General features: G+C 59.6%; 5 protein-coding genes and 1 long non-coding RNA gene across 6 annotated transcripts; 1 reads left to right on the forward strand and 5 right to left on the reverse strand.

The window, feature by feature from the left end:
• Positions 1-30,417: 30,417 nt before the first annotated feature.
• LOC311202641 lies at positions 30,418-33,376 on the reverse strand. Its single transcript, XR_014617922.1, has 4 exons — positions 33,335-33,376; positions 32,583-32,637; positions 32,125-32,379; positions 30,418-30,860 (listed from the first exon to the last, which is right to left on the reverse strand). It is a non-coding gene; the product is annotated as an uncharacterized lncRNA (long non-coding RNA).
• Positions 33,377-33,972: 596 nt separating this feature from the next.
• Positions 33,973-36,514, forward strand: DAZAP2 (DAZ associated protein 2). Its single transcript, XM_084277126.1, has 4 exons — positions 33,973-34,053; positions 34,956-35,077; positions 35,436-35,678; positions 36,167-36,514. Exons 1-4 carry the CDS (start codon positions 34,041-34,043, stop codon positions 36,293-36,295), a joined length of 507 nt encoding a protein of 168 aa, XP_084133252.1. The 5' UTR covers positions 33,973-34,040; the 3' UTR covers positions 36,296-36,514.
• A 1,725-nt stretch (positions 36,515-38,239) lies between these two features.
• SMAGP (small cell adhesion glycoprotein) lies at positions 38,240-38,847 on the reverse strand (the record flags this gene model as incomplete). The annotated part of the gene is made up of 3 exons (XM_084277136.1): positions 38,710-38,847; positions 38,489-38,566; positions 38,240-38,412 (listed from the first exon to the last, which is right to left on the reverse strand). The coding sequence occupies exons 1-3, from the start codon at positions 38,714-38,716 to the stop codon at positions 38,240-38,242; spliced, it is 258 nt and encodes an 85-aa protein (XP_084133262.1). The 5' UTR covers positions 38,717-38,847.
• A 2,754-nt stretch (positions 38,848-41,601) lies between these two features.
• On the reverse strand, positions 41,602-46,571 carry BIN2 (bridging integrator 2; the record flags this gene model as incomplete). Its single annotated transcript, XM_084277234.1, has 12 exons — positions 41,602-41,805; positions 41,938-42,018; positions 42,223-42,985; positions 43,277-43,359; positions 43,610-43,685; positions 44,095-44,180; positions 44,290-44,397; positions 44,513-44,608; positions 44,794-44,888; positions 45,086-45,140; positions 45,309-45,389; positions 46,494-46,571. 12 exons carry the CDS (start codon positions 46,569-46,571, stop codon positions 41,704-41,706), a joined length of 1,704 nt encoding a protein of 567 aa, XP_084133360.1. The 3' UTR covers positions 41,602-41,703.
• Positions 46,572-47,193: 622 nt separating this feature from the next.
• Positions 47,194-49,035, reverse strand: CELA1 (chymotrypsin like elastase 1). Its single transcript, XM_084277228.1, has 7 exons — positions 48,947-49,035; positions 48,731-48,831; positions 48,350-48,475; positions 48,116-48,252; positions 47,678-47,823; positions 47,438-47,587; positions 47,194-47,324 (listed from the first exon to the last, which is right to left on the reverse strand). The coding sequence occupies exons 1-7, from the start codon at positions 48,998-49,000 to the stop codon at positions 47,307-47,309; spliced, it is 732 nt and encodes a 243-aa protein (XP_084133354.1). The 5' UTR covers positions 49,001-49,035; the 3' UTR covers positions 47,194-47,306.
• A 2,069-nt stretch (positions 49,036-51,104) lies between these two features.
• On the reverse strand, positions 51,105-57,765 carry GALNT6 (polypeptide N-acetylgalactosaminyltransferase 6; the record flags this gene model as incomplete). The annotated part of the gene is made up of 10 exons (XM_084277151.1): positions 51,105-51,218; positions 51,366-51,518; positions 51,651-51,752; positions 52,573-52,704; positions 53,161-53,361; positions 53,476-53,593; positions 54,823-55,057; positions 55,148-55,297; positions 56,232-56,404; positions 57,278-57,765. 10 exons carry the CDS (start codon positions 57,763-57,765, stop codon positions 51,105-51,107), a joined length of 1,866 nt encoding a protein of 621 aa, XP_084133277.1.
• Positions 57,766-67,391: the final 9,626 nt, after the last annotated feature.

A 67,391-nucleotide genomic window follows, 5' to 3' on the forward strand; every position in this document is an offset into this window, starting at 1 on the left:
CCCTCTCCATTTGGGTCTGGGGGCTTTCGTTGGGCCGGGAACCTGGGAGGTACCTGCCAGGTTGCAGGTCGCGGCCCGAGAAGCACTCTCCGGCCAACATGCCAAACGTCCAGCGACTGCTCCCAAAGCGAAGGAGCCAGGACCCAAAGACCTAGCTGGCCTGAAGGGACCCCAGGGGGCCCCCAAGCAGCCCCTCTCCATTTGGGTCTGGGGGCTTTCGTTGGGCCGGGAACCTGGGAGGTACCTGCCCGGTTGCAGGTCGCGGCCCAAGAAGCACTCTCCGGCCAACGTGCCAAACGTCCAGCGACTGCTCCCAAAGCGAAGGAGCCAGGACCCAAAGACCTAGCTGGCCTGAAGGGGCCCCAGGGGGCCCCCAAGCAGCCCCTCTCCATTTGGGTCTGGGGGCTTTCGTTGGGCCGGGAACCTGGGAGGTACCTGCCCGGTTGCAGGTCGCGGCCCGAGAGCACTCTCCGGCCAACGTGCCAAACGTCCAGCGACTGCTCCCAAAGCGAAGGAGCCAGGACCCAAAGACCTAGCTGGCCTGAAGGGGCCCCAGGGGGCCCCCAAGCAGCCCCTCTCCATTTGGGTCTGGGGGCTTTCGTTGGGCCGGGAACCTGGGAGGTACCTGCAAGGTTGCGGGTCGCGGCCCGAGAAGCACTCTCCGGCCAACGTGCCAAACGTCCAGCGACTGCTCCCAAAGCGAAGGAGCCAGGACCCAAAGACCCAGCTGGCCTGAAGGGGCCCCAGGGGGCCCCCAAGCAGCCCCTCTCCATTTGGGTCTGGGGGCTTTCGTTGGGCCGGGAACCTGGGAGGTACCTGCCAGTTTGCAGGTCGCGGCCCGAGAAGCACTCTCCGGCCAACGTGCCAAACGTACAGCGACTGCTCCCAAAGCGAAGGAGCCAGGACCCAAAGACCTAGCTGGCCTGAAGGGGCCCCAGGGGGCCCCCAAGCAGCCCCTCTCCATTTGGGTCTGGGGGCTTTCGTTGGGCCGGGAACCTGGGAGGTACCTGCCAGGTTGCAGGTCGCGGCCCGAGAAGCACTCTCCGGCCAACGTGCCAAACGTCCAGCGACTGCTCCCAAAGCGAAGGAGCCAGGACCCAAAGACCTAGCTGGCCTGAAGGGGCCCCAGGGGGCCCCCAAGCAGCCCCTCTCCATTTGGGTCTGGGGGCTTTCGTTGGGCCGGGAACCTGGGAGGTACCTGCCCGGTTGCAGGTCGCGGCCCGAGAAGCACTCTCCGGCCAACATGCCCAATGTCCAGCGACTGCTCCCAAAGCGAAGGAGCCAGGACCCAAAGACCTAGCTGGCCTGAAGGGGCCCCAGGGGGCCCCCAAGCAGCCCCTCTCCATTTGGGTCTGGGGGCTTTCGTTGGGCCGGGAACCTGGGAGGTACCTGCCCACTTGCAGGTGGCGGCCCGAGAAGCACTCTCCGGCCAACATGCCAAACGTCCAGCGACTGCTCCCAAAGCGAAGGAGCCAGGACCCAAAGACCTAGCTGGCCTGAAGGGGCCCCAGGGGGCCCCCAAGCAGCCCCTCTCCATTTGGGTCTGGGGGCTTTCGTTGGGCCAGGAACCTGGGAGGTACCTGCCCACTTGCAGGTCGCGGCCCGAGAAGCACTCTCCGGCCAACGTGCCAAACGTCCAGCGACTGCTCCCAAAGCGAAGGAGCCAGGACCCAAAGACCTAGCTGGCCTGAAGGGGCCCCAGGGGGCCCCCAAGCAGCCCCTCTCCATTTGGCTCTGGGGGCTTTCGTTGGGCCGGGAACCTGGGAGGTACCTGCCAGGTTGCAGGTCGCGGCCCGAGAAGCACTCTCCGGCCAACGTGCCAAACGTCCAGCGACTGCTCCCAAAGCGAAGGAGCCAGGACCCAAAGACCTAGCTGGCCTGAAGGGGCCCCAGGGGGCCCCCAAGCAGCCCCTCTCCATTTGGGTCTGGGGGCTTTCGTTGGGCCGGGAACCTGGGAGGTACCTGCCAGGTTGCAGGTCGCGGCCCGAGAAGCACTCTCCGGCCAACGTGCCAAACGTCCAGCGACTGCTCCCAAAGCGAAGGAGCCAGGACCCAAAGACCTAGCTGGCCTGAAGGGGCCCCAGGGGGCCCCCAAGCAGCCCCTCTCCATTTGGGTCTGGGGGCTTTCGTTGGGCCGGGAACCTGGGAGGTACCTGCCCGGTTGCAGGTCGCGGCCCGAGAAGCACTCTCCGGCCAACGTGCCAAACGTCCAGCGACTGCTCCCAAAGCGAAGGAGCCAGGACCCAAAGACCTAGCTGGCCTGAAGGGGCCCCAGGGGGCCCCCAAGCAGCCCCTCTCCATTTGGGTCTGGGGGCTTTCGTTGGGCCGGGAACCTGGGAGGTACCTGCCCGGTTGCAGGTCGCGGCCCGAGAAGCACTCTCCGGCCAACGTGCCAAACGTCCAGCGACTGCTCCCAAAGCGAAGGAGCCAGGACCCAAAGACCTAGCTGGCCTGAAGGGGCCCCAGGGGGCCCCCAAGCAGCCCCTCTCCATTTGGGTCTGGGGGCTTTCGTTGGGCCGGGAACCTGGGAGGTACCTGCCCGGTTGCAGGTCGCGGCCCGAGAAGCACTCTCCGGCCAACGTGCCAAACGTCCAGCGACTGCTCCCAAAGCGAAGGAGCCAGGACCCAAAGACCTAGCTGGCCTGAAGGGGCCCCAGGGGGCCCCCAAGCAGCCCCTCTCCATTTGGGTCTGGGGGCTTTCGTTGGGCCGGGAACCTGGGAGGTACCTGCCCGGTTGCAGGTCGCGGCCCAAGAAGCACTCTCCGGCCAACATGCCAAACGTCCAGCGACTGCTCCCAAAGCGAAGGAGCCAGGACCCAAAGACCTAGCTGGCCTGAAGGGGCCCCAGGGGGCCCCCAAGCAGCCCCTCTCCATTTGGGTCTGGGGGCTTTCGTTGGGCCAGGAACCTGGGAGGTACCTGCCCACTTGCAGGTCGCGGCCCGAGAAGCACTCTCCGGCCAACGTGCCAAACGTCCAGCGACTGCTCCCAAAGCGAAGGAGCCAGGACCCAAAGACCTAGCTGGCCTGAAGGGGCCCCAGGGGGCCCCCAAGCAGCCCCTCTCCATTTGGCTCTGGGGGCTTTCATTGGGCCGGGAACCTGGGAGGTACCTGCCAGGTTGCAGGTCGCGGCCCGAGAAGCACTCTCCGGCCAACGTGCCAAACGTCCAGCGACTGCTCCCAAAGCGAAGGAGCCAGGACCCAAAGACCTAGCTGGCCTGAAGGGGCCCCAGGGGGCCCCCAAGCAGCCCCTCTCCATTTGGGTCTGGGGGCTTTCGTTGGGCCGGGAACCTGGGAGGTACCTGCCCGGTTGCAGGTCGCGGCCCGAGAAGCACTCTCCGGCCAACATGCCCAATGTCCAGCGACTGCTCCCAAAGCGAAGGAGCCAGGACCCAAAGACCTAGCTGGCCTGAAGGGGCCCCAGGGGGCCCCCAAGCAGCCCCTCTCCATTTGGGTCTGGGGGCTTTCGTTGGGCCGGGAACCTGGGAGGTACCTGCCCACTTGCAGGTGGCGGCCCGAGAAGCACTCTCCGGCCAACATGCCAAACGTCCAGCGACTGCTCCCAAAGCGAAGGAGCCAGGACCCAAAGACCTAGCTGGCCTGAAGGGGCCCCAGGGGGCCCCCAAGCAGCCCCTCTCCATTTGGGTCTGGGGGCTTTCGTTGGGCCAGGAACCTGGGAGGTACCTGCCCACTTGCAGGTCGCGGCCCGAGAAGCACTCTCCGGCCAACGTGCCGAACGTCCAGCGACTGCTCCCAAAGCGAAGGAGCCAGGACCCAAAGACCTAGCTGGCCTGAAGGGGCCCCAGGGGGCCCCCAAGCAGCCCCTCTCCATTTGGCTCTGGGGGCTTTCGTTGGGCCGGGAACCTGGGAGGTACCTGCCAGGTTGCAGGTCGCGGCCCGAGAAGCACTCTCCGGCCAACGTGCCAAACGTCCAGCGACTGCTCCCAAAGCGAAGGAGCCAGGACCCAAAGACCTAGGTGGCCTGAAGGGGCCCCAGGGGGCCCCCAAGCAGCCCCTCTCCATTTGGGTCTGGGGGCTTTCGTTGGGCCAGGAACCTGGGAGGTACCTGCCCACTTGCAGGTCGCGGCCCGAGAAGCACTCTCCGGCCAACGTGCCAAACGTCCAGCGACTGCTCCCAAAGCGAAGGAGCCAGGACCCAAAGACCTAGCTGGCCTGAAGGGGCCCCAGGGGGCCCCCAAGCAGCCCCTCTCCATTTGGCTCTGGGGGCTTTCGTTGGGCTGGGAACCTGGGAGGTACCTGCCCGGTTGCAGGTCGCGGCCCGAGAAGCACTCTCCGGCCAACGTGCCAAACGTCCAGCGACTGCTCCCAAAGCGAAGGAGCCAGGACCCAAAGACCTAGCTGGCCTGAAGGGGCCCCAGGGGGCCCCCAAGCAGCCCCTCTCCATTTGGGTCTGGGGGCTTTCGTTGGGCCGGGAACCTGGGAGGTACCTGCCCGGTTGCAGGTCGCGGCCCGAGAAGCACTCTCCGGCCAACGTGCCAAACGTCCAGCGACTGCTCCCAAAGCGAAGGAGCCAGGACCCAAAGACCTAGCTGGCCTGAAGGGGCCCCAGGGGGCCCCCAAGCAGCCCCTCTCCATTTGGGTCTGGGGGCTTTCGTTGGGCCGGGAACCTGGGAGGTACCTGCCCGGTTGCAGGTCGCGGCCCGAGAAGCACTCTCCGGCCAACATGCCAAACGTCCAGCGACTGCTCCCAAAGCGAAGGAGCCAGGACCCAAAGACCTAGCTGGCCTGAAGGGGCCCCAGGGGGCCCCCAAGCAGCCCCTCTCCATTTGGGTCTGGGGGCTTTCGTTGGGCCAGGAACCTGGGAGGTACCTGCCCGGTTGCAGGTCGCGGCCCGAGAAGCACTCTCCGGCCAACGTGCCAAACGTCCAGCGACTGCTCCCAAAGCGAAGGAGCCAGGACCCAAAGACCTAGCTGGCCTGAAGGGGCCCCAGGGGGCCCCCAAGCAGCCCCTCTCCATTTGGCTCTGGGGGCTTTCGTTGGGCCGGGAACCTGGGAGGTACCTGCCAGGTTGCAGGTCGCGGCCCGAGAGCACTCTCCGGCCAACGTGCCAAACGTCCAGCGACTGCTCCCAAAGCGAAGGAGCCAGGACCCAAAGACCTAGCTGGCCTGAAGGGGCCCCAGGGGGCCCCCAAGCAGCCCCTCTCCATTTGGGTCTGGGGGCTTTCGTTGGGCCGGGAACCTGGGAGGTACCTGCCAGGTTGCAGGTCGCGGCCCGAGAAGCACTCTCCGGCCAACGTGCCAAACGTCCAGCGACTGCTCCCAAAGCGAAGGAGCCAGGACCCAAAGACCTAGCTGGCCTGAAGGGGCCCCAGGGGGCCCCCAAGCAGCCCCTCTCCATTTGGGTCTGGGGGCTTTCGTTGGGCCGGGAACCTGGGAGGTACCTGCCCGGTTGCAGGTCGCGGCCCGAGAAGCACTCTCCGGCCAACGTGCCAAACGTCCAGCGACTGCTCCCAAAGCGAAGGAGCCAGGACCCAAAGACCTAGCTGGCCTGAAGGGGCCCCAGGGGGCCCCCAAGCAGCCCCTCTCCATTTCGGTCTGGGGGCTTTCGTTGGGCCGGGAACCTGGGAGGTACCTGCCCGGTTGCAGGTCGCGGCCCGAGAAGCACTCTCCGGCCAACGTGCCAAACGTCCAGCGACTGCTCCCAAAGCGAAGGAGCCAGGACCCAAAGACCTAGCTGGCCTGAAGGGGCCCCAGGGGGCCCCCAAGCAGCCCCTCTCCATTTCGGTCTGGGGGCTTTCGTTGGGCCGGGAACCTGGGAGGTACCTGCCCGGTTGCAGGTCGCGGCCCAAGAAGCACTCTCCGGCCAACATGCCAAACGTCCAGCGACTGCTCCCAAAGCGAAGGAGCCAGGACCCAAAGACCTAGCTGGCCTGAAGGGGCCCCAGGGGGCCCCCAAGCAGCCCCTCTCCATTTGGGTCTGGGGGCTTTCGTTGGGCCGGGAACCTGGGAGGTACCTGCCAGGTTGCAGGTCGCGGCCCGAGAAGCACTCTCCGGCCAACGTGCCAAACGTCCAGCGACTGCTCCCAAAGCGAAGGAGCCAGGACCCAAAGACCTAGCTGGCCTGAAGGGGCCCCAGGGGGCCCCCAAGCAGCCCCTCTCCATTTGGGTCTGGGGGCTTTCGTTGGGCCGGGAACCTGGGAGGTACCTGCCCACTTGCAGGTGGCGGCCCGAGAAGCACTCTCCAGCCAACATGCCAAACGTCCAGCGACTGCTCCCAAAGCGAAGGAGCCAGGACCCAAAGACCTAGCTGGCCTGAAGGGGCCCCAGGGGGCCCCCAAGCAGCCCCTCTCCATTTGGGTCTGGGGGCTTTCGTTGGGCCGGGAACCTGGGAGGTACCTGCCAGGTTGCAGGTCGCGGCCCGAGAAGCACTCTCCGGCCAACGTGCCAAACGTCCAGCGACTGCTCCCAAAGCGAAGGAGCCAGGACCCAAAGACCTAGCTGGCCTGAAGGGGCCCCAGGGGGCCCCCAAGCAGCCCCTCTCCATTTGGGTCTGGGGGCTTTCGTTGGGCCGGGAACCTGGGAGGTACCTGCCAGGTTGCAGGTCGCGGCCCGAGAAGCACTCTCCGGCCAACGTGCCAAACATCCAGCGACTGCTCCCAAAGCGAAGGAGCCAGGACCCAAAGACCTAGCTGGCCTGAAGGGGCCCCAGGGGGCCCCCAAGCAGCCCCTCTCCATTTGGGTCTGGGGGCTTTCGTTGGGCCGGGAACCTGGGAGGTACCTGCCCGGTTGCAGGTCGCGGCCCAAGAAGCACTCTCCGGCCAACATGCCAAACGTCCAGCGACTGCTCCCAAAGCGAAGGAGCCAGGACCCAAAGACCTAGCTGGCCTGAAGGGGCCCCAGGGGGCCCCCAAGCAGCCCCTCTCCATTTGGGTCTGGGGGCTTTCTTTGGGCCGGGAATCTGGGAGGTACCTGCCAGGTTGCAGGTCGCGGCCCGAGAAGCACTCTCCGGCCAACGTGCCAAACGTCCAGCGACTGCTCCCAAAGCGAAGGAGCCAGGACCCAAAGACCTAGCTGGCCTGAAGGGGCCCCAGGGGGCCCCCAAGCAGCCCCTCTCCATTTGGGTCTGGGGGCTTTCGTTGGGACGGGAACCTGGGAGGTACCTGCCAGGTTGCAGGTCGTGGCCCGAGAAGCACTCTCCGGCCAACATGCCAAACGTCCAGCGACTGCTCCCAAAGCGAAGGAGCCAGGACCCAAAGACCTAGCTGGCCTGAAGGGGCCCCAGGGGGCCCCCAAGCAGCCCCTCTCCATTTGGGTCTGGGGGCTTTCGTTGGGCCGGGAACCTGGGAGGTACCTGCCCGGTTGCAGGTCGCGGCCCGAGAAGCACTCTCCGGCCAACATGCCAAACGTCCAGCGACTGCTCCCAAAGCGAAGGAGCCAGGACCCAAAGACCTAGCTGGCCTGAAGGGGCCCCAGGGGGCCCCCAAGCAGCCCCTCTCCATTTGGCTCTGGGGGCTTTCGTTGGGCCGGGAACCTGGGAGGTACCTGCCCGGTTGCAGGTCGCGGCCCGAGAAGCACTCTCCGGCCAACATGCCAAACGTCCAGCGACTGCTCCCAAAGCGAAGGAGCCAGGACCCAAAGACCTAGCTGGCCTGAAGGGGCCCCAGGGGGCCCCCAAGCAGCCCCTCTCCATTTGGGTCTGGGGGCTTTCGTTGGGCCGGGAACCTGGGAGGTACCTGCCCGGTTGCAGGTCGCGGCCCGAGAAGCACTCTCCGGCTAACATGTCCAAACGTCCAGCGACTGCTTCCAAAGCGAAGGAGCCAGGACCCAAAGACCTAGCTGGCCTGAAGGGGCCCCAGGGGGCCCCCAAGCAGCCCCTCTCCATTTGGGTCTGGGGGCTTTCGTTGGGCCGGGAACCTGGGAGGTACCTGCCCGGTTGCAGGTCGCGGCCCGAGAAGCACTCTCCGGCCAACATGCCAAACGTCCAGCGACTGCTCCCAAAGCGAAGGAGCCAGGACCCAAAGACCTAGCTGGCCTGAAGGGGCCCCAGGGGGCCCCCAAGCAGCCCCTCTCCATTTGGGTCTGGGGGCTTTCGTTGGGCCGGGAACCTGGGAGGTACCTGCCAGGTTGCAGGTCGTGGCCCGAGAAGCACTCTCCGGCCAACGTGCCAAACGTCCAGCGACTGCTCCCAAAGCGAAGGAGCCAGGACCCAAAGACCTAGCTGGCCTGAAGGGGCCCCAGGGGGCCCCCAAGCAGCCCCTCTCCATTTGGCTCTGGGGGCTTTCGTTGGGCCGGGAACCTGGGAGGTACCTGCCCGGTTGCAGGTCGCGGCCCGAGTAGCACTCTCCGGCCAACATGCCAAACGTCCAGCGACTGCTCCCAAAGCGAAGGAGCCAGGACCCAAAGACCTAGCTGGCCTGAAGGGGCCCCAGGGGGCCCCCAAGCAGCCCCTCTCCATTTGGGTCTGGGGGCTTTCGTTGGGACGGGAACCTGGGAGGTACCTGCCAGGTTGCAGGTCGCGGCCCGAGAAGCACTCTCCGGCCAACGTGCCAAACATCCAGCGACTGCTCCCAAAGCGAAGGAGCCAGGACCCAAAGACCTAGGTGGCCTGAAGGGGCCCCAGGGGGCCCCCAAGCAGCCCCTCTCCATTTGGGTCTGGGGGCTTTCGTTGGGCCGGGAACCTGGGCGGTACCTGCCCGGTTGCAGGTCGCGGCCCGAGAAGCACTCTCCGGCCAACGTGCCAAACGTCCAGCGACTGCTCCCAAAGCGAAGGAGCCAGGACCCAAAGACCTAGCTGGCCTGAAGGGGCCCCAGGGGGCCCCCAAGCAGCCCCTCTCCATTTGGCTCTGGGGGCTTTCGTTGGGCCGGGAACCTGGGAGGTACCTGCCCGGTTGCAGGTCGCGGCCCGAGAAGCACTCTCCGGCCAACATGCCAAACGTCCAGCGACTGCTCCCAAAGCGAAGGAGCCAGGACCCAAAGACCTAGCTGGCCTGAAGGGGCCCCAGGGGGCCCCCAAGCAGCCCCTCTCCATTTGGGTCTGGGGGCTTTCGTTGGGACGGGAACCTGGGAGGTACCTGCCCGGTTGCAGGTCGCGGCCCGAGAAGCACTCTCCGGCTAACATGTCCAAACGTCCAGCGACTGCTTCCAAAGCGAAGGAGCCAGGACCCAAAGACCTAGCTGGCCTGAAGGGGCCCCAGGGGGCCCCCAAGCAGCCCCTCTCCATTTGGGTCTGGGGGCTTTCGTTGGGCCGGGAACCTGGGAGGTACCTGCCAGGTTGCAGGTCGCGGCCCGAGAAGCACTCTCCGGCCAACGTGCCAAACGTCCAGCGACTGCTCCCAAAGCGAAGGAGCCAGGACCCAAAGACCTAGCTGGCCTGAAGGGGCCCCAGGGGGCCCCCAAGCAGCCCCTCTCCATTTGGGTCTGGGGGCTTTAGTTGGGCCGGGAACCTGGGAGGTACCTGCCCGGTTGCAGGTCGCGGCCCGAGAAGCACTCTCCGGCCAACATGCCAAACATCCAGCGACTGCTCCCAAAGCGAAGGAGCCAGGACCCAAAGACCTAGCTGGCCTGAAGGGGCCCCAGGGGGCCCCCAAGCAGCCCCTCTCCATTTGGGTCTGGGGGCTTTCGTTGGGCCGGGAACCTGGGAGGTACCTGCCCGGTTTGCAGGTCGCGGCCCGAGAAGCACTCTCCGGCCAACATGCCAAACGTCCAGCGACTGCTCCCAAAGCGAAGGAGCCAGGACCCAAAGACCTAGCTGGCCTGAAGGGGCCCCAGGGGGCCCCCAAGCAGCCCTCTCCATTTGGGTCTGGGGGCTTTCGTTGGGCCGGGAACCTAGGAGGTACCTGCCAGGTTGCAGGTCGCGGCCCGAGAAGCACTCTCCGGCCAACATGCCAAACATCCAGCGACTGCTCCCAAAGCGAAGGAGCCAGGACCCAAAGACCCAGCTGGCCTGAAGGGGCCCCAGGGGGCCCCCAAGCAGCCCCTCTCCATTTGGCTCTGGGGGCTTTCGTTGGGCCGGGAACCTGGGAGGTACCTGCCAGGTTGCAGGTCGTGGCCCGAGAAGCACTCTCCGGCCAACGTGCCAAACGTCCAGCGACTGCTCCCAAAGCGAAGGAGCCAGGACCCAAAGACCTAGCTGGCCTGAAGGGGCCCCAGGGGGCCCCCAAGCAGCCCCTCTCCATTTGGCTCTGGGGGCTTTCGTTGGGCCGGGAACCTGGGAGGTACCTGCCAGGTTGCAGGTCGCGGCCCGAGAAGCACTCTCCGGCCAACATGCCAAACGTCCAGCGACTGCTCCCAAAGCGAAGGAGCCAGGACCCAAAGACCTAGCTGGCCTGAAGGGGCCCCAGGGGGCCCCCAAGCAGCCCCTCTCCATTTGGGTCTGGGGGCTTTCGTTGGGCCGGGAACCTGGGCGGTACCTGCCCGGTTGCAGGTCGCGGCCCGAGAAGCACTCTCCGGCCAACGTGCCAAACGTCCAGCGACTGCTCCCAAAGCGAAGGAGCCAGGACCCAAAGACCTAGCTGGCCTGAAGGGGCCCCAGGGGGCCCCCAAGCAGCCCCTCTCCATTTGGCTCTGGGGGCTTTCGTTGGGCCGGGAACCTGGGAGGTACCTGCCCGGTTGCAGGTCGCGGCCCGAGAAGCACTCTCCGGCCAACATGCCAAACGTCCAGCGACTGCTCCCAAAGCGAAGGAGCCAGGACCCAAAGACCTAGCTGGCCTGAAGGGGCCCCAGGGGGCCCCCAAGCAGCCCCTCTCCATTTGGGTCTGGGGGCTTTCGTTGGGACGGGAACCTGGGAGGTACCTGCCCGGTTGCAGGTCGCGGCCCGAGAAGCACTCTCCGGCTAACATGTCCAAACGTCCAGCGACTGCTCCCAAAGCGAAGGAGCCAGGACCCAAAGACCTAGCTGGCCTGAAGGGGCCCCAGGGGGCCCCCAAGCAGCCCCTCTCCATTTGGGTCTGGGGGCTTTCGTTGGGCCGGGAACCTGGGAGGTACCTGCCAGGTTGCAGGTCGCGGCCCGAGAAGCACTCTCCGGCCAACGTGCCAAACGTCCAGCGACTGCTCCCAAAGCGAAGGAGCCAGGACCCAAAGACCTAGCTGGCCTGAAGGGGCCCCAGGGGGCCCCCAAGCAGCCCCTCTCCATTTGGGTCTGGGGGCTTTAGTTGGGCCGGGAACCTGGGAGGTACCTGCCCGGTTGCAGGTCGCGGCCCGAGAAGCACTCTCCGGCCAACATGCCAAACGTCCAGCGACTGCTCCCAAAGCGAAGGAGCCAGGACCCAAAGACCTAGCTGGCCTGAAGGGGCCCCAGGGGGCCCCCAAGCAGCCCCTCTCCATTTGGGTCTGGGGGCTTTCGTTGGGCCGGGAACCTGGGAGGTACCTGCCCGGTTTGCAGGTCGCGGCCCGAGAAGCACTCTCCGGCCAACATGCCAAACGTCCAGCGACTGCTCCCAAAGCGAAGGAGCCAGGACCCAAAGACCTAGCTGGCCTGAAGGGGCCCCAGGGGGCCCCCAAGCAGCCCCTCTCCATTTGGGTCTGGGGGCTTTCGTTGGGCCGGGAACCTAGGAGGTACCTGCCAGGTTGCAGGTCGCGGCCCGAGAAGCACTCTCCGGCCAACATGCCAAACATCCAGCGACTGCTCCCAAAGCGAAGGAGCCAGGACCCAAAGACCCAGCTGGCCTGAAGGGGCCCCAGGGGGCCCCCAAGCAGCCCCTCTCCATTTGGCTCTGGGGGCTTTCGTTGGGCCGGGAACCTGGGAGGTACCTGCCAGGTTGCAGGTCGTGGCCCGAGAAGCACTCTCCGGCCAACGTGCCAAACGTCCAGCGACTGCTCCCAAAGCGAAGGAGCCAGGACCCAAAGACCTAGCTGGCCTGAAGGGGCCCCAGGGGGCCCCCAAGCAGCCCCTCTCCATTTGGCTCTGGGGGCTTTCGTTGGGCCGGGAACCTGGGAGGTACCTGCCAGGTTGCAGGTCGCGGCCCGAGAAGCACTCTCCGGCCAACATGCCAAACGTCCAGCGACTGCTCCCAAAGCGAAGGAGCCAGGACCCAAAGACCTAGCTGGCCTGAAGGGGCCCCAGGGGGCCCCCAAGCAGCCCCTCTCCATTTGGCTCTGGGGGCTTTCGTTGGGCCGGGAACCTGGGAGGTACCTGCCCGGTTGCAGGTCGCGGCCCGAGAAGCACTCTCCGGCCAACGTGCCAATCGTCCAGCGACTGCTCCCAAAGCGAAGGAGCCAGGACCCAAAGACCTAGCTGGCCTGAAGGGGCCCCAGGGGGCCCCCAAGCAGCCCCTCTCCATTTGGCTCTGGGGGCTTTCGTTGGGCCGGGAACCTGGGAGGTACCTGCCCGGTTGCAGGTCGCGGCCCGAGAAGCACTCTCCGGCCAACATGCCGAACGTCCAGCGACTGCTCCCAAAGCGAAGGAGCCAGGACCCAAAGACCTAGCTGGCCTGAAGGGGCCCCAGGGGGCCCCCAAGCAGCCCCTCTCCATTTGGGTCTGGGGGCTTTCGTTGGGCCGGGAACCTGGGAGGTACCTGCCCGGTTGCAGGTGGCGGCCCGAGAAGCACTCTCCGGCCAACGTGCCAAACGTCCAGCGACTGCTCCCAAAGCGAAGGAGCCAGGACCCAAAGACCTAGCTGGCCTGAAGGGGCCCCAGGGGGCCCCCAAGCAGCCCCTCTCCATTTGGGTCTGGGGGCTTTCGTTGGGCCGGGAACCTGGGAGGTACCTGCCCAGTTGCAGGTCGCGGCCCGAGAAGCACTCTCCGGCCAACATGCCAAAAGTCCAGCGACTGCTCCCAAAGCGAAGGAGCCAGGACCCAAAGACCTAGCTGGCCTGAAGGGGCCCCAGGGGGCCCCCAAGCAGCCCCTCTCCATTTGGGTCTGGGGGCTTTCGTTGGGCCGGGAACCTGGGAGGTACCTGCCCGGTTGCAGGTCGCGGCCCGAGAAGCACTCTCCGGCCAACAAGCCAAACGTCCAGCGACTGCTCCCAAAGCGAAGGAGCCAGGACCCAAAGACCTAGCTGGCCTGAAGGGGCCCCAGGGGGCCCCCAAGCAGCCCCTCTCAGTTTGGGTCTGGGGGCTTTCGTTGGGCCGGGAACCTGGGAGGTACCTGCCCGGTTGCAGGTCGCGGCACGAGAAGCACTCTCCGGCCAACATGCCAAACGTCCAGCGACTGCTCCCAAAGCGAAGGAGCCAGGACCCAAAGACCTAGCTGGCCTGAAGGGGCCCCAGGGGGCCCCCAAGCAGCCCCTCTCCATTTGGCTCTGGGGGCTTTCGTTGGGCCGGGAACCTGGGAGGTACCTGCCCGGTTGCAGGTCGCGGCCCGAGAAGCACTCTCCGGCCAACGTGCCAAACGTCCAGTGACTGCTCCCAAAGCGAAGGAGCCAGGACCCAAAGACCTAGCTGGCCTGAAGGGGCCCCAGGGGGCCCCCAAGCAGCCCCTCTCAGTTTGGGTCTGGGGGCTTTCGTTGGGCCGGGAACCTGGGAGGTACCTGCCAGGTTGCAGGTCGCGGCACGAGAAGCACTCTCCGGCCAACATGCCAAACGTCCAGCGACTGCTCCCAAAGCGAAGGAGCCAGGACCCAAAGACCTAGCTGGCCTGAAGGGGCCCCAGGGGGCCCCCAAGCAGCCCCTCTCCATTTGGGTCTGGGGGCTTTCGTTGGGCCGGGAAACTGGGAGGTAACTGCCCGGTTGCAGGTCGCGGCCCGAGAAGCACTCTCCGCCCAACGTGCCAAACGTCCAGCGACTGCTCCCAAAGCGAAGGAGCCAGGACCCAAAGACCTAGCTGGCCTGAAGGGGCCCCAGGGGGCCCCCAAGCAGCCCCTCTCCATTTGGCTCTGGGGGCTTTCGTTGGGCCGGGAACCTGGGAGGTACCTGCCCGGTTGCAGGTCGCGGCCCGAGAAGCACTCTCCGGCCAACATGCCCAAACGTCCAGCGACTGCTCCCAAAGCGAAGGAGCCAGGACCCAAAGACCTAGCTGGCCTGAAGGGGCCCCAGGGGGCCCCCAAGCAGCCCCTCTCCATTTGGGTCTGGGGGCTTTCGTTGGGCCGGGAACCTGGGAGCTACCTGCCCGGTTGCAGGTCGCGGCCCGAGAAGCACTCTCCGGCCAACATGCCAAACGTCCAGCGACTGCTCCCAAAGCGAAGGAGCCAGGACCCAAAGACCTAGCTGGCCTGAAGGGGCCCCAGGGGGCCCCCAAGCAGCCCCTCTCCATTTGGGTCTGGGGGCTTTCGTTGGGCCGGGAACCTGGGAGGTACCTGCCCGGTTGCAGGTCGCGGCCCGAGAAGCACTCTCCGGCCAACATGCCAAACGTCCAGCGACTGCTCCCAAAGCGAAGGAGCCAGGACCCAAAGACCTAGCTGGCCTGAAGGGGCCCCAGGGGGCCCCCAAGCAGCCCCTCTCCATTTGGGTCTGGGGGCTTTCGTTGGGCCGGGAACCTGGGAGGTACCTGCCCGGTTGCAGGTCGCGGCCCGAGAAGCACTCTCCGGCCAACGTGCCAAACGTCCAGTGACTGCTCCCAAAGCGAAGGAGCCAGGACCCAAAGACCTAGCTGGCCTGAAGGGGCCCCAGGGGGCCCCCAAGCAGCCCCTCTCCATTTGGGTCTGGGGGCTTTCGTTGGGACGGGAACCTGGGAGGTACCTGCCCGGTTGCAGGTCGCGGCCCGAGAAGCACTCTCCGGCCAACGTGCCAAACGTCCAGCGACTGCTCCCAAAGCGAAGGAGCCAGGACCCAAAGACCTAGCTGGCCTGAAGGGGCCCCAGGGGGCCCCCAAGCAGCCCCTCTCAGTTTGGGTCTGGGGGCTTTCGTTGGGCCGGGAACCTGGGAGGTACCTGCCAGGTTGCAGGTCGCGGCACGAGAAGCACTCTCCGGCCAACATGCCAAACGTCCAGCGACTGCTCCCAAAGCGAAGGAGCCAGGACCCAAAGACCTAGCTGGCCTGAAGGGGCCCCAGGGGGCCCCCAAGCAGCCCCTCTCCATTTGGGTCTGGGGGCTTTCGTTGGGCCGGGAACCTGGGAGGTACCTGCCCGGTTGCAGGTCGCGGCCCGAGAAGCACTCTCCGGCCAACGTGCCAAACGTCCAGCGACTGCTCCCAAAGCGAAGGAGCCAGGACCCAAAGACCTAGCTGGCCTGAAGGGACCCCAGGGGGCCCCCAAGCAGCCCCTCTCCATTTGGCTCTGGGGGCTTTCGTTGGGCCGGGAACCTGGGAGGTACCTGCCCGGTTGCAGGTCGCGGCCCGAGAAGCACTCTCCGGCCAACATGCCCAAACGTCCAGCGACTGCTCCCAAAGCGAAGGAGCCAGGACCCAAAGACCTAGCTGGCCTGAAGGGGCCCCAGGGGGCCCCCAAGCAGCCCCTCTCCATTTGGGTCTGGGGGCTTTCGTTGGGACGGGAACCTGGGAGCTACCTGCCCGGTTGCAGGTCGCGGCCCGAGAAGCACTCTCCGGCCAACATGCCAAACGTCCAGCGACTGCTCCCAAAGCGAAGGAGCCAGGACCCAAAGACCTAGCTGGCCTGAAGGGGCCCCAGGGGGCCCCCAAGCAGCCCCTCTCCATTTGGGTCTGGGGGCTTTCGTTGGGACGGGAACCTGGGAGGTACCTGCCCGGTTGCAGGTCGCGGCCCGAGAAGCACTCTCCGGCCAACATGCCAAACGTCCAGCGACTGCTCCCAAAGCGAAGGAGCCAGGACCCAAAGACCTAGCTGGCCTGAAGGGGCCCCAGGGGGCCCCCAAGCAGCCCCTCTCCATTTGGGTCTGGGGGCTTTCGTTGGGCCGGGAACCTGGGAGGTACCTGCCCGGTTGCAGGTCGCGGCCCGAGAAGCACTCTCCGGCCAACGTGCCAAACGTCCAGCGACTGCTCCCAAAGCGAAGGAGCCAGGACCCAAAGACCTAGCTGGCCTGAAGGGGCCCCAGGGGGCCCCCAAGCAGCCCCTCTCCATTTGGGTCTGGGGGCTTTCGTTAGGCCGGGAACCTGGGAGGTACCTGCCCGGTTGCAGGTCGCGGCCCGAGAAGCACTCTCCGGCCAACATGCCAAACGTCCAGCGACTGCTCCCAAAGCGAAGGAGCCAGGACCCAAAGACCTAGCTGGCCTGAAGGGGCCCCAGGGGGCCCCCAAGCAGCCCCTCTCCATTTGGCTCTGGGGGCTTTCGTTGGGCCGGGAACCTGGGAGGTACCTGCCCGGTTGCAGGTCGTGGCCCGAGAAGCACTCTCCGGCCACCATGCCCAAACGTCCAGCGACTGCTCCCAAAGCGAAGGAGCCAGGACCCAAAGACCTAGCTGGCCTGAAGGGGCCCCAGGGGGCCCCCAAGAAGCCCCTCTCCATTTGGGTCTGGGGGCTTTCGTTGGGCCGGGAACCTGGGAGCTACCTGCCCGGTTGCAGGTCGCGGCCCGAGAAGCACTCTCCGGCCAACATGCCAAACGTCCAGCGACTGCTCCCAAAGCGAAGGAGCCAGGACCCAAAGACCTAGCTGGCCTGAAGGGGCCCCAGGGGGCCCCCAAGCAGCCCCTCTCCATTTGGGTCTGGGGGCTTTCGTTGGGCCGGGAACCTGGGAGGTACCTGCCCGGTTGCAGGTCGCGGCCCGAGAAGCACTCTCCGGCCAACATGCCAAACGTCCAGCGACTGCTCCCAAAGCGAAGGAGCCAGGACCCAAAGACCTAGCTGGCCTGAAGGGGCCCCAGGGGGCTCCCAAGCAGCCCCTCTCCATTTGGGTCTGGGGGCTTTCGTTGGGCCGGGAACCTGGGAGGTACCTGCCCGGTTGCAGGTCGCGGCCCGAGAAGCACTCTCCGGCCAACGTGCCAAACGTCCAGCGACTGCTCCCAAAGTGAAGGAGCCAGGACCCAAAGACCTAGCTGGCCTGAAGGGGCCCCAGGGGGCCCCCAAGCAGCCCCTCTCCATTTGGGTCTGGGGGCTTTCGTTGGGCCGGGAACCTGGGAGGTACCTGCCCGGTTGCAGGTCGCGGCACGAGAAGCACTCTCCGGCCAACATGCCAAACGTCCAGCGACTGCTCCCAAAGCGAAGGAGCCAGGACCCAAAGACCTAGCTGGCCTGAAGGGGCCCCAGGGGGCCCCCAAGCAGCCCCTCTCCATTTGGGTCTGGGGGCTTTCGTTGGGCCGGGAACCTGGGAGGTACCTGCCCGGTTGCAGGTCGCGGCCCGAGAAGAACTCTCTGGCTAACATGTCCAAACGTCCAGCGACTGCTCCCAAAGCGAAGGAGCCAGGACCCAAAGACCTAGCTGGCCTGAAGGGGCCCCAGGGGGCCCCCAAGCAGCCCCTCTCCATTTGGGTCTGGGGGCTTTCGTTGGGCCGGGAACCTGGGAGGTACCTGCCCGGTTGCAGGTCGCGGCCCGAGAAGCACTCTCCGGCCAACATGCCAAACGTCCAGCGACTGCTCCCAAAGCGAAGGAGCCAGGACCCAAAGACCTAGCTGGCCTGAAGGGGCCCTAGGGGGCCCCCAACCAGCCCCTCTCAGTTTGGGTCTGGGGGCTTTCGTTGGGACGGGAACCTGGGAGCTACCTGCCAGGTTGCAGGTCGCGGCACGAGAAGCACTCTCCGGCCAACATGCCAAACGTCCAGCGACTGCTCCCAAAGCGAAGGAGCCAGGACCCAAAGACCTAGCTGGCCTGAAGGGGCCCCAGGGGGCCCCCAAGCAGCCCCTCTCCATTTGGGTCTGGGGGCTTTCATTGGGCCGGGAACCTGGGAGGTACCTGCCCGGTTGCAGGTCGCGGCCCGAGAAGCACTCTCCGGCCAACGTGCCAAACGTCCAGCGACTGCTCCCAAAGTGAAGGAGCCAGGACCCAAAGACCTAGCTGGCCTGAAGGGGCCCCAGGGGGCCCCCAAGCAGCCCCTCTCCATTTGGGTCTTGGGGCTTTCGTTGGGCCGGGAACCTGGGAGGTACCTGCCCGGTTGCAGGTCGCGGCCCGAGAAGCACTCTCCGGCCAACATACCAAACGTCCAGCGACTGCTCCCAAAGCGAAGGAGCCAGGACCCAAAGACCTAGCTGGCCTGAAGGGGCCCCAGGGGGCCCCCAAGCAGCCCCTCTCCATTTGGGTCTGTGGGCTTTCGTTGGGACGGGAACCTGGGAGGTACCTGCCCGGTTGCAGGTCGCGGCCCGAGAAGCACTCTCCGGCCAACGTGCCAAACGTCCAGCAACTGCTCCCAAAGCGAAGGAGCCAGGACCCAAAGACCTAGCTGGCCTGAAGGGGCCCCAGGGGGCCCCCAAGCAGCCCCTCTCCATTTGGGTCTGGGGGCTTTCGTTGGGCCGGGAACCTGGGAGGTACCTGCCCGGTTGCAGGTCGCGGCCCGAGAAGCACTCTCTGGCTAACATGTCCAAACGTCCAGCGACTGCTCCCAAAGCGAAGGAGCCAGGACCCAAAGACCTAGCTGGCCTGAAGGGGCCCCAGGGGGCCCCCAAGCAGCCCCTCTCCATTTGGGTCTGGGGGCTTTCGTTGGGCCGGGAACCTGGGAGGTACCTGCCCGGTTGCAGGTCGCGGCCCGAGAAGCACTCTCCGGACAACATGCCAAACGTCCAGCGACTGCTCCCAAAGCGAAGGAGCCAGGACCCAAAGACCTAGCTGGCCTGAAGGGGCCCCAGGGGGCCCCCAAGCAGCCCCTCTCCATTTGGCTCTGGGGGCTTTCGTTGGGCCGGGAACCTGGGAGCTACCTGCTCGGTTGCAGGTCGCGGCCCGAGAAGCACTCTCCGGCAAACATGCCAAACGTCCAGCGACTGCTCCCAAACCGAAGGAGCCAGGACCCAAAGACCTAGCTGGCCTGAAGGGGCCCTAGGGGGCCCCCAAGCAGCCCCTCTCCATTTGGGTCTGGGGGCTTTCGTTGGGCCGGGAACCTGGGAGGTACCTGCCCGGTTGCAGGTCGCGGCCCGAGAAGCACTCTCCGGCCAACGTGCCAAACGTCCAGCGACTGCTCCCAAAGCGAAGGAGCCAGGACCCAAAGACCTAGCTGGCCTGAAGGGGCCCCAGGGGGCCCCCAAGCAGCCCCTCTCCATTTGGGTCTGGGGGCTTTCGTTGGGACGGGAACCTGGGAGGTACCTGCCCGGTTGCAGGTCGCGGCCCGAGAAGCACTCTCCGGCCAACATGCCAAACGTCCAGCGACTGCTCCCAAAGCGAAGGAGCCAGGACCCAAAGACCTAGCTGGCCTGAAGGGGCCCCAGGGGGCCCTCAAGCAGTCCCTCTCCATTTGGGTCTGGGGGCTTTCGTTGGGCCGGGAACCTGGGAGGTACCTGCCCGGTTGCAGGTCGCGGCCCGAGAAGCACTCTCCGGCCACCATGCCCAAACGTCCACCGACTGCTCCCAAAGCGAAGGAGCCAGGACCCAAAGACCTAGCTGGCCTGAAGGGGCCCCAGGGGGCCCTCAAGCAGTCCCTCTCAATTTGGGTCTGGGGGCTTTCGTTGGGCCGGGAACCTGGGAGGTACCTGCCCGGTTGCAGGTCGCGGCCCGAGAAGCACTCTCCGGCCAACATGCCAAACGTCCAGCGACTGCTCCCAAAGCGAAGGAGCCAGGACCCAAAGACCTAGCTGGCCTGAAGGGGCCCCAGGGGGCCCCCAAGCAGCCCCTCTCCATTTGGGTCTGGGGGCTTTCGTTGGGCCGGGAACCTGGGAGGTACCTGCCCGGTTGCAGGTCGCGGCCCGAGAAGCACTCTCCGGCCAACATGCCAAACGTCCAGCGACTGCTCCCAAAGCGAAGGAGCCAGGACCCAAAGACCTAGCTGGCCTGAAGGGGCCCCAGGGGGCCCTCAAGCAGTCCCTCTCAATTTGGGTCTGGGGGCTTTCGTTGGGACGGGAACCTGGGAGGTACCTGCCCGGTTGCAGGTCGCGGCCCGAGAAGCACTCTCCGGCCAACATGCCAAACGTCCAGCGACTGCTCCCAAAGCGAAGGAGCCAGGACCCAAAGATCTAGCTGGCCTGAAGGGGCCCCAGGGGGCCCCCAAGCAGCCCCTCTCCATTTGGGTCTGGGGGCTTTCGTTGGGACGGGAACCTGGGAGGTACCTGCCCGGTTGCAGGTCGCGGCCCGAGAAGCACTCTCCGGCCAACATGCCAAACGTCCAGCGACTGCTCCCAAAGCGAAGGAGCCAGGACCCAAAGACCTAGCTGGCCTGAAGGGGCCCCAGGGGGCCCCCAAGCAGCCCCTCTCCATTTGGGTCTGGGGGCTTTCGTTGGGCCGGGAACCTGGGAGGTACCTGCCAGGTTGCAGGTCGCGGCCCGAGAAGCACTCTCCGGCAAACATGCCAAACGTCCAGCGACTGCTCCCAAAGCGAAGGAGCCAGGACCCAAAGACCTAGCTGGCCTGAAGGGGCCCCAGGGGGCCCCCAAGCAGCCCCTCTCCATTTGGGTCTGGGGGCTTTCGTTGGGCCGGGAACCTGGGAGGTACCTGCCCGGTTGCAGGTCGCGGCCCGAGAAGCACTCTCCGGCCAACATGCCAAACGTCCAGCGACTGCTCCCAAAGCGAAGGAGCCAGGACCCAAAGACCTAGCTGGCCTGAAGGGGCCCCAGGGGGCCCCCAAGCAGCCCCTCTCCATTTGGCTCTGGGGGCTTTCGTTGGGCCGGGAACCTGGGAGGTACCTGCCCGGTTGCAGGTCGCGGCCCGAGAAGCACTCTCCGGCCAACATGCCAAACGTCCAGCGACTGCTCCCAAAGCGAAGGAGCCAGGACCCAAAGACCTAGCTGGCCTGAAGGGGCCCCAGGGGGCCCTCAAGCAGCCCCTCTCCATTTGGGTCTGGGGGCTTTCATTGCGCCGGAAACCTGGGAGGTACCTGCCCGGTTGCAGGTCGCGGCCTGAGAAGCACTCTCCGGCCAACATGCCAAACGTCCAGCAACTGCTCCCAAAGCGAAGGAGCCAGGACCCAAAGACCTAGCTGGCCTGAAGGGGCCCCAGGGGGCCCCCAAGCAGCCCCTCTCCATTTGGGTCTGGGGGCTTTCGTTGGGACGGGAACCTGGGAGGTACCTGCCCGGTTGCAGGTCACGGCCCGAGAAGCACTCTCCGGCCAACATGCCAAACGTCCAGCAACTGCTCCCAAAGCGAAGGAGCCAGGACCCAAAGACCTAGCTGGCCTGAAGGGGCCCCAGGGGGCCCCCAAGCAGCCCCTCTCCATTTGGGTCTGGGGGCTTTCGTTGGGCCGGGAACCTGGGAGGTACCTGCCCGGTTGCAGGTCGCGGCCCGAGAAGCACTCTCCGGCCAACATGCCAAACGTCCAGCGACTGCTCCCAAAGCGAAGGAGCCAGGACCCTAAGACCTAGCTGGCCTGAAGGGGCCCCAGGGGGCCCCCAAGCAGCCCCTCTCCATTTGGGTCTGGGGGCTTTCGTTGGGCCGGGAACCTGGGAGGTACCTGCCCGGTTGCAGGTCGCGGCCCGAGAAGCACTCTCCGGCCAACATGCCAAACGTCCAGCGACTGCTCCCAAAGCGAAGGAGCCAGGACCCAAAGACCTAGCTGGCCTGAAGGTGCCCCAGGGGGCCCCCAAGCAGCCCCTCTCCATTTGGGTCTGGGGGCTTTCGTTGGGCCGGGAACCTGGGAGGTACCTGCCCGGTTGCAGGTTGCGGCACGAGAAGCACTCTCCGGCCAACATGCCAAACGTCCAGCGACTGCTCCCAAAGCGAAGGAGCCAGGACCCAAAGACCTAGCTGGCCTGGAGGGGCCCCAGGGGGCCCCCAAGCAGCCCCTCTCCATTTGGCTCTGGGGGCTTTCGTTGGGCCGGGAACCTGGGAGGTACCTGCCCGGTTGCAGGTCGTGGCCCGAGAAGCACTCTCCGGCCAACATGCCAAACGTCCAGCGACTGCTCCCAAAGCGAAGGAGCCAGGACCCAAAGACCTAGCTGGCCTGAAGGGGCCCCAGGGGGCCCCCAAGCAGCCCCTCTCCATTTGGGTCTGGGGGCTTTCGTTGGGACGGGAACCTGGGAGGTACCTGCCCGGTTGCAGGTCGCGGCCCGAGAAGCACTCTCCGGCCAACATGCCCAAACGTCCAGCGACTGCTCCCAAAGCGAAGGAGCCAGGACCCAAAGACCTAGCTGGCCTGAAGGGGCCCCAGGGGGCCCCCAAGCAGCCCCTCTCCATTTGGCTCTGGGGGCTTTAGTTGGGCCGGGAACCTGGGAGGTACCTGCCCGGTTGCAGGTCGCGGCCCGAGAAGCACTCTCCGGCCAACATGCCCAAACGTCCACCGACTGCTCCCAAAGCGAAGGAGCCAGGACCCAAAGACCTAGCTGGCCTGAAGGGGCCCCAGGGGGCCCCCAAGCAGCCCCTCTCCATTTGGCTCTGGGGGCTTTCGTTGGGCCGGGAACCTGGGAGGTACCTGCCTGGTTGCAGGTCGCGGCCCGAGAAGCACTCTCCGGCCAACATGCCAAACGTCCAGCGACTGCTCCCAAAGCGAAGGAGCCAGGACCCAAAGACCTAGCTGGCCTGAAGGGGCCCCAGGGGGCCCCCAAGCAGCCCCTCTCCATTTGGCTCTGGGGGCTTTCGTTGGGCCGGGAACCTGGGAGGTACCTGCCCGGTTGCAGGTCGCGGCCCGAGAAGCACTCTCCGGCCAACATGCCAAACGTCCAGCGACTGCTCCCAAAGCGAAGGAGCCAGGACCCAAAGACCTAGCTGGCCTGAAGGGGCCCCAGGGGGCCCCCAAGCAGCCCCTCTCCATTTGGGTCTGGGGGCTTTCGTTGGGCCGGGAACCTGGGAGGTACCTGCCCGGTTGCAGGTCGCGGCCCGAGAAGCACTCTCCGGCCAACATGCCAAACGTCCAGCGACTGCTCCCAAAGCGAAGGAGCCAGGACCCAAAGACCTAGCTGGCCTGAAGGGGCCCCAGGGGGCCCCCAAGCAGCCCCTCTCCATTTGGCTCTGGGGGCTTTCGTTGGGCCGGGAACCTGGGAGGTACCTGCCCGGTTGCAGGTCGCGGCCCGAGAAGCACTCTCCGGCCAACATGCCAAACGTCCAGCGACTGCTCCCAAAGCGAAGGAGCCAGGACCCAAAGACCTAGCTGGCCTGAAGGGGCCCCAGGGGGCCCCCAAGCAGCCCCTCTCCATTTGGCTCTGGGGGCTTTCGTTGGGCCGGGAACCTGGGAGGTACCTGCCCGGTTGCAGGTCGCGGCCCGAGAAGCACTCTCCGGCCAACATGCCCAAACGTCCACCGACTGCTCCCAAAGCGAAGGAGCCAGGACCCAAAGACCTAGCTGGCCTGAAGGGGCCCCAGGGGGCCCCCAAGCAGCCCCTCTCCATTTGGGTCTGGGGGCTTTCGTTGGGCCGGGAACCTGGGAGGTACCTGCCCGGTTGCAGGTCGCGGCCCGAGAAGCACTCTCCGGCCAACATGCCAAACGTCCAGCGACTGCTCCCAAAGCGAAGGAGCCAGGACCCAAAGACCTAGCCGGCCTGAAGGGGCCCCAGGGAGCTCCCAAGCAGCCCCTCTCCATTTGGGTCTGGGGGCTTTCGTTGGGCCGGGAACCTGGGAGGTACCTGCCCGGTTGCAGGTCGCGGCCCGAGAAGCACTCTCCGGCCAACATGCCAAACGTCCAGCGACTGCTCCCAAAGCGAAGGAGCCAGGACCCAAAGACCTAGCTGGCCTGAAGGGGCCCCAGGGGGCCCCCAAGCAGCCCCTCTCCATTTGGGTCTGGGGGCTTTCGTTGGGCCGGGAACCTGGGAGGTACCTGCCCGGTTGCAGGTCGCGGCCCGAGAAGCACTCTCCGGCCAACATGCCAAACGTCCAGCGACTGCTCCCAAAGCGAAGGAGCCAGGACCCAGAGACCTTGCTGGCCTGAAGGGGCCCCAGGGGGCCCCCAAGCAGCCCCTCTCAGTTTGGGTCTGGGGGCTTTCGTTGGGCCGGGAACCTGGGAGGTACCTGCCCGGTTGCAGGTCGCGGCCCGAGAAGCACTCTCCGGCCAACATGCCAAACGTCCAGCGACTGCTCCCAAACCGAAGGAGCCAGGACCCAAAGACCTAGCTGGCCTGAAGGGGCCCCAGGGGGCCCCCAAGCAGCCCCTCTCCATTTGGCTCTGGGGGCTTTCGTTGGGCCGGGAACCTGGGAGGTACCTGCCCGGTTGCAGGTCGCGGCCCGAGAAGCACTCTCCGGCCAACATGCCAAACGTCCAGCGACTGCTCCCAAAGCGAAGGAGCCAGGACCCAAAGACCTAGCTGGCCTGAAGGGGCCCCAGGGGGCCCCCAAGCAGCCCCTCTCCATTTGGGTCTGGGGGCTTTCGTTGGGCCGGGAACCTGGGAGGTACCTGCCCGGTTGCAGGTCGCGGCCCGAGAAGCACTCTCCAGCCAACATGCCAAACGTCCAGCGACTGCTCCCAAACCGAAGGAGCCAGGACCCAAAGACCTAGCTGGCCTGAAGGGGCCCCAGGGGGCCCCCAAGCAGCCCCTCTCCATTTGGCTCTGGGGGCTTTCGTTGGGCCGGGAACCTGGGAGGTACCTGCCCGGTTGCAGGTCGCGGCCCGAGAAGCACTCTCCGGCCAACGTGCCAAACGTCCAGCGACTGCTCCCAAAGCGAAGGAGCCAGGACCCAAAGACCTAGCTGGCCTGAAGGGGCCCCAGGGGGCCCCCAAGCAGCCCCTCTCCATTTGGCTCTGGGGGCTTTCGTTGGGCCGGGAACCTGGGAGGTACCTGCCCGGTTGCAGGTCGCGGCCCGAGAAGCACTCTCCGGCCAACGTGCCAAACGTCCAGCGACTGCTCCCAAAGCGAAGGAGCCAGGACCCAAAGACCTAGCTGGCCTGAAGGGGCCCCAGGGGGCCCCCAAGCAGCCCCTCTCCATTTGGGTCTGGGGGCTTTCGTTGGGCCGGGAACCTGGGAGGTACCTGCCCGGTGGCAGGTCGCGGCCCGAGAAGCACTCTCCGGCCAACATGCCAAACGTCCAGCGACTGCTCCCAAAGCGAAGGAGCCAGGACCCAAAGACCTAGCTGGCCTGAAGGGGCCCCAGGGGGCCCCCAAGCAGCCCCTCTCCATTTGGGTCTGGGGGCTTTCGTTGGGCCGGGAACCTGGCAGGTACCAGGTCATTTCTTACTGTGGCTGTGGAAGTGAAGACATAACCTGGTATGTAAGGCATTTGATTTTTTCTGCGCTATTCAGAGAAGATAAACATTGTACAACACTTTGGAGAAAAATAGCTAGTGACACACAGTAAAAATATTATCATTAAAGATTGTGTGCTTTTAGCTTCCTACAAAAACAAAGAAAAAGCCAAAATACTACGTGGTTATACTCTGTGTCTATTGCACCCACATGTACCACCTGGCTTCTACCGGAACTACGTTCTAGATGAGGCTGAATAGAAATAGATCTCTCCAGAATCCCTTCTAAAGAATATCTCTGGTTACAAAGTAAATAGTTAACTGCAAGTAATCAACTAACTTTGACCCTCTCTGACCAATGCCCTTAACAGGACTAGATATGCCCCAGAGGAGAGAAACCTGTTTATGTCTTGCAACCTCTCAGGCAGCCCATAAGGTGCTCCTTTCACATTAGGGCTTTCCTAACCAAGGGTACAGTCCTAACAGTGCCTTACATCATTTTCAGGGTCTACAGCATACGCCTTTTAAAAGTGGTAAGTGTCCAGCAAGAGTTTCCAAACAAAGGGTGCCAGCACTGAAAGATGTTCCTGGGCTGAGAATTAATTCCTTAGGGTTACGATAAAGCCTGATTTGTGCTGATTGCTTAGCTTCACTTAGCACAAGGAACTAGATTTGCCAAAGCCTTTCAGCTGTGACAGAGGAATTTCTCCTAGCAGTCGCTCTAACAGCTGTTTTGAACCTTTTACTAGGGGAAAGAATTTTGAGAGCATACTAGTATCTTGGCAGGGGTTTTCCAAGCCTGGAACTCCTCGGTTCTCTGCATTCCACTGGCAAGGGCAGGTGCACAAGGAACACCAGCCAGGAGGAGTCTGCAGCCTTTGGCAAAAACCGCAAGTCAGCTGCCAGCCAGCAAAGTATGAAGATACCTGCATGCAGAAGAAGAATCCAATTAGATGTTGGAAGAGCTCACAACCAACCCCCACCCCCCCATTTGGGTGGAGAGTCGAGTATTATAGTGATAGACGTTTAGCATGGACTTCTTTTTTCTCATTAGCATATTTAGGGGTGTGAGCTTTAATATTCATTTCACAGTTAATGAAGTCAAAGGTCGGTCTCTGGGCACAAAATTTTGTATAGAAACCATCTATCTATTTATGCCAACCTTCTAGACATGGAATAAAAATAAAGCAACAGGATACAGGGAAAAAATTAAAATAGGGACAGAAAATTAAATAAAACTACACCTAGAAACTAAATTTCAAAATGAAAAGAATTATGAGTAAAAACCTGAAAAATCAGGCCAGTTAACAAGATAAAAGTAGATATAGAAAGAACATTTCAGAATTGACAGGATTCAGAATGGATTTTTTAAAGAATATAGGAACAAAACTGGAGTCATATAAGGTAAATTTAAACAACAAACAGGGTACACAGCAGAAAAGAAACAATTAAAAAATAGGGATGAGAGCTTGATAAAAGTAGATATTGAAAGGAAATTTAAAAAGCAATGGCACCCAGGAAGGACCAGAAACAACTGTAAGAGCAGAACAAGTCCGAGACCGCCTCATGAGACTGAATGTCTACAAGTCTCCGGGGCCAGATAACATGCATCCCAGGGGCCTGGAGGAGCTGCTGATGTGGTTGCCGAGCCGCTCTCCATCATATTGGAAAAGTCGTGGCTGTCAGGAGAGGTCCCTGGGGATTGGAAAAAAGGTCATGTCACTCCCATTTATAAAAAAGGGAACAAGGAAGACCCAGGGAATTACAGGCCGGTGAGCCTCACCTCTGTGCCTGGGAAGATCATGGAACAGACCCTCCTGGACAACATGTTGGAGCACATGAGGGAAGAGCATGTGATCCGGGACAGCCAGCACGGCTTCACCAAGGGAAGGTCGTGCCTTACCAATCTGGTGACCTTCTATGATGGAGTGACAGCACTGGTAGATAAAGGGAAGGCGACCGATGTCATGTACTTGGACTTGTGCAAGGCCTTGGACAGTCCCCAACCACATCCTTATCTCCAAATTGGAGAGAAGTGGATTTGATGGGTGGACCATCCAGTGGATAAGAAACTGGTTAACAGACCGTAGCCAAAGGGTGGTGGTCAATGGGTCTATGTCCAGGTGGAGGCCGGTGACAAGCAGTGTCCCCCAGGGGTCTGTCTTGGGACCGGTGCTCTTTAACATCTTTATCAATGACATGGATGATGAAATTGAGTGCACCCTCAGCAAGTTTGCGGATGACACCAAGCTGAGTGGTGTGGTCGACACCCCAGAAGGAAAGGAAGCCATCCAGAGGGATCTTGACAGGCTGGAAAGATGGGCCCGGGGGAACCTAATGAGGTTCAACACTGCCAAGTGTCAGGTGTTGCACTTGGAAGAATCCCAGACACAGATACAGACTGGGAGAAGAGCTTCTTGAGAGTAGCCCTGCTGAGGAGGACTTGGGGATTGTGGTGGATGAGAAGCTTGACATGAGCCAGCAGTGTGCTCTTGCAGCTCGCAAGGCCAATGGTATCCTGGGCTCCATCAGAAGAGGAGTGGCCAGCAGGGACAGGGAGGTGATTGTCCCTCTCTACTCTGCCCTCGTGAGGCCCCATCTGGAGTACTGTGTCCAGATCTGGGGCCCCCAATACAAGAAGGATGTGGAACTGTTGGAGAGGGTTCAGAGGAGCCACAAGGATGATTAGAGGGCTGTAGCACCTGCCCTACAAAAAGAGGCTGAGGGAGCTGGGCTTGTTCAGCCTGGAGAAGAGAAGGCTGCGGGGGGACCTCATTGCAGCCTTCCAGTACCTGAAGGGAGCTTCTAAGCAGGAGGGGATTCAACTTTTCAAAAGAGCAGATAATGGCAGGACAAGGGGGAATGGACTAAAGCTAAAGGAGGGAAGGTTTAGATTAGATATTAGGGGGAAGTTTTTTACAGAAAGAGTGGTGAGGTGCTGGCACAGGCTGCCCAGAGAGGTAGTGGGTGCCCTGTCCCTGGAGGTGCTCAAGGCCAGGTTGGATGGGGCCCTGGGCAGCCTTGTGTAGATCCAGGCCTGGAGGTTGGTGGCCCTGCCTGTGGCAGGGGGGTTGGAGCTCTATGATCCTTGGGGTCCCTTCCAACCCAGACCATCCTATGATTCTATGACTCTAAACCCCAAGACAACCTCAAGTGATGGAAACGCCTCCTGAGGCAGAGCTGCAGCTTGATGGCACCAGCACAGTGCAGATGCTTTCCAGCAGCACCAGAGAAGAGAGCTCAGCTCTCAGGCGCCTGGGGAACCTCACCTGTCCTGGAAAAACACACACACACACACCATCCCCTGTGTGGGCTGACTAGGACATGCTGGGGGTGACACCTCATTCTTCAGCATGTCTAAGGAAAGAGACACAGAAAACAAACCCAAACTGTGCAGGCAGTCGGCACCGGGCACCTGGACCCCAACTCCAACTCCCCCTCCCCTTCTCCAGAGGGATGTGGCATTCCACTCACCTGCTGGTCCCGAAGGCAGACGGGCTGGCTGGGGTTTCCTGCTGCGCTGGGAGATGCAGGATGACTGTTACCCCCAGATCTCACCCGGCTGGAGCTGCCTCCCCTGGCATTATCCCTCTTTCCTCCTGGAATTATCCCTCTTTCCTCCCGGCTTCGCAGCTGCAGGACAGACCTGAGTCTGGGAACAGCCAGAGCTGCCGACCCCCTCGCCCCAGTGACCCCGCTGGCCAGCCCAGCTCCTTGTGGCATTGGGCTCCAGTCCCAACAGCTTCCAGTTCAAAGAGCAAAGCTGGGGTAATAAAACCCCAATAGCTCATCCTGTGCAAAGCCAGGAGTGCTGGTGAAATGCTGTGCACACAGAAGAAAAACACCAACAGCTGAGAGGAGAGGACTGAGCTGCCTTGGAGAGACCCTGAGAAGGGAAAGCAAAACACACCAAGCAAACAGGAGCCAAGCTGCATCAATCAGTGCTTTGGACTGGGGAGACACTGGTCACACTCAGCCAGTTGGGAAACACTTACCTTAAGGGCAGGAACCAAGACAACAGCAGCAACTCCAATGCTTCAGCTGCAGAATGAAAACCAGGACACGACAAGTGAAGACCCAAAGCAGAATGAGCTGCCAAAGGCAGGTGCCTTATATACCCCAGGTCCCACCCTCTGCCCTTCCCACAGTGGGCTGGGACAGGGAAGGATGCTGCTTGCAGAAGGATTCAGAGCAGCTGGAGGAGCAGGTGTGGCTCTGCTGAGCTGAGCTGTTCAGCAGAGAGTGAACGCTGAGTGGAGAAAGGGATTCTGGCTGCAAACATTCTCTGCCAAATATTTATATTGATGACTCAGACAGGTATGTAAATACCCAAAACTTTACTAAAATGTGGACAGAAAATACTAAAGAGGGTGTTAAACTACATAGAAAAAAATACTAAGCAAAAGCAATAAGAATGCAAGACAAAAACCAGGTACGTCTTCAATTCAAAACATGCCAAACGTCCAGCAATAGCTTCCAAACCAAAGGAACCAGGACCGAAAGACATAGCTGGCCTGAAAGCTCCCCAGGCGGCCCACAAGCAGCCCCTGGCATTGTGGCTCTGAGGGCTTTCCTTTGCCAGGATATTCACAACCTGCTCCCACCTCGCTCTTCCAGCCGTACCTGAGCGATGTCCATCTCTCAGCCTGGATGTAACATGCATTCCTGGTAAAACAAAATATATATAAATAACAAAAACATGCAGATACCACATGCAGGCTTTTTTCCCAAGGGTAAAACCCCCACATCCCACATCCTCTCCCGCACGCAGAGAAAGGTTTCCAGCATTAATGTCACTTAGGCTAGCCTAGCCTCTTAGTACTGGCTTAATATGATAATTGCTAGTGCTGATTAGCACCTACCACTGCAGCCCCCGCTGGAGATTCAACAGGAATTAAGTGAGCACTTAACATCTGGCAGAGGTTAACGCCGAGGCTCAAATATTAACGAGCAATCATTAATAATTGAATTAGATACGTGGAAGCGCCTTCACTCCGGTACAACCGTTACTGGAGACTTCTGCTGAGAGCCTGCTGTGCACATGCTGTACTGTGATTATGAATATTTAAATACTTCCATCGATCTGCATTTCAGGCTCATTTGCATACATTGGCATGCTGTTTAGTATAATGCCTATGGGGGGGAAAGGCTGCACAGTGCATCTTTAATTTTTCTTGAAGAACTGATTTTGTTCTGAGGGCTGAGGAGCTTTTTCTTTTTCCTTGGGGAAGATGGCTCGTTAGGGAAGGGGAGGGGGATTGGAATTAACTGTTTGACAGCAACAGCCGGGAACACTAAACTGCTGCCCCCAAGAACGTGCCCTTTGTTCCGGAGCTCGCTCCCTCGAAGACAACTCTTGGGAGGTGACCGAAGGAATAGCGTTGCCTTCTCACCCACGCTCCCTTCTGTTGCCTCTTTCGAGCGACGGAGGGAAGTCAAGGATACGCTCAACATGAGTAATCAGCAAGCTTCAATTTATTATGGCTAACGTCTTTCTTTTATACTATCGTTACTACATATTAATTGTTACTAATGCATATTATAATTGTTACAACTTGATTGGTTCTTGGTTAAAGGTTACATCACTCATCTTGCGGTCTGGGAACGGTGCTTCTTTCTCATTCTCAGGAACAGCAGATCCTTGAAACATACATCTTGTTTCTGCTTCTTGTTACTGTGTAACATCGCTATCAAAAATACTGACCTTCCTCTCTATCATTTGCATCGGGATGGTGCAACGCCTACTTCTACTATTAAGTTACACAGGAGACTGCTTGAACAATTGCTCCATAGAGCCATGGCCTTACTTCTCACATAGCCACTCTTCCACACCCTTCGCTGGCTCAGCTGCTCTAATCACAACCAGAGATGGGTCAGAGGAGGGTTTGCACCTCACCCCCACGCTTTCTGGCACATCCAACTCGCTACAGGAAGGTTCCCAGCCCTGTAAGGAACACACAAGCCACAAACCAGCTTATCCCCAAAACTTAAAGCCCAGGAAAAAAAATCCAGGGGTTCTATTTTCACCTCCTGTGCAGCAAAGCGACTCCGGTTCCTTGCCTGAGCTTCAGCGCCTGGTTTTTAACGATTGCAAGGGGGTGGGTTAACACAGGTTTGTCGGTGTTGCCCCAGCCTCTGCCTCAGTTTCCCTCTTAAAGCTGGAAATGGGCTCTAAAGTTTCCACGGGATTTGTTTTCTTTAAGCCACTTTACAGCATTGCCAAGCAGAGCCAAGGACAGATCCCTTCTCCCACCACTGAAATCAAGGGGGAAGGAGAGCATTTTGCCTTGGTAGAAGCTATCACCCAGTAATTAACAACTACTTATTCATTACTTTTATACAATTAAGTATAGCCTTACACCCATTGGGTGCTCTGTGCCTCAAAGTACCTCTCATTCCCCGATTCCTCACAGGAGTAAAGCTTCACAAACACGTTACCTGCTCACAAGGCCACCGATACCAGTGGAATTTTTATTGCTACTTTATTTGTGTTCCTTTCAGCAGTGAAGAATCGGTATTACCCCGGCCAGCTGGGCTTCTCCTCAGGGCCATGTAAATAAGGACTTGGAGCGTGGGCTCTTCGCTCCCCAGGAGACGCAGACTGGGCTGTTTATGCTTTTATCTGGTCTGGGTGCTATCGGTGCAGCGGGTGCTCGGCCGTCCCTTCACCTCTAAGGAGCAAAGTCTGCTGGAGCCCAGCCAGAAAACGCCTCAACTAAGTTCTCCATTTTGGGGCCGCAAAGCGAGTTGATTTTTCAGAGCTTTTGGTGTTTTCTGCAGGGATATTTCCTCCCCCCTCCTCCTCCCCAGATTCCCAAGAGGCTCCTAAAGGAGCTAATAGGTGAGAAAAACACAATAAAAATTATCCCAAGGGATTGGAAGGCAGGTTCCTCCTGAAGAGCCCAGCTGTGCCGAATGGAAATGCTTCCTCCTGGCCCTTCCCACCTCACAGTATTTTCACTTTTCCTTTGCCAAGGAAGTTTTCTGCACAATGGCAACAGGAGAGTGGGAAAGGGCTGGGTTATAAATCAGGCTCTGAAGCTGGGAGCTGCTGAAAAGGCTTAATCCCACACAGCTCCAGCAAGCTTCTGGGTGTTGCATGGTTGGGTTTGTGAACACATCTGGGCTCGCCCCCTCAAAAACCACCTTCCCCTTCCTGGAGGAGCTCTCCCCTTCGCTTACTTTCACCACACCTAATCACAACCCACCTCGCTCCACATTTCCATGGGCAGATTTCCAGCCATCTTCTCTCACGCTTTAAAGGGTAAATATTTTTTCTTTCCACAGTTCCTGCACAGTTGCAAGGTGAAGAACATTTTCTAGGCATGAATTATTGCTGAAGCCCTCCCAGGCACACCAACCAACATGCATATTCATCAGGCAGCTGGTACATTATTCACGAGAAGTTCACTTCAATAGGGATGAGAACAATGATATTGTTGATTGAGATGCCTGAAAATGAGCTGGGAAAAAAATAAAAAAAAAAGAGTTCTGCCCTCAAACTCTGGCCAAAACACAGCAATAAAGTTTATCAAAATAATTAATAAAAATAAGGGGGGGGGGGATTTTACACCCAAAGGGGATATCTTTATCAGGGTCCTCTCATTGCTGTCGATACACGTTTAGGGTTTTAAATAAGATGTAGAACTACTAGATTGTATCATACCTTCTCCACGCGCAGCTCCAGACCTGCTGGCAGGTCGACCGTCAGCAGGCGACACCTACAACAGTATTGGAACAGTATTTAGACCCCAGAACTCATCGTGGTGATGATCCCCAAGGAACCTCCTCTCCTTCTTTAACCCCACAACGTTTTCAAGCCGGGGTAGATGCCAGAGCTTTGCTGAACAGGGCTGGTATTAGGAGTAGGGACTGCCTGCTCTCACAAATACAGCCCTAAATACACAGCAGGAAGCGCGCTTGAATCAGAGGTGGTTTACTGCCATAAACCTACGGAGGGCTCTCCCGTGCTGTCGTTGGATGAAGGGGGAAAGGATAAGCCTGAGAAGTGTGCATCCCCAACTGCACCGTCCGCTTCTCAGCAGCATTGTGGCTACACAGAGGGCAAGGAGGAGAGGAACGGACCCTGCTCCGTATGTAGCCTCTGTGTGTTGGGGGAGACCTTGCGGCAGCCAATGGGACCCGTGGGCAGGACGCGGTCGTGCTGAAGGAGGGTGTCTGGGGCCTCCCTGCTGCAGAGAGGTGGAAAACGGGGGTCTGAGAAGCGCCCAGGAAGGACTCAGGGCTCACGGCAACAACCACAGGGACACGGTTCAGAAGAACCAACATAACCTGGAGCTCAGGCTGCAGCCGCCGACTGCTGGCACAGGCTCTGTGCTACCGAGCAGCTCTGCCTGCTGACGCGCCACACAGTCCTCAAGGCTTAATTAAACCGAACAGTATTTGGAGGTTACTAACCATTTCCACTGATCCTTTATGCACAGGCTCGGAGGAAGCTTCTTTCTCGGGTGCAACTCAGGAGGAAGCAGGGGGAGAGCCAGGGGCTCCCCCAACTCCCCAGTGCCATCCCCGGCCCCGGGCTGGGTCCCACTGGGCGCTGGGGCACCTCACACAGCCACTGAGCCATACTAGGGGCCCCCCGCCTCACCCCACGGCCCCCGCCCCGCTGTGAGCCCTGGGCAGACCCTCCCTCAGGCACAGCTCTGGACTCTGCTGGCACATCCCCCGCCTACCTCAGAGGCGCCCTCACCCCCCGGGACTGTACGGCGACTCTCCACACCAAGCCCTACCTAGGGAGCCCCTCACCCCCGGGGCCTGCCGGGGACCGCCACCCGACCCCGGTGCCCTGTGCCCCTCGGCGCTGCGCGCGCGCACACACACACACACACAGACGCGCACACACAGAGACACACACCCCGGTCCCGCACGGGAACTGCCGAGGCCCGTGCACCACGCCGCACCTCAGCTCCCACCCACCAGAAGGCACCCCCGCCTCCCGCGGCCCCTTTAAGGCGGCCGGGCCCCGCCCCCGCCCCTGCGGCCGCCGCGCCGCGCGCCTGCGCACAGCGCCCGCTCCCTGCGCGCGCCCCGCCCGCCGCCCCCCCAGCGCCGCGGTGACACCGAGGAGGAAGCGGGCGGCGCGGGCAGAGCGGGAGCCGCCGCCATGAACGGCAAAGGCAAGGCCCGGGGCTGTGTCCCCCTCTCTCTCCCCTCCCCTTTTCCCCTTCACCCGTGCCCTGCGCCCCCCTTCCGCCGGGCAGGGCCGTCCCGGGACGCGGCGCCTTTAAGGGCGGGGCCGCAGCGCGTGACCGCGCGGGGGTCCGGCGGCCAATGGGAGCGGGCCGGGCGCGCGCACGGGCCTTGGGGGCGCCTCGCGCCTCGGCCCGGCCGTGACGCCGGACGCCCCCCCGTGACGTCGCGGGGGGGGGGAACCCAGGCGTGACGTTCGGAGCTCCCATTCGATCCGAGATTGGTGGGGTTGAGGCCGCCCTGCTGACGTAGGGGATCCCCCAGATGACGCAAGGGGGACCCCGGTAGGTGTAGGGGGGGGGAGCGAGAGGGACCCCCCCGGGCGCGACACAGGGGGCACCCTATTGGATGCAGCTGAGTTGGGGGGCGTTCTGACGTAGGGGATTCCCCAGGTGACGTCAGAAGGGACCCCACTTTATGGCGGGTTGTGGGACCCCAGAGGAGGGTGGAGATCCCCTGGGTGACGTGGGGGCAGGTGAACACCCCCATACCATCCCACTCTCCCACTGGGACAGGGAGACCCCCCCAAAAGACCCAGGGTGTGTGTGTGGGTGGGGGCCACCCATGGGGTCTGGGGGCTGCTGCATCATCACGCCCCGTGCCCGCGGCAGGGACAGCCGGGTGCCTGCATTCACCCACGTCCAGCCGCCCAGGTGAGTCCCACCTTGTGTGCCCCCCCCGAGCCAAGCCACACTCCCAGAGCTGAGCCTCTCTTCTCCTTGCGTGGCGGCTCAGCCCCGGGGGGCTTCCTGAAGCCACTAAACTGACCCCTGGGCCTCTGCCCGCCCGGTTTTGGTTGCCTCACGCTGACATCTCCTCTCTCCAGCAGGACAATATCCCGCCCAGCCGTCCTACCCCGTCCAGTCCCCCGCCAACCCCGCCGTGTACCCGCAGACTGTGCCCCTTCCGCAGCCCCCGCCCTACACAGATGCACCTCCGGCTTATTCTGAGGTAGGCCGACTGCTTTTCCGAGGGCTTCGGTTTTGTGGGATGATGATGAATTTTCTTCCAAAATTAACAAAAATACGATAACTCCCGGTCGGCTTTACAGCCGCAGCTTTAATTTTTTAATGTATTTAATCACTTTCTGGGAGGATTTGGTTTGCTGCCTGTCTTTCCAAGTGGGAAGTGAGTGACGACCGTCATTCAGAGCTTGCGGGCAGCCGGGGCGGGGGAAACCCAAAGTCCTCTTCCTCAGGGAAGGGATTTCCCTGCGGAAGCTGGAGGGGGGTCAAAGTCTGCGCCAGGGACTTTGGGTGTGGACGTCAGGGCCACGAGACTTTAAACTCACCTGGCTTTTATTTCCCAGCTTTACCGTCCCAGTTTTGTGCCTCTGGGAGCTGCCACTGTACCCACGATGTCCGCGGCATATCCGGGCACTTCCGTCTTCCTGCCCGTGGCCCAGTCTGTGGCCATGGGGCCGATCGGCTCATCAGTCCCTATGGCGTATTACCCCGTGGGGCCGATGTATCCCCCAGGCTCAACGGTCCTCGTTGAAGGTGGTTTTGATGCCGGGGCAAGATTCGGGGCCAGCGGAACAGCCAGCGTCCCTGTGAGTATAAACGCACCGCCCGAACCCCACGTGCTTCAGTGCTATGGGGTTGCAGGGGGGGAAGATGGGAGTAAAACGTGTTCCATACCCGGTCTGAAGGGCAGGATCCTACTTCCCTGCTGTCTCAGGCCAACTCACAGCTCTGGAGCCACAGAGGTGGCTCCAGCTGGTGGGAAAAGCGTTGCATGGGCAGCACTAGGCCCGATTCGGCTGGGGACTGTGGTGTGACGCACCCTGGGGTGGGGGAGGCAAGCTGGAGGGGCTGCTGTGTGACCCTGACTTCTCCTGGCCCCCTCCAGAGAGAGGGGCAGGGCACAGTGAGGAGCCGAGCATTTCCCAGCGCTCTGCCCCTCCATCTTTGCTCGGTAGCAAGCGACAGAGACGCCGATGGGGGTGGAACCTGGGTTCCCAGAGCACGCGGGGGCTTTATGCAGGCACCACCCACAGCAATCTCCCCCCCACCCACCTCTCCTGTCTCTACCTTCCAGCCCCCCCCTCCTGGCTGCCCCCCCAACGCTGCCCAGCTCGCCGTGATGCAAGGAGCCAACGTCTTGGTGACGCAACGGAAGGGAAACTTCTTCCTGGGAGGCTCGGACGGTGGCTACACTATCTGGTGAAGAAGGAAGGGGAAGGGGGGGGAGAGGGGGGGGCTACATTTGTGTAAGGAAAGACATCACATTCTGTCAGCACTTCTCACGATGTAACTGCTTTAGTCCATATTAACCTGAAGTTGCAGAGTAGACGCACGGCCGTGAGGTGTCTTCCTGGTTCGGTGCCTGGCCCGCAGGCACTCGGGAGCTTAACGAGGAACCCAGCTAACGATTAGCGGTGCCTCTTCAAAGGGGGAAAGGGGGGGTGGGGGGGGTGGGGATATGAAGTCACGAAATGAATGTGAGCCCAGCAGCCCTGCCTCTTCCTTTCATTTCGCTGGCGTCCACACTGCGGCACGGAGCTGCGACTCACCTGTGCGCTGGGGAGGGCGAGGGGTGAATGGAGCCCCCTCCCCCTCCTATCCGTGTGGGGCCGCTGGACCCAGAGCTGCCACCACCCGGCTTTTCCCTCCATCAGAGCTGGGTGGGGAAGCGAGGCAAGCATGTCTTCCCGGAGCGGGGAGGGCACCGTGACGCTTCTTTCTTCCCGACCTCACTCAGGACGGATCCCTGAAGCGCCCCGTGTTTCCCCAGGCAGGGACGAGGCCGGGGCCGGCCATGGGATTAGGCGGTTTGGTGGGTTTTTTTAATACACTCCAAGTAACCTTGGATTTCTTTGCACATTAGATCTGCTCAAAGCCGTGCTTTGGTGCCAGAAACACAATGCAACTCATGTCAGAGCATTTCATTTGATGCTAACTAAGCTTTTAGAACGATGCTTAATAAACAAAAACCTCTTTATTTTTAAACTCGACCTGGTGTCTTGACACCAGAACTCCTTAAGGCTGTTGAGAGGGAGAGGCTGGTTACCGGCTGCCGTGGGGGGTGGGGGGTAGCAACTGTCAATCAACACACAAATTAGCTGGGTTAATGGCTTGTTTGATGAGCATGTACTTTACAGAGATGACTTGGGGATGATGAAGTCTTATGAGGGTTAAGAAGAATATTTCAGGGATCCTCAATGTTTTGGTTTTCTTTTGTTTTATGAAGAAGAAGAAAAAAATAACATAAAAGAATATCAGATTCAAATATATTTTATCTTTGAGGTTTCAGTTTAATCTAAATCTGTGTCCTGTATCTGTTGTGTTTAACCATACGACTGACTGTTACAGAAGCTCAGCATTACGTCTCTCTTGTCTACACTGTGGTGCACTTAACTGGTGGATTTTTTTTATACTAAAAAAAAAGGAGAAAAAAAAAGTAGAATAAAGACTATTTTGAAAATTTGAATAAAGCAGCAAATTTGCCTCAGACCCCGAACAGATCCCCCCTGGCTCCTGCCCTTGGCAAGCACGAGGTTTCTTCACTCATTTCCACTCCCATTTTGTCACCTCCCTCCCTCGGCTTCAGTCAGTTTTGTGAGGGTGGGTCCTTCTTTTCTCTCCCTCCTCGGGTTTGATTTCAAGGAGGAACAACCCTGGGAGAAGGGGAGCTGCCCCTAGCCCCATCTTTCTGCTGAGGAAAAGCAGAGGAAAAGGACCATCCATGCCCATGTGTCAGGGTGAAGGGCTCCATGGATGAAGCAAAGCTCCACTGCCCCTGTAACTCCCTTTACACCCTGCCTTTCACCTCCAAATTAACCGTGCTAATTACCCTGTGAATAACTTAACTGCTGTGTGAGATAGGCAAAAAAAAAGGAGACAACTACTCTGGAGGTGTTTTGTCACTGGGTTGTATTAGAAAGCACCAAAGAGAGGAGATGCAGTGGGTGCAAGTAGCTGGAGCGATGCTCTCCTCCGCCGAGCCAGAACGCTCAGGGATCCTTGGTCAACTTAACTTAATAAATTAAGGAGGAGGAGAAAAAAATAACAAAGGGAAAAAAAACCCCACAGCAGCGGCTTGTAGAGCCTCAGGTCTGGGAGGTTTATGTCCCTGGGACCTGGGGCTGACACGTGTGCCAGACCCAGCAGCTCAGATAAAATACTCCTCTTTCTCTCTGGCTGGAGCATCCTCCATCGGCAGCGACACGTCGGTGTCAGCTGCCGGCTGCTCGTAGGTGAGGTAGCTGCCTTTGTTTCTGTACAGGTAGATGATGATCACCACCAGGACCGTCAGCAGGGTGAGGAACACCAAGGTGATGACAACTACAGAGGAGAAGGCAGAGGTGGGAGCAGGGTGCAGTCCCCGAGTGGGTGGCACTGGGGTGGATCCAGCCCTTACCTGCAATGACCACGGTGTTGGCATCCTCATGGAGAGGTGGGGTGTGAGCCTTCTTTAGGAAGGGGGTTGTCAGCTCTTCTTCATCAGAGAGGGAGAGAGAATATGAGCAAAGCTTGTCCTGACCCAGCTCTGAGCTGGGCTTAGCTGGACACGACACGCAGTGAGGTCTTGCCCAATGACACAGCACAAAGAGCCCGGTGAAGCAGTCCCGGGGTGCTCACCTTCCATCGCATCAGCTCCTTCCTGGTCGAGGTCTGTGATCCTTCAGAGCTGCTGAAGAAATAACATGAGAGAGGAATTAACTCAGAGGCAACACCCCAAAGGGCTCAGGGATGCCGGTGGTGATGCAGCGCTCAGCAAAGCAAAAGTTTGGGGTTTATTTGGGATGGAGAGGTGCAGGTTGGGGCACTCCCAAACTTTGAGAGCTTCAAATTGCCAGGAAATCCCCTCAGATCCTCCCATCAGCCTCACGATGCCGCAGCCGGAACATCGCAAATAAAAGGAATTCAAACAATACATTAAAGCAACCGGAGTGGCACCCGCTGGACTGAGCTCAGGACTCTGCCCGGGGAGGGATGGACAGACACCCTTTGTAGCAGCCCCACTCCCCCCCCCCCCCCTCCGAAAAAGTACCGCTCTGCGATGGCTCGGGCGAGCTGTGACTCAGCGGCTCTGCGGTGACGGTGACACGCCGCTCGATGTCAGGAGGAAAGACAATTCCTTTATTTATTTATTTTTGGGAAAAGAAAAGGACGTTGAACCACGGGAGCGTGGACACGGGCCAGGACCGTCCCCGTCCTCCCCCCCCCCCCAGCAGGGTGCTTCTCACAAGGATGCGGTGACACTAAGCCTGCCCGGTGACCTCCCGGCTTTTTGGGAAGCGGGATGGGTTCCTCGGGATCCAGCCCAGCCCCGGTTGGCCCACTGTTGTGCCCTTGTGACTCACGGCGCCCGCGGGTGTTTGCTAAACATCCCCTCACAGCAGCAGGTTCTGCTTCCCAGCGCTGCCAGGGTGCGAGTTCAACGGAGTCGTGGGATTTGGGGGAAACTCCTTTCTCCTTTCCCACCAGCGTGGGACCCCATCCCGGGGACCAGGATCCCACAGCTGCAGCAGCTCCCCCCGCCCCCCTCCCCCCCCCCCCCCCCGCCCCGAGCTCCTTAAACGCAGATTCGCATTAAACACGGGTTTTGCTTTAAAAACAGATTTGCATTAACCCCACTTTTGCTTTAAACCCGGCTTTGCTTTGAAGCTGCCTGGGCGTTTCCAGCCCCGATGTCGGGGTGTCAGGGAGCTGCACACGATTCCTAAAGCTGCTTCTTGTGTGGCTCCAGAGGTTAAAAAATAGAATGGGTGAAAATCCCTCCCCCACCATGCAGGGAGAGTGGGATTTAAGGGAAAAAAGGAAAAGGAGCTGGTGCAAGCAGACACCTTGGAGATCGGGAAGCATCCAGCTTTGCCAGTGGGAAACACAGAGTTTCACACACACACACACACACCCCCCATGGCATCAGCAAAATGGGGTCCGGGGACCCACTGGAGGTTTGAACCCCGTTTTAGCTGGGAAAAGACTCACCCCAGGATCAAAACCTCCCCACACCACAACCCCAGGGAAAGGATGCGCACCCCGACTCCCCCCCATTGCTGCTCCCGCCTTGGGCTCACGGGAAGGAGCCCCGGGATGTTTTGCAGAGCCGGGGTTACCTTGGTGGGCCGGGATCCAGCCGCTACACAGTCGGAGCCTCTGGACTGTGCCGGGGTTTGGGGGGGCTGATGGAGGGGGGGTGGGGGGTGACTCACTCCCCAGCACGCTGGCTCGGCGCAAATCTCCATGTGGATTTTAAAGTGACACGGGGGTTGTGTAAAAAGACCCAACACAAAACCCACAAAAATCCATCCCATAATCTTCCTCATTCTTGCGATCAGGCCAAATTGCTCAAGAGCCGTTCCCACAGAGAAGCCCTCCCCGCCCTGTGGCTCTGCTCTCAGAAAGCTCCATGGAGCACAGACTCGTCTCCAGGGATGCTCAGGGGCACCTTTGCAGACCCCATCCCATCCCCTTCCCCATTCTCTCTGGATTAAGGATGGGAAGAACAAACCATCCCCACAGCCTCTTCACCCCCATTTCTCCTCCCTCAACCCAGGATGGATCCCTAGGGACTCCCTCCCCGGCCCGGCACCCCACTCATGTTTCCCGACGGCTTTTCTCCCTTCTGCCTCTCACCATGGCAGAATCCAACCCTTTTCCCTTCCCACCAACCCAAAATCCCACTGGAAAACACCCAGCCGAGAGCCAACAGTTCGGCTTCACCCCAAAACTAGTCGCGCTCTGGTGTCCCCTCCCAACTCCATCACCCCCCTGTGCAAATCCATGTGCCCAACATAACCAACCCCTTTCAAAACCTCCCTGTTTCCCAGGGAATTTTGGGGAAGGATTGGGAAGGGGGAATCACCCTTGAGTTGCCCCCTCACCCCCAGCTCTTACCTGCACACGCTGTGCTGGGTGAGCGGCTGCCAGCACCATGTGTCTCACCCAGGCGAAGGCGTTTCCCTTTTCCTGCCTCACCTTTCCAGTCCGGCTTCTCCGGGATGATAAACCCCAGAAATGCCGCCTCTGTTAACCCTTCATGTGCTAGGGAGCCATCCCACCACCAGGCATCGGGGCGGCGATGCACCATCTCGCACCGGGGCCATCGCTGATGGGGTTTTGCTTTGATACGAAGGGGGAAGGGGGGAGGAATTTGCAGCACGTGTGCATGGGGGTAAAATCAGGGGAGTTTGCTTTCTTGTGGGGGTTTTTTTCCATGGCAGCACAGTTTATGGAGCCGGAGGAACCGGCTCAGCACCTTTTTCCTGCGTCACCACAAGGCGCCAAGGCAGAAACGGTGTGGCCGTGGGGGGAGGACAGGGCAACACATTCCTCCCACGCTTGGCTTCCGCTGACAGAAACCCGCAGGCAGGGCCATGTCCTACCCCCCCCCCCCCCCCCCCCCGCCGTGTCCCCCCCATCCCTCTCCATGTCCTGTCCCTCCACTCCATCCCAACAATGGGTTTTTGCGGGACGGACATTTGGGCCTTTCCGGCACCTTCACCCCCCCCACTCAGCACCTCCCGTGCCCGATGCCTTTATTTCAGATGGGGGGGGGGGGGGGGGGACGACACACAATTATCTGCCCACGGCACCGCAGATGCCCGTTTCCCGCGCCCAGCAGTGGGTTCACAGCGGGGTGATGGTCTCGGTCAGGTCCTGGGGGGGGATTGCTGCTGGTGAGGGGTCCTGGTTCATGTCCTGCTCCAGTGTCCCAGGACAGCCATGCTCCTGGGAGAGAAATGGAGGTGACGCTGAGCCGGCTGGGATGGAGAGCTGGCCCTTCGATGGGCCAGGAAGGGCTGAGTTCAGCAGGTGGGGGTCAGCATCTCCCTGCCCCCCCCCAAGTGCTGCTGCACCCACCTCAGTTTGGGAGCTGAAGGGGTCACTGCTGTCTCCAGTGCAGCCACCTGGGGCTGTGTCGGGGGCCACATCCAATCCCATCTGCCAGCAGAGAGATGTCACACGGGGCTGGATTTGTCCCACGGACCCCCAGCCCCATATCCTCGCACCCCACCAGATGCCCTCAGCACAGGCTGGGTCTCCAAACAAGCTGGGCATCCCGTTGCCATCACTGTGCATGGATGTAGCCCCCCCCCCCCCCCCATCCATCCCCCCGCCCCGGCACCAGCACCAGAAATTCCTCACCTGAGCCTCTGGCACCGCCTCGGCCTCGCCATCCATCACCGCCGTGCTCTGCTCGAAGTCACCGCGCTCGCCCGTGGCACCGCTGAGTCGGCACGTCTCCTGCCCGCCGCCCGGAGACGGACAGGCCGTGGGGCCGGGGGCATCGCAGCGGATGGCCGAGGCTGGGGACGGTGGCTCCCTGGGACGTGCTGGACCCTCAGCATCGGCGGCCGTGCCGTCCGGCTGACAGGGCTCACCCGCAGGAGCCGTGGCTTGGCTCACCTCCAGCCCGGCTGTGGCTCCTTCCTGCGCCAGCGGCGCGGTGCCGGCAGCTTGGGCAATGGCCTCTGATAAAATCAGCGATGCCAGGGAAGTGGCGATGCCCTCGGCCACCTCCTGCACCCCACTGACAGCTCCTGCTGGCTCCGGATCCCGGCTTTCAGCCAGCCCAGAGGAGCCAGGACCCGGCTCCACAGCTGCCACTGATATCCCCTGCTCATGCGATGGAGCTTCGGAGCTGGGGCCAGGCTCTGGAGCCTCCTCGCTGGACACCGATGCCGTCTCTGACAGGGACCCACCGCTGGCGGGTGAAGCTGGTGGCGGGCCAGGGATGGTGGCACCCAGGTCCCCATTGGAGACGGGGTCCGTGGCACTGCTGTCCACTCCTGGGGACATCACCGTGGCTTCCACTTCCACTGCAGGCTGCCAGTCTGGTGCCTTCCCTGGGCAGGGAAACATGGCTGGCGGGCTCACCGGTGAGGAGATGACCAGTGAGCGCCGGTTGCTGTGTGGGAGAAGGACAGAGGGGGTTAAACCACACTCCAGCATCATCCTTGGGGACATGCGGCACCGTGGTGTCACCATCCTGCCTTCCCCATCTGGCACAAGTGATGAACAACCCCAATTAATTAACCCAACACCACGGAAGCACCCTCAGCCAGCAGTGGGAGACTCTTGCCTGTCCCAGGGCTGGAGGCTGCATCACGCTGCTGCTTTTCAGGGGGACAACGGGGACGACAGGCAATTTGGCCGCTTGATACCCCCCCACCCCACCAGATCTCGCCCCCTCATTTACCCCGAGATGCCTTTAATGATGAAGACCTTGCTGGAGTGCTGCTTGTCCAGTTTGCTCATCACCTCATAGAGGTCGCGATTGAGCTGTGAAGAGATGGGGGAGGCAGGGGGAGGGGAAAACACATCAGCCGGGCCCTCCTGGTGCCACCCATCACCTGGCAGCACCATGAATGTCCGTGGGGTGCTCTAAGTTATTAAATTAAATGAAGAGCAGCGAAGGCCCGAGGGGGGCAGTTGGCACTGGTGTAGAGCTGGAGGAGCCGGGGATGCCTGTGAGACTGCTGGGGAGGGGGCAAGGGGAGCGGTGTTTTGGGGTGTCACCTTGCCCCCTTACCTTGCTCATCTCCTTGTAGAAGACGTCCCGGAGGTTGGAGATGTTCTGGAAGATGGTCACGTAGCAGGCGATGCGGCTGCAGGAGGGAAAGCACAGCAGAAGCTGGGGGGGGTGTCGGGTTGCTGAGCACCCATTGTCTGGGGGCCCCGAGGAGTTGGGTAACAGCAGGTTGGTCCGCCTGGGTCAGCCGGCCATGAGGCTGCACCATCACGGCCACACGCAGCTGACGGCACCAGGGACCTTGTGCTCGGACGATGCTTTTCCGAGGGGACCCACCATGGACGGGGGTGGGAGGGGGCTGCCTTTGCCTCCCCCCTTGCAGACAGGGTTGGGGGGGGGGGGCTGCAGATGCCACTGGCTTCTAGGCAGGCCCAGCACCACCTGCTGCAGCCTCACCATGTCCCCACATCCCTGCAGTGTCCCCCAGGCCCTTAATGTCCCTGCGCCCCTCTAACACACCCCATTCCCTTCAGCATCCCCAGTACCTGCCATACAGAACCGGCAGCTCCTCCCGAAGGTCTTTATTCAGGTCTTCAAACACAGCTTGGGCTTTATTAAACTCTTCCTCAGCCTGTGGGAAGGGAGACAGGGGGAAATCATGGCCATGCTGGCACAACTGGGGCAGAGGGGAGGTTTCTCTGGGTGGGGGTTCTGGATGGGGGTCCCGGGGGATGCTTGACCTTGGCGATTTTTGCCTCGTCCTTTTTCTTGGAGCTTTGCAGAGCTTCCAGGTGATGCCGGGCGCTGTCGTAGTCCACCAGCTTACGTCCGCGCTTGGCAATGCGCTCCTGCACGGGGCAGGGTAAGCCACCATCTGTGTGTGTGTGTGTCCCACACCCCCCGTGGCACATCCCTCTGCCCCGACATAGCACACAGAATGGGGGGTGGGGGGTGGGGTTGTACCTTAAAGTCCCCAAACTGAGCCAGGTAGTTCTCCATCAGCCGCAGGGCTTGGTCGGCCAACTTCGCCTCGTAGTCATCCCACAGGAGGTCATTGCTCTGGCAGGATGAAAACATCAGGGAATGGGGAGAATAAACACCCACTTCCACCCCCAAAGCCCTCTCTGGCTTTATGCTCCAGGTTGCATCCCCAGGGACACCCTGGCCAGGCTCGCTGCCTCCCCACCCCCCGCAGCGCCCTGAGGGCACCCTTGGGGATGGCAGGGGTGCATCAAGGGGCTCACGTCTGCGATGGCTTTCAGGTCCTCGTGACCGTCCCAGTCGGGGCTGTAAATCTCCTGCAGCGTTTCGGCCACTTTCCGGGAGCTCTCGTGCATCACTGTGGCCCCACCGGCCCGGAAAAAAACATCATTCAGCATAATTTTTTAATTACTAAATAGTATTTATTCCTATTAATTACTACTAAACATCATTTATTATCCCAGGTAAGGAAACAGGAACATTCAGCCCCCTTCTCAGCTTCTGGGTTGTGCCCAGGGGGTTTCCCAGAGTACTTTCGGGGAGGGGGTGCCGTACCTTTCACGGCGCCAAGGAAAGCCTTGAGGTCTTTATAGAGTCTATGGCCTTCGTTCTGCAAAGCAACATGGTGAGGGAACAGGTCAGCGCCATTCCTGAGGGCTGGAGGCAATTTCCATGCGCCCAGTGAGGACAGAGGGACCCCAGGAGGCAGCGGGGCCAAGGGATGGTGTAGGGGTGGTGTCCTCATCCCCTGTTCCCTTCCCCAGTTCCCCACTCTGACCTGCTGCAGCTGGAAGTTGTAGGCACTTTGCTCAAACTGCTCGTCTTTGGTTTCCACCGTTTTGCCCAATTTCTGCAAAACCTGAGATGGAGAAAGGTGGGAAAAGCTATCGGCCGTGAGCTCTCACCAGGCTCTGCCTCCAGGTACCCCCATCCTGGGGGATGCTGATGCAGACCAGGGATTTGGATGGGGAGGGGGGGGGCAACACACGCAAAGGTTCAGCGTGTCCTTTGGTGCTTTTTTATATTTTTAGGGAAAATCGGTGAGGTTTTGGGTGCTAACCCGTTGTCCCACCCTATAAAAGCTCATAGGTACAGCCCCGTGTACCCCAAAATAATCTGGGCACGTGACTATAGGTGCGGGCAAAGCCCTTGGGCACTGGTGACACTGTGGTGAGGATGAGGATGGTCTGTGGCTGAAGGCTGCCTCCAGAGCCACCATCACAGGAGCACAATGAAGCTGGGGCGGTCTGGGAGGGAACATTGTGGTGTCCAGGAAGACTCTGAACCCCCCTCGGGAAGCAGCTGGAGCCTGGCCCGTGCTGATACAGCTGTGGGGGACCTCAATTTAGCACCGAGCCCCAGCCAGGAAACCCAGCAGTGGGTGGGTTTGGGGGCGGGCAGGGCAGGCACCGTATCACCCACAAAATGGGAGTCATCACCTGCTTTTTTGGGGAGCAAAAGGAAAAAGGACATCCCTTAACCGCCCCAAAACAGCCAAGAATTACCCCATTTCTCTCCGCTTCCGCAGCCCTTCCCCCTCACTTCCTGCGTGGGTGGCAGGGGCTGTGCTGGTGTTCCCGGGACCATCCCCACAGCAGGTCCCACTGGGGACCCTCACCCCCACCCAACCTGTGGGACCCTGCACTAGCCACACACAGTCAGCCCCTGTACCCTCTGGGAAGCATTTTGGGTGAAGAAATCCTACTTTTAGAGAAGCCAGAAGCTGCCAGAGCAGCTTGAGGGAACATTGGGGAGATGCCATCAAGGCCAAGACCTCAGACCAACAATGATGTTGACCCAGAAGTGCCCAAATTAAGACCCTACAAGTACCCATGGGTGCCAAGCGGTGCCCGTTGTGCCACTCCCACTCCCCCCTCCTGGGTGCCAAGCGGAAGAAATAATTAAAGTCCAGTGAAAGGAGGGATTTTGGGGCTGGGTGTTGGGGGTGACCATTGCACCGTACCTTCTCCTGCGCCCGGCTGAAGCGTTTCTGGACCTGCTTGGCGAAGAGCCCGGCTCCCCCGCTCTTGCCCTCTGCCATGGCTGCAGCTCGGTTCCTGCTCGCAGCCGCACAGCACTGCGGTTTGATGTTTTCTCCGGAGGAAGTTCGAGGCGAAGCAGCTGCCGGCATCCGCCGAGCACCCGGGCACCCCCCCTTCCCGACAAGGCTCCCCCATGCACCCAGCGACGCGGGGAAGGCCGAAGCAGCAGCGGTGACCTCATGCTCACCTCGTAGACCTTGCGTGAGTGTGGGATTTGGGGTTTAAACGGGATTTTCAGTGCGATTTTGATGGTGTCTTTTGTTTCCGGGCCCTGCCAGGCAGCTCCTCAGGGATGCAGCTACCAGCAAGGTAGGAACAGCCACCAACATCCAACATTTCCAATCGCAACGACGCATGGGTTAGGAAATAGAGCTAACAGCTGGGAAAAATCCCAACCAGATCCGCCCCCCATCCCCACCAAGGGGATTTGCCCCATTTTCCCCTTCGTGTTATCCCAGACTGCCCCAAAAGCCCGCTGCTGGTGGCTTTTTCATGTGGGTTTTGCCTACGGTGTGAGGAAGAGGAGGGATGCTCTGGGATAAGGGAAGGGAAAGGGATGCTGGGGGTTGGAGGAGAAAGGATGGGGAGGTGGTGGGACAAAGCATCCACCAGCATGATAGAGAGATGAACAGGTTTTATTGACGCTGGCTACGAGCTTTTAACCCAAGGGAATGGGGGGGGGGAGGGGATGTCCACCGCCTGAGCCGGGGACAGGGCTCTTCTCATGCCACAGCTCAGTTCTGGGCTATCGTCTGGAAGGAAAAGAAAGTCAATGGTTGAGTCAGGTGGGGATAGAGCTGGGACACTGGTGTTACAACAGCGCCAGGTCTCAGCCCCCCTGCCTGCCCCCTGTTTGTCTCCTTACATTCGTTATCCAGGAGATGTAGGCAGAGACGCGAGTGAAGACGGTGGGTTTATACTGAACGTTGCAGCCCAGGCTGGAGACGAAGCTGGTGACGCCGTGGACCTGGTACTGCCCGTTCACAGAGCAGTGCAGGGGGCCGCCCGAATCGCCCTGCGGGACCCAGGAACCCAGAGTGAGCGGGGAGGAACTGGGATGCCATTTGGGTTGAGAAGGTGGGGGAAAGAGGGTTCTGAGCCGTACCTGGCAGCCGGAGCGGACACCGTCACCACCGGCGCAGACCATGGTGGTCTTGACAGTGGAGCCCCAGTAGTAAGAGCTGGAGCAGGTCTGGTAGTCCACCACGGGCAGGTACGCCTGGAGCAGGACGCTGGAGAGCTGCCCATTGGCTGTGTGACACCATGGACTGGTTAATGCCATGCTGGCCAAGAGCCCCCCCCCCAAGCAGAGCCTGCAGCCGCCACCCAACCTCTTTTCCCACCTAAAATGCCCCCAGGAAAACCGCCCACCCCATGCTGGGTGACTCCCTGCCCCAAGCAAAACTCTGCACAATGCTGCTGGGACCTCCCAGGGCTTAAATATATCACACACACACACACACACACACACACACACACACACCCCGCCATTTTTCCCAGAGTTTTGGGGTGATTGAGGGCAGGGGGGGCCATCAACACTCACTGCGGGTGAGACCCCAGCCCGTAATGTAGCAGGGGTAGTTGTTGGACAGGATGGATCCCTCCTGGGGCAGGGTCGCCAGCTGCACGTAGGAGTTCAGGGTGGCATAGCTGGCGAGGCGGATCAGGGCGATGTCATAGCTGGTGAGAGGAGGAAGAGAATGTCACAAGAACATCTCCCCCACACCACCCCACTCCCATCTGCCCCTCCCCAAACCCCCCTCCCCACGTGTGTTACCCTCCAGCGACATTGTTGCTGTTCCAGTAAGGATGGATGACGATCTTGCTCACGCTGAAGACCTGCTCGCTGCCCTCGTTTGAGTAGAGGTTGTGTTCACCGGCCACGACACGGAAATTCAGGTTACTGCTCAAAAAAAACCCCCAGGATCAGGCCAGAAATTATTGTTATTTTCACCGTGAGCCAGTACAGAAAGGATCAGGGCAAGAAGATGCTCCCAGAGGTGGTCCATGATGGACCAGAGATGGTCCCTTGACAGACAGTGACCTTAAAGGACCATCGTGTTCCAGGTTGGAGCATCTGAAGTTTCTCCTTGGAAATGTTTTTGGTGTAAAACAGTTTTTGTGGTGAGAAGAAGGTGGGGTCCACATGCCCACTCACCGGTCCACGCAATGGGCTGCAGTCATCACCCAGTTTCTCTGGATGAGGGACCCTCCGCATGTGTGATGCCAGCTGCCACTTGAGTAATACTGGAGGGAGATCTTGGGAAGGGAGGGGGGAAATGTGAGATATGGAGTGTGGGGGGGGTCTCACTGCATGGTCCACGGGGGATAAGACCCCCTTGGGATTCGCTGGTTGACCCTGGGAAGGACTCACCTGGGAGGGCCAGGCATGCGAACGCGCCTCCGTCCCACCGACTACCCGCTGCATCCCATCCAGATCCTGCTCGGAGCAGCGCCCTGTGGGAAAGAGGGGGGGAAGACTTAATTGCTATAGGGAAAGGGGGGTCCATCACCAGCTAACAAGGCCGACAGCTTCCTATGGAGAACACACCGCAGAGGGCGAGGGCGGCGAGGAGCACGAGCTGCAGCATCATCCTGGAGCACGACAATGCTGTGTCTGGGACGAGGGCTGTGGTGCCAGCAGCTTTAAAGGGGACGGAGGAAGGGGAGGCATGGGAAGAAAACCAGGTGACGCGGCCCTATCAAGCCACCTTGGTCCCCCTTCCAAAACACACACAGCCCCGAAGGTCAGGGCTGAAAACCCTTGGGTGCACCCCAGGTCTCCCTCGGGCTTGGATGGGCAGCCCAAAGCCCAGTGGATTCCTCCTGTGGGCACGTCAGGCACCGTTGTCATGAGTTTCTCCCATTCTCAAGCCCCAGCCCAGCTCTCGCGTCGCATTTATCCCCCCAGCGTTACCTCCAAGAGCTTTACGCAACACAGGGACGGTGCCTGTGTGGGCCCTGGGATGGGGAAATCAAGGTAAATGCAGGACAAGACCTTCACACCCTCCAAAAAAAACCCCAGGCAGTGCCGGAGCAGGGGCTGGATGAGCTCTACCTGGGGCAGCTGGAGATGAAACAGAACACAGACACGTTTTACAGTTAAACCCCTGATTTCTGACAAAACCAGTTCTGATTCCCCCTTCAAAAAGCAGTCGAAGCCATTCTGGGGGCCGGGGTGAGGGGGAGGTGAGCCCATGGCAGCAACGGTTTGCTACATGCCAGGAGTGGTTGCTGGAAACCAGCACTGGTGATACTGGTGATTACCGGTTCACCCAGTTCAAAGAAAAAAAAAGGAAGGAACTCCACCTGCTGCGTTTCTGCTCTTATCTTGAAGGAAAACACAAGATTCCATGGGAAAAGTGATCTCCAAATAATCCCTTGATTTGCCAGGGGGAGAAGGGAGCGCTGAGGGACAGCAGCAAACCCCCCCCCCAACCCTGATCCCAGCGCAGGGATAACCCAACCCAAATCTGAACCACCCCCTCTCACTGTGAAAGTGGCTTTAAATCCACCTTAGGGCTGTAAAAAGGGAGGTTCCAGGATAGGAAGGAGGGCAATTCAGAGGGGTGGGAGCTTGGAGAACGCTTGAGACAGCATGTCTGTAAAATAAATCATCTCTTTATTTGAGGCTGTGTAGGCAAAGACAAGTTCTCCCACCCCCATGTCACTTGCAACGGGGGTTTTACCCCCAATATCAATGAAATGGCCCCGAAAACGGCAGCTACAGTACTCAGGCTTGGAGAAAACCAGGGAGGGGGGGAGATCTCATGCCCAGGCACTGGCAAGGGCATGAAGATGCTGTGGTGCATTTGAGCGATGTGTGACCAGGAAAAAACCTTCCTCTGCATCAGCACGAGCGGGATCACACCCAGTTATCATCATCCTACGTTAATAATAATTAATAATAAAAAAAAAAAAATCACCATCTAACATCGCCCCTGTGCCCCTGAATCAAGCCTGGCTCCCATCCTGGCAGCAGCGATGCTCACAGTGCCAAGGTGAGTGAAGGCTGGATGGTGGTTGAACCGGGGGGGGGGGGGGGGGGGGGGGGAGGGAGGGGAGGGGAGGGGGGGGGCGGGATTCCCTCGCCTGCACGTGGCCATTCTAAACCACAATGCACCCTCCTGCGGGATGAGCCACACAGCCGATCCCCATCCTCCTCCTCCACACTGGAAGGAGTTTCCTCCCACCTGGTTTTCACATGCCACGTGTCTCAATGCCCAATAGGAATTTAAGAGTCTCTGGCTGGAGCCGCAGAGGGGAAGGATGAGCAGCAGCTGGGTACCAAAGAGCCTTCTCAGGCACCTCCACGACTGCCGTGCACTGGGCTCCGTGGGGGTACCGTCAGCCAAGCTCAGATCCCCAGGCTTCCCCGCTCCAAAGGCACAGGACCGAGTTCAAGGCAACCGTGAAATGCAGCATATTTCAGGCCTTCACTTCTTAAATTAAAAAAAAAAGTAATAAAATAAAGGGAAGTTTGGTTTGGATTCTTGGTTCCTGAGCACGGCTCGGGCAGCTCCGCTCCCCACTTAGGTGAAGGACCAGAGCTGGTGTGAGTCTGCTGGGTCACAGAGAACCATCGCCGGGTGCTTCCCTCGTGCTGTCAAACATGTACCCGAGGCTGGGTTTTTAATCAGCCGGCCCTGCCAGAAAAATAAAGGCATCAACTGGCTTAGCAATGCTGGTGGGATGGAGACAGGGTGTGACGGAGGGGAAGCAGCAGAGAAGCATCACTGGAGATGCCACCATCCCCTCCGGGCGATGCCCAGGGTGGAGATGTATCTCCTCACCTGCGTCAGGTCCCACTCCTCACTGGCTGGCACCCGCCCCGGTTTCCCCCGGTACTGGCAGTCACCCAGCTCGGCCGATCCTGAGCCCGCCCGCAGGCAGAGCTCCTTCCCGATGTTGTGCCGCAGCTCCCGCTGGTTCGTGTACTCAAAATACTAAGGGGGGGCAAGAGCAGAGAGGGGATGTCACACTGCTGTGCACCAGGAAAGTCACTCCTGGGGGAGAGAGGAGAAACAGGGGGGGTTGTTTGCAGGAGGGGGAGATGCTGAGAGTAGATGTATGCCCACCTGGTTGCCCCCCATCCCATGGCAGGGGTACATGATGAGTGGTTTGCCACCATGGTTGTTCTCACCGACGTCCAGGCAGCTCTTGGTGCCCTCATTTTTTATCTGTGAGGTGGAGCAGAGCCGGGGGGGGGGGGGGGGCGGTGTGAGAAGTTGGGGGGTGAGCTGCGTTCCGAGGTCCCGGGGTAGGGACCTGCCTCAGGTTTGGGTTTTGCTGGGTGTTTAATTAATTATCGCTGTACAAACACAGTCCCAGTACTGGACACCGTGTCCGGGTCCCTTGTCCCTTCCAGGACATGAGGAATGCCTGTGCCAACACCCCACTCCGAGTCAGAGGTGAGAGGAAACAAAAGGTGAATTAAGAACTGGAGCGAAGCCAGCGCCTGGCCCTTGCGCCATCCAACGCTGCTTTTCTCCTTGCCCTGGCCAAGGGCTGGGGGGGGGGGGGGGGTGTCAGATTTGGACCCCAACAACTGGCTCAGAGGAAAAGAGCTTGAGGTGGCAACTCCATCCTCAGGGATGGAGCCAGCTCTTTGCTCCCTGCCCCTGCCCAGCTGGGTTTTCCTATCCCACCCTTAACATCAGCACCAGCTCCTGGAACCTTCCATCTCTTTTGCTTGATTTAACCCAAGGCCAAGTCCTCCTCGTGCCACATCCCCACTGATTCCCCCACCCTGTAACTCGTCCCAAACCAGCTCTGCCGGATTCCAGCTCTTTCACCATCAGCCACAGCCTGAACCAGCCCCGCCAGCTGATGGGCAGACACAGTGACAATGATGGACAGACGCAGTGAGGGACAGACAAGGCTGTGTCAAAACCCTGCAGCACACTGGTTTAAATACAACCTCCCCTAAACCCAACCTTTTGGGGACCTCACTGCCAAGGACCGAGCCCAGTGGGATGCTCGGGGCACCCCTGTCCTTACCGCTCCATAAAACGCTGGAGTCAGGTCCGGAACGAACATCTCTGGGTAGACAGTCTGGAGGTACCAGGTGAAGTTCTTGCAGTGCAGCCGCTCCCTCAGCTTGCGCCGGTCTGTAATGTCACCATACGTCTTCTATCGACAAAGTCACGTGAGAGAATTAAACTAACCTCCGAAGCCAGCAAGGAAAACAGAACAAAAACCCCTCCCAAGCCGGGGCTCAGAGCTGAGGGGTCCTCCCAGCTTTGTCATCGTCTGTCACGGCATACCCAGGACTGACAGCGGTGGTGGGGTCTTGCCAGACATCCCTGATCCCAGGGAGGACCCCTCAGGCTCTGGCCCCTCGCCGAGGGGGCCAGGACATTTTGGTGGTGTAAAAAAAAGAATAATTAAAGATGTTTAAACACCCACTCCCCAATGTTTTTCTATTCAAAACATTATGGCCAAAAATATTTAAAACAGCTTTTCAGCTACACCTTCCCACCTGCACTTGCTGTCCCACCTCCAGGCTGAGCATCCTCCCTCTGCTCAGGCTTGAGCTCCCTGCAGGACCAGCCCCCTCCTTGGGAGATCTACCAGCACCCCCAGTACCTCTCTGGCCATCTGCGCGGCTTGCTGGTTCCTCCGGTAGAAGATCTCCTTGTAGTCATCCATCCAGACCTCAGCCAGGCGAACCTGGTTCCTGGAGATGACCTGGGTGCCCTTGGGGAAGGTGTGGGGACTCTTGGAGCGGAAGACGTGACCCACGACGGAGCAAGGGATGATCTCGACTTGTCCCCCGCACTGCCAAACCTTTGGGGAGGCAATACCTGAGATGCTGGGGGTCTAACACCCCCCACCCCATCCTGCCCAAGAAGAAGCATCCCTGAAGACGCTCTTTAGAAGTTGGCACTGCCCCGTCCTTACCCTGAAGGACATTTCCACGTTCTCACCCCCCCAGATCTCCATCTGATCGTCGTAGGAGCCAATGCGCTCGAAGTAGGACCTGGAGATGGAGAAGAGGCCCCCGGCGAAGGTCGGGGACCTACAGGGGAAGGAGAAGGAGGGGGGAATAAAAAGAGAAGAGCAAAAGTCTGAGTTTTGGGGACGTCATGACCCTCACGGTGGGCGTGAGCACTTTGTGGCTGCGTGTGTCCATCCCCCCCTCCCCAAATCTCTCTGCCCCACCCAGCTGTGCCCCAGATGTAGTGGCTTTGACAGAGGGGCCGGAGGTGGCAGTGGTGGCAGCGTGACATGGAGGGGCCTCGCTGCCAGCTCTCCACTCAGAGTGAGGGGGATATTGTTACTGAAAACCTATCGCTGAAAAGTAAAGGGGGGGATTAGAGCTCGGTGGCCAGAGCCCCATTCACTGCACCAGCTCCTATAATCTTCTCCATCTGATCTTTAGAGGAGGCTGGAACAGAAACTGCCTTTATTCAAGGGGAGGTTTGGGGGATGGAATAAATGACAAAGAGGATTGGCTGAGCTGCTGCGTTCCTGACGGGCAGAGATGAGACGCTGCAGGGAGCCAAACCGCTGGCTCGTGGTTAAAAGGACCTTTACTGGGACAGGGACATCTCCCAGGTGACCTCTGCACAAAGCCAGCCCTGCTGCCGGCCAGGGGACAGGTGCGGATGAGGCCAGGCAGGGCACCCGGCTTATCATGGGGGCAGAGAAGAGGGGGAGGCAGGAAAACCCCCTTGGGGTTTCTCTGTGTGGAAATAAGAGAAGAAAAATAAGGGGGCTGGGGCAGACAGGTGCCCACCCTGTGCCCTCAGAGCAAGGAGACACAAGGCAGCGATGGAACCCTTAACAAGAGGCTTTGCAGGAGCGGGGAGGTGAGTGGGATAACTCAGAGGTGGTTTTGGAGAAGGTACTTTACAGCTCCATGTTTGCCAGACCCTGGGTGTGACTCTTCCTCTGCCAGCCCCATGGCTTCAACTCTGCCTGAGCCACCTGAGATCCCTCGAACCAGCTGAGATCCCTCAAACCAAGCATCTCACAAGGGAAGTTCTGCTGGGAAGGGACAGCGTCATCCACCTGAAGCCACCCAAACCAACAGGGAAAACCCAATTTACTGGAAAAAGGAGAAAAAACAACAGGAGGAAGGGGCCAGTTCCCAGCACAGGGCACCCAGCTCTTTGTCATCTCTCCCTAAACATGCTCAGATGGTTCATTTTGCCACCTTTAGGTCTAAAAGTGACAATCCTGGGGCTCATCTGACCTTTGCTACCAGCACACCAGCCCCAAAGACACATCCCCACAAAAGCTTACTTGATGGGGAAGGTCTCGTCCTTCCTCCGCTGCCTCTCGTGGGGTGGGACAACCTCCCAGCCGAAAGTCAGGCTCCAGTCGAAGTTGCCCCTGCTGTGCTGCTTGCCATTCTGGATGGGTTTGGAGAACTCGAAGGTGTTGAGGTCGATGGTGGCGATATCAGGGCTTACGACGGCCGTAGGCTCTTCAGCGATGCGGGATAAGAGGGGCTCCAGCCAGCCGTGGAAACACTCGCCTGGGGCAGGGCGAGCAATTTGGTCATGGAGCAGACAACTTCACCCCCCTCCAGCTCGCTGGGGGCCCCTGGGACATGCTGTGTACTCACAGTGGGCATCCAGGAAGGTCAGGACCTCACCGCTGGCCACGCTGGCCCCCAGCAGCCGTGCCGTGATCAGTCCTTTCCGCTCCTCCTGCCGCACAACCCGCACGATCTGAAGCTGCTCCACGTAGTGATCCAGCTCGTCCTTTAGGTACTCTGGGGTGGGGAGAAGAGCAACCAGTAGATGCTGGTCCTTGTGTCCCGCCAGCCTGTCCTGCTGCCCCCATCCCATCCTTTGCAGGAGCTGCTGCTCCGACCCAGGATCAGACCTGGGGACACACAGAGCATCCCTTCCCCCAGATCCAAGAGTGATTTTGACCAAAGAATGTGAATTTTGTGAAGGCACCAGCCACGCGTCCCATCTAATCCTCCACCAAGGAGGGACTGGAGAAACAACGGGGCAAGAAAGTCTTGTACCCTGTGGCTGAAGTGTCACTGGGACCCAGAGGATGAGCTGTCACCAAGAGACAGGACAGCAGATAAGGTACCACCCAGGGAAATTGGGATTTCTCTCCTTCCTCTGCAGATGCAGCCAAGCCAAAAGCTGGGAACAACCAACTGAGAGCTGGGATGACTGGAGACCTGACCCAGGAAAGGATCCCAAGTCCCCACTGCAGCAGGAGCCGAGCTCAGGGGCAATAAAGCCTTGCACTGCCCCAGCGCTTCTGTTCCTTGATCACCCGTGCAGATGCTGTAGGTGGAGAGGGAACATTTATCTCCAGGGTGAGGGCAAAGTCCACTCCTCCCCAGCGCCCTGACGCTGAGCCACATCATTAAGAACCACGTCGTTAATTTGCTCTGGGTGTAGCTAATTGCAGCCTGGTGGGCTGGTGGGTGAGATGTTTGCAGGACATGGGAGGAGAGCCTGGTTTTTCTCCAGGTGTGGAGAAGGGAAAATCCCCACAGATGCTCCCAGAAAAGCCACGTGGAAGAGCTGCCAGCGTGTCGGAGACTCGGTGTGAGCAGTTTCTCCTCCGAGCTGGCTCAGAACTGCTGCTCCCCAGGGATGGATGGAAGGATGCTCACCATCTCCCAGTATCCCACTGGCTCCCAAATCCCACCACAGCTCCCACATCTCTCTCCCACCCACCATCCGTGCTGGCATCGTCCACCAGGATGATCTCCTTCAGCAGGAGGGCGGGGGAGGCATGCAGGACGCTGTACACCGTCCGCAGTAGTGTCGACCACGCTTCGTTGTGGAAGACGATGACAACACTGGTGGTGGGCAGGGGGGGACATCGCTTGAATTTCTGGTCAATGCACCTCCAAGAGAGAAAAGCAGCGGTCTAAGCGAGATGGGGAGTGGGGGGACACAACAGACACAGCAGAAATAAAACGCCCTTCATCCCCACCATGCCCCGCCAGCCACGGCAGGAGATTGGCTCCTTGCAGCTCCCAGCTCTTCACTGCTTTGATTTCAATTGATTTCTACCTCCTCCCCCGCCTCTCTGCTGCCGGTCAAGTGAATCACATTCCTGCCGCCCGCCTGGCCCCGGTGTCCCCCCCATTGTCACCGCTACACCTGCTAAGCACAGATAATCGCCTGCCGGCACGGGGTGAGGGACACAGAGCAGTTTCCATGCCAGGGCTGGGTTTCTACCTCCTATTCAAGCCTTTTTTCCACCCCAAAATCCCCCCCACCCCTCCCCATTGCCTTCCTCAGCCCATCCCTCCCCAGCAGGCAGGGGCTGGGGGCTGTGCTTTAATCCAGCCGCCCACAGCTGGGGAAAGGAAATCTCTGGAGTTTACGTCCTTTCCTTCATCCCCCCCCTTCACTCCCCTTTTCCCAACCCCAGTGGGGTCTGAGGTTGTTCCACTCAGCTAAGAAAATAAAATGTCCAACAACTGGAGAGGGCTGAAATAAAAGAGGGAGGGAAAGGAGGAAGGAAGGAGGGAGATGCCGGAGCCACCCAGCTGCTGTTAAAATCCAACTCTCCCTAAATTAGGTGGGCGAATAACTAAACACGTGGACTTTTCCAGCCCTCCCTCTGTTCCCATCCCCTGCCAACACTCAGTTTCATCCCGCTCTGAACCTGCTTTTAACTCTCCTTAAACCCGTGTCATCATCATGCCCCACCAAACCCCCCCTCCCAGGGAGCAAACAGACCCAGGGGCGATTTGGGTGACAGCTCTTACTCCGGCGGGCGGCTGTCGGGCCCCAGCGCTCGCTGGAGGGAGATGCGGTCGCTGGCGAAGGCGTTGAAGCAATGCTTCTCGTAGCCCCGCTCCTTCTCCTTCATCTCCTCTGGTGTCCATCGGTCCTTCTTGAAGGCTTTGCCATCAGCTCCGGGGCTGGCGGGGTCTTGGGGGGGTCTCTCCATCAGTGGTCGAAGCTCGGCCCCCGTGTAGACGCCGGGGAGGCAGGAGCGAGCGCTGGGGGCTGGTTCCTCCTGCTGCACCGGAGCGCCAATCTGCAGCTTGGGCATGGAGTCTCGGATGTTGTTGACTGCCCCCAGCATCAGGTCGAGAACTTGGTCCTTCCCTTGGACGATGTTCTTCAGCCACGGTTCCTCACCTGGGTCCTTGTTCCCCACATCCTTCTGCAGGATGAAGAGGAAGATGACGAAGATGGCGCCTGCCAAAGCCACCTTCAAGGGGCTGTAGCGTCTCCGGAAAAGCCTCATATTTCTTTAATTTTATCTTTATTTTGTGGTTTAAGGAAGGTGTGTCCTGCGGCGATGGGAATTTCAGGGATGTGGGGGCTCAGGTTGCTTCATGATGTTCTGCTCAGCTCCACAAACCTGAGGAGGAGAAACACCAGCAAGGTTAACTCACAGACTGGAGGTGCTTTGGCTGCACCCCTGGGATATTAAATCATCAACGTAATATTAATTACACATTAAAGCTCACTCCCTGCAGGGGGGCAAGCAAGACCTGCAAAAGCCCCTCCCCACCACAACCCTCCCAGCTCATAAACCTGTGCTAAAAATGAAACACCAGGAAAAAGTGAGGTTCAAAAGATGCCATGAGATGCTCTGGATCCAGCCACCACGAGAGCAGGATGTCCCCAGGAGCTGCAGCATCCCCCCCACACCCTGCAACCTCCTCACACGCACCAGAAGCAGCCAAATGATGCTAAATTAAGCCCAAATTTGAAAAAAAAAGAATACAGAAAAAGCCTTCCCCTGGGTATTTTTCCTGCTTGTGGTGTCACTGGGAAGGAAATAAAGCACCCAAGACGCCTCAGTGCTTCGGTTTCAGCTGAACGGGAGCAGCAGCTGCAGCATCCGGTACCCTGTCCGGTGCGACGGCCGCTCAGCGCCGGCTGCAAACCCTCCGCCGGGCCGGGACAGAGCGGCACGACTGAGCGAGCTTTCCCACCACCAGCAAACCTCCCACCGCCGGGTTTTGTGAGCCGCTGCCGCCGGAGCATGGACAAGCTCCACGGGAGCCATTCACCAGCATCTCCTCCTCCTCCTCCACTTCGGGGTCTCTGCCTCCCCCTCCCCCTTTTTTTGTGTGGTTTTTTTTCCCCCTTTTATTTCTTTTTTCCCCTTTTCTTTATATCCCCTTGGAAATGGTGCGGCTCTGGAGCAGAGACGGGCACCTGCCAGAAACTTCAAGGTCGAGGAAGCTTGGGCTTGTGAAGGAGGAGGGACGAGGCGGTCCGCGGGGGTCAGCGCTTTCAGCGCTGTGGGGATCAAAGCCGGCGGCCGGACCACGCTTCACTGCCAAGGGCGCCTGTCCCCGAGGCACGGCGGGACTATGTGGCACCAGCTTCATGGGGTAGGGAGGTTGTGGGTAAAAAAAAACAAAACAAAATACCCCAGAATTAATGAAAAAAGAAAACCAAGTCTGCCTCAAGTTCAGCTCCTGTTCGAGCAAAGCTGCTCCCACCCCGCCTGTGCTGATGAGCACCGATGTTTTCATTGCATGACACCAAGGAGGTCGAACAAAGAAGAGCAACCCGCTCTGGGGAGGAAAACTCAGTCTTCACTCTCTTCCCCTGTCTGCAAGGGTCTCCCTCCTGCGACGCCACCGTGACCACGTTAACGAAGAGTGTTCGTTAGCCGTGTGATCCTAATAAACCCCAGGACACCAGCTACTGCGGGGACTCCCAAAGGACCAAGAAGCAAAATAACCCCCCCACCGCTTCGCCGTTCCCTGCCCCGCAAACCGGTACCCGGCTCCCGACCATCGCCGGTATAGGAACCGGGGAACGGGGAAGGTGGGTCCTGCCCGGGCCCCCGGCATCGAGCAACGGATCTTGCCGCGGCTGGGATGAGCCCTCGGGATGCGGAACTGCTCCCGGTGCGGGGGGGCAGGACACGCGGAGACGGGATGGGCGGCTGTTCTGCCCCGCCGGGGGTGGGTGCCGGGATGCCCGGTGGAGGTTAGCGGGGGCCGCTGCCCCGGTGACAGGCTAAGATGCCGCGGCGGGCGAGGCGGAGGGGGGCTCCTTCCCGAGTCCCCAGACCCTCCGGAGGGTGTGCGGGGGGCAGGTGCCCTTACCGGTCTCCCAGCCCCTTCCCTGGGGAGGCTCAGCACCGGGGCCCGCCGGCTTCTTCCCCAAAGGTGATCTACCTCGGCACCTCCGGGCCAGGTTCCGCGCCGGGACCCCTCCGGTGCGCACGGACCCTACAGCCGGAACGGGGCCGAGCCGGAACGGAACCGGACCAAACCCTGCTTTGCTTTGCTTTGCTTTGCTTTTCCTTGCCCCGCCCTGCCCTGCCCTGCCCTGCCCTCCGGCCCCGCTCCCGGCCCCGCTCACCGGCTCCGCAGCGGACGCGGCGCCGCAGGTGCCGTCCCGGTGGGGCGGGGCCGACACGCGGGAGGGGCGGGGCCGCCGCCACCTGCCACAGCCCCGGGGTACAGGTGCACGAGGCGGCGCTGCCGCGGTCCTAACGCCGCCCGCCGGGCGAGGGACGCCGCGGTCTTAGCGCCGCCCGCCTACGCGGGGGGCCACGGCGGTGCCATAGTGGGGCACAGGGGGGGACAAGGGGGTCTGTAGGGGCTGTAGGACCGAGTACCGAGAATGGCAGGCGCCCATCGGGGTTATATGGGCCCAACACTGGGGGACACGGTGGCCTGGCACTGGGAGCCACAGGGGCCTCTGGAGACCATAAGGCCTACAAGGGCCTGATAGGGCGGTGGTGGAGCCGTAGGGACCCGTGGAGGCCGTAGGGGCATGTCGCCAGGGGTGCTGGGATGCTGCCAGGGGCTATAGGTCCTGCCAGCCCCACTGCCAGGCTGTGGGGAGAGGTGCCTGCCCCTCTTCCTTAGCTTGTGCTGCGTTTGTTGTTATTCTTATTTACTAATTATCCTGCGGGCGCTGAGGAGCCTCCTGAGCTTCCTGGCTTGGGGCAGTGGTTTCCTGGGCTTGGGAGTTTATTTACTGCTGGTTTTACGGGACGCTGTAATTGCTGGTAATATTTTTTGTGAGCACGCCGGTCACTATAAATAGGCTGCCAACATGGGAACTTGCTAATTATGCCCAATGCCTCCCTTGTCATCACTTGTTGTCTATATCCTGCTGATTGCACCAGCCTGTGGCTCTCCACTGTCGCCCTGACCCCGTGCTTGGGGATGGGGCCGTGATCCAAGGCGGCAGAACCGAATGGCGAGCCCCCTGCACTCCGAGCACCCGGTTTCCGGCCTCCTCAAGACCCAGCTCTGACACTAGATGGTGGTATCTTCATGAAGCCTTGGCCTGAGGATCTGCAGCTGCTCCTCACGCCAGGAAAGCTCCCAGGAAAAGACAGGTGAGATATCGGTGGTGTGAAAGGGCAGCTCAGAGCCCCTTCAGGGATGATGTGACAGGCACGATCCCTTCTGCGGGGTACCCCCGTGCTTGGAAGGAAAGGCATGAGCAGCACCCAGCTGCTCCTGTGCACCCCAGGAGAGGCTGTGGTCGAGGTACACAGAAGGGTGATGGGGAAAACCCTGGCAGCTTCTCTGGGATCCCAGAGAGAGACGAGCCCCGGGCGGGTTTTAATCACCCAGCTGAGGATTTCTCCTTGGCTCCTGTGCTGCACAGAGGATTTGGGGGATTTAACCTGAGGCAGAGTGAGTATTAATTCAGATTATTGGGATATTAGCTCGGATGTTAGCTCGAATATTAGCTGCCTTACAGAGGATAAGTTGGGCAGGGCTCCGGGGCACCACAGGCGCACAAATACCCAGCAGCCTCCACGTTCAAACACTAACAAGTCTCTAAAGAAAGGAGGGGAGGAGGGGAGAGGGGGAAGGGAAACCGAGTCACAGAGCAGGCACCTGCCTCACCCAACGCGGCGCAGAGAAGATCCAACACTCGCCTGCCATGAGGCGACTCTTGGGCTTCACAATCGCCTCCCGTGCTTTTCAGGGCTAAATTTAAACCCTGGTTCTGCGCAGCAGTGGCTGGCTGGAATTCACTGCCCCTTTGTTTCCTGCCCTGCCGCCGTGCAGAGGTTTCGCTCTTAGCACACAGGACACTGAAGGGGAAATTCCCTACCCCAAAGTTTGCCGCCGCTGAACTTATTTTTAGCCGCGACTTCGCCAAGCCTGATGTCGCACCGCGGCCGCCCGGCTGGGGAAAGGAGGGCCCCCCGCCAAAGTAAGTGAACTTCGGTGGAGAAAGGAGCCTTTTTTTAAGCTTCAGGGGGTCCATGCTGGGCTGTGTCGCAGGGAACGGGGTGGGGATGGGCTTTTCACAGCATTAAATTAGCCCCGTTCCCCCGGCACCAGGGGAGAAGGCGGCTGAAGGCCGGTTCTGTCCCCTCTGAGTCGCTGGGCGAATCCCAAGAGTCTGATTTCTTCAGGATTTTTTGTGCTGCTTTCAATTGCAATTTGTGAAATGCTTTTCAGGTTACGCAGGAAATTAAAACCTCCCGGTGCACCCTTCTTCTAGTGCCACAGAAGTAATTTGGGGGAAGTGAAGCAGCGGTTAACTCCTGAAAAAACCCAGCAGTGATCGTACAGAATCAATACAGGCTTGCTTGGGAATGACAGCTCCAAATCACACACCTCTTAATTAATTGGCATAGTTATATGTATAATATATATATCTCAGACAAAATATATCCTTGTAATCTTTAATTCGACATGCTAGCTCTGGAGCTAGCTGCTTCGGAGGGTGCAAAATGTTTATCCCTGGGTTTTTAAGAATCAGTGGTGCCCAAAGAGCTGAAAACACAATGTAATTAGCATAATGGCTTGTTTGTGGGGCGAGAAGCGCAGAACACCCTGCACTGGGAGCGAACCTTACCATGCTGCCTGGAGGTTCCCTTGCGCTGGGCGCGTTTCCTTCGGGCCGGGCGGGATTTCAGCCTTTCGTCCCTACCGGGGAATCCACACTGCCCTGAGCAGCAGAGAAGGTTCCATCGTACCCATCAGAATGAACCTCTAATTGACAGAGCCGGAGCTTAAATTTGCAGCGTTGAGCGGCGGCGAACCTGAAGACTACGACAGGAAGCAAAGGCGATTTGCATATTTATGCTAATGGCGATTGCAGGAACCCTTCGAATCACAGCCCGCCGTGGCTGTCGCAGATGGCTGCAGATCTGCGCCGAGCTTTGGGTTTATTTATTAGCTTTCAGGCTGGTAATAATTGGTGCAATATGGTAAAAGGGGAAAGCCTAATCCACAATACAGCTGTTAAAGCAAGGGAGAAATGTGTTGAACACAATGCAGAGAGGTTTTTTTCCCCCCGTAGTAACAATATTTAGTTAACACATACCATGTGGGTATGAGATTTTTGGTTGCAGGGTGTTTCTGAGAGCAGAAGGGGCAGCTCCGGGCTGAACATCTCAAGAAAGGGGAATTGTGCCGTCCCCCCCACCCTTGGGGGTTTGGGGGTTTGGGTTTGGCGCTGGGAGTTTGGTCTCACCACCCAAAAAAATGAGATCCCTTGGTACCGAGTGAATAGGAAACGTGACTTTTTCCAGGTAGATTTTTCAATAAATGGGACTTCTTGGGTTGTTTGGAGCTGAGCTTGTGGCAGCTGCAGGCTGAGGGGTGGAAAAGCCCAACTTGGCTGCTCAGTTATCTCCTGAGTTGGACAGAATCACTTCCCTTTTCAGGCTGTTGTTTTTTCTTTCTGTGTGAAAGATAAGAGAACCGGGAGTGCCTCTGTCTCTGCAGTGTCACGCACTGTAAGTGGGATCCTGCAGTACAGCTGAGCCCAGTCCTCCTCATCCCACCGCCTTGGGGTAACCTCAGCAGCTCCTCACAGTCATTTCCTCTTGCTTTTCTCCTGATCAGGTGTGATGGAGATGGAAGAAATATTCCTGCACCTCTGTGAGGAGGTCGGCAGGCTGCAGGATCTGTGCGTCAGGCAGGGCAAGCTCCTTCAGAAGCTGACCACCAGGAAGGGACCCGTCCTTGGTAAGCAGCACATCTGGCTTGTGTGCACTGAAACTGCAAATTTGGGTTGATAAGTGTCATTTGAAGCTCTGCCAAGAAGTTGTCTGCACGAAGAGGGGGGGAACACGATGCCGGTTTCAGGCAGCAACGTGCTCCACGCCCCGTGCTGGCGGTTGTGGGTTTTTGGCTTCACCATCCCCATCAGACACCGAGTAACGTGTGCATGTGCTTTGACTCATGTGCAACTGCCGCAGGCATGCTGCTCACACGTCTCAGCCCCTGGAGAAGGGTGTTGGCGGGGGGAAGGAGTGTGGGGCAGATGATACACATTGCCTGGAGTGTTTTTGGAAGGCTGGGTGGTGGCAGTGGAACCTCGACAGCCTGGAAATCACCCGGGGAAATGTTCTTGCCCTCCCCAGCAGCCAGTCTGGTTTTCCAAGTAGTCTCCCTCCCAATCCCCTGGCTGTGGTCCACATGCTCATCTGTCCTTCCCCCCAACCCACCCCCCCCCCCCCAAAGCAGACACATCACTCCCATATGATTTTGCACATTGTTTCTGACTTTAAAGGGTGTTTTCTGTGGTCAGGATGGATTGGGTTGGGCAAACAGCTGCCATGCGTGTGAAACCGGCAGCCTTGTGAGCTCCCCACCCCTGTGCTTGCCTCCTTTCCCCACAGCTCTGCTGTCTATCTGTCCTTCCTGGGGCTGGCACACAAATAAATGGCTCCAAACAGGACCTAAACCAAAGCCGTTACTGGGCTCAGCCCAGCTTTTGGGGATGCAGCAATGTCTCAGTGTCTCCCAGGGTAGCTGATACCCCTCTGGCACTCAGCCTTCTCCAGCTGTCCTTGGATGCCCTTTGTTCGCTGGTCCAGCCTCGTTATTTAATCGAGTGATGGAGACAGGAGAGCTTTGCCAGCAAGGAGGTTGTTTTGCAAACTCAAAAGAGATTGAGGCAACAGGAAGGCAGAACACAAGCACCATTACAGTGCCAGGAATGACCGCTCTGCCTTGCTTTCTTTCCAAGATATCCCCGTGTCGCTGCCCATCCAGTGCACAGAGGATACGGTCACGGAGGAAGGGGAAAGGCCACCAGACAGACGCCAGAAATGCTCAGAGGCTCCAGCATCTGCTGCTCCGGACCCAGAGGGCTCTGCTCATCCCCTGGTGCAGCTGCATGCTGCTGACACGTTACCCAGCTTCCATGGCAAGAACCCGCCAAGCGCTGGGAATGGCAGCGTCTGCGTCGCTGGAGCCGGAGGGGCGGCTCCTGCTATAGCTTTTGGCGGCAGCAAAGCTGAGAGGAGTGAGAAGATGGACATAGAAACGTGGCTGAAAACCTGCAGAATGCTTCCTACCATGAAAGTCCCCAAGGACAAAGCGAGAGCTTGCTGCAGCCCACAGGAGCTGGTGGCATCGTCCCCCATTGTTGGGGATTCCTTCCTGACTTGCCTGGACCTCTGCGAAGCCCCAGAAGCCCTTCGGAGGGAAGATGCTCCCAGTGAAAGTGCTCTGCCTGCTGAGGGTAAAGTTCCAGTAGAGATCCGAGGACCTGTGAAGGTAAATGGAAGGGCTGAGGGGGGTTTGTTGGTGACTTTATGTGCCTAAGGGCGTCTCTCAGTCTTCAGCATCCTCTCCATCAGCCTGGCTGCAACATGTGGGAGGCTGCGGCAGAGCAGAGCTTTAGAGTTACGTCCTGAGATAGTCTCTAGGCACTCAATTCTCCGGTTCCCAGGGGAATTAGGTACATAAAAGCCACTGGGATCTGGCTGCCAAGCAGCACTTGATGCACTTCGGGAGAAATCCCTAATCCCTTCTGTGATCAGGCACTGAGGAATCTTTGAAACACTCAATTCAGTCTTGGGGTGGGTGGGGGGGTGGAAACTGTATCCACCTCCTTTGGATCTATGCATTAAAAGAGCTCTTAAATATTTCCTTTATTCTCTCTGATTTATACACACCCCTAAAAGGATGATTTCTAAAGACATCCTAAACTCACCAACCCTGAACTTTCTGGCGAGGGTCCCTATAATGCCAAGCTCTTTTCCTTTCATTCCTTCTCCCAAATTACACCCTCAAAAATTATTTCACGGATGCTGTGGCTACATATTCCTGTGGAAAGCTATTGATTTTCAGCCTGGACTATGTTTAGAAACTGGTTTGGTTTTTTTTTTAAAGAAGGAGGAGAAGAAAGGAAGAAGTAGAAGTGATGTCTGTCTGGTAAAGCCCTAATGTGCCTTATCAGCACTTAAATGATAATGGCACAAAAAGGAAATGACAAGCCTGCTCTGGTTTGCTTCTTACAAAAGCATTTGCCTTGTGTTCTGGTATGGATAGTGACTGTGGGTGCTGAGGGCTATGCAATGGGTGATGGGGGATGCTCGGCTGCATGATCCTCCTGTGGATTTTGGCAAGGATGGAGTGAAGGGGGGATTCAAACTCCCCCAGGCTCCAGGACGGGGAGCAGCAGCTTTTCCATGGGTACAAAAACGCGGTGTCTGCTTTCGGAGGCTGCGCTTTGGCATGGCAGACCCTGGGGGCTTGCAAAGGGGCTGCCTCTGCCATTCCCACTGACCCCTTTTCACCTTCGCTCCTCGCAGACGTCCTGGACGCCGGGCTGGATGCTGGAGGATGGTACCCTGGGGCAAGGAGCAGTTCTCCCCTCTGAGGATGCTCAGGCTCATGACATTTGCCAGATTTTCCCATTGGATACGACAGGCCAAGCAGACTATTTAAAGCACATCTTAGCTCGTTTGAAGTAGGACTTCACGATCGGAAATCCACCTATTTACAGCCTCACTCAGCATGATGGGCTCTGGAACTTCACAAGATCCTGCTGCTGGCTATGGCTAGGACCAGCTCAGGTGGCAGTCCTCTTGGTACAAACTTGGTCCCTGGTGACTGACTTGATGAGCTGGGTGAGGGTTCTGCGTGTGTTTTGGCTTTTTTGGATATCAAAGCAGCTTCTGTCGTGGGCTCTGGACCTCTGTGGGGCTGAGCAGGGGAGCTTTCACTCCATGGGAAATGGAATGAGTTTTCCATGAGTAGGTGGGGGTGTTTGCAAAGCTACATGGGCTTTTTCCAGGGACGTGGAATGTTGGGTGGGAGAATCACGAGGTTTTTACGGTCACTAAACCTGAACTGGCCTTTTGAGAGAAGCTCCACGACGTGATCACAGGGACTGACTGCATCGCACCTTCTGGGCATAACCAAGAGCTCCTTCTCCCTCCTATTAAAACCTCCTCAGCTCTGGCTTAGTGATTTATGGGACTTTAATTGATCCCTCAACAGGTGGGAGGAGGCTTCTCTGCACCCATCAGCCCGGGTTTGGCTCTCGAGGCTCAGATCTGGCTGTGCTTGGAGATGAGTGGAGCAGAAAAGGGCTTCCTCCAGTGCAGGGATGTGACTGACACACGTGTCACTGTCCCAGCTTTTTATTAAGGGGAAAAACACCTTTCGGATGGACGGCTCTGGGAGTGGTGGGTGGGTGTGAGGGGGGCACGCAGGGGGTGCAGCTCACAGTCCTGCGGTTTGCCCCTGTGTGAGGGTTTCCTCCTGCAGCTCCTCACATTAATTAGGTGGTGGGATTATTTTACAGTGGTTTGTGCTTTTCCATAGGGGAGGAAAATCCCTTTTCCTTGTGTGCTGCATTCCTGGAAGCGCCAGATCAGAAAGTGAGCCCTGAGCAAGAGGATCCATAAGTTTATTTACTATGAAATCGTACCAACAAACCCAGAATTTGCTGGAAGGAGGAAAAGCAGCTCGGTTCTCCTGGCTTTGGGAGCACGTCTGGGAAATTTAATTTAAACATCTCAAGCACAGATGTTTTTTCTCAAAAGCCAAAGCAACCCTGGTGCAGCACTGGCTGCCACCAAGGGCCGTGCCGAGGCAACTGGGGCCAGGCAAGCCGCTGCCATCGCCCACAATGATGTGAGAAATCACGGTTTGGGGTCACCTGGGATGAAAA

The sequence above is a fragment of the Gallinula chloropus genome (assembly GCF_964237585.1).
Source record: "Gallinula chloropus genome assembly, chromosome: 31".
Lineage (NCBI taxonomy): Eukaryota > Metazoa > Chordata > Aves > Gruiformes > Rallidae > Gallinula > Gallinula chloropus.

Excerpts from the sequence above, each read along its gene's own strand:
- DAZAP2 (XM_084277126.1), top strand. Across the intron at positions 35,078-35,435 it reads CACCTCCGGCTTATTCTGAG|CTTTACCGTCCCAGTTTTGT; the intron begins GTAGGCCGACTG and ends TTTATTTCCCAG. Across the intron at positions 35,679-36,166 it reads GCGGAACAGCCAGCGTCCCT|CCCCCCCCTCCTGGCTGCCC; the intron begins GTGAGTATAAAC and ends TCTACCTTCCAG.
- CELA1 (XM_084277228.1), bottom strand. The coding sequence starts at position 49,000 with ATGCAGCGGGTAGTCGGTGGGACGGAGGCGCGTTCGCATGCCTGGCCC. Across the intron at positions 48,476-48,730 it reads GCAGCCCATTGCGTGGACCG|TAACCTGAATTTCCGTGTCG; the intron begins GTGAGTGGGCAT and ends TTTTTTGAGCAG. Across the intron at positions 47,824-48,115 it reads GGGCTGGGGTCTCACCCGCA|CCAATGGGCAGCTCTCCAGC; the intron begins GTGAGTGTTGAT and ends GGTGTCACACAG.